Source organism: Delphinus delphis, chromosome 3, assembly GCF_949987515.2.
Source record: "Delphinus delphis chromosome 3, mDelDel1.2, whole genome shotgun sequence".
Taxonomy (NCBI): Eukaryota; Metazoa; Chordata; class Mammalia; order Artiodactyla; family Delphinidae; genus Delphinus; species Delphinus delphis.
The window spans coordinates 22489126-22560549 of record NC_082685.1 but is presented as its reverse complement, the minus strand read 5'-3'; the positions used below and the strand labels follow the sequence as shown (position 1 = coordinate 22560549).

The 71424-nt window shown below is 49.9% G+C and overlaps 1 protein-coding gene across 2 annotated transcripts; it reads left to right on the top strand.

Annotated features, from left to right (window-relative positions):
• The first annotated feature begins 25495 nt into the window (after positions 1 to 25495).
• On the top strand, positions 25496 to 48497 carry HRH2 (histamine receptor H2). Of its 2 annotated transcripts, none has more exons than XM_060006782.1 (2): positions 25496 to 26571; positions 45729 to 48497. In XM_060006782.1, exons 1-2 carry the CDS (start codon positions 25496 to 25498, stop codon positions 45919 to 45921), a joined length of 1269 nt encoding a protein of 422 aa, XP_059862765.1. In that variant the 3' UTR covers positions 45922 to 48497. The 2 variants fall into 2 exon arrangements, with proteins under 2 accessions (XP_059862765.1, XP_059862766.1); XM_060006783.1 differs by lacking the exon at positions 45729 to 48497 and adding an exon at positions 27669 to 27705.
• The last annotated feature ends 22927 nt before the right edge of the window (positions 48498 to 71424 follow it).

Genomic DNA, 71424 nt, shown 5'->3' with positions numbered 1-71424 from the left:
GGGCAGCCTGACAGAAAGAAAGGCAGAGGGAAAGTGTCAGAGCCAGAGAGAGAAGGAAAAAAGGTCCAGGAGAAAGGAAAAGAGAGGATGTGGGAGAGCGTGAGAGGAGGAAGAAAAGCCAAGGAAGAGAGAATGTGAGTGTGTGTGCGCCGCGCGCACGGAGTGGGAGAAAGAGAGGAGAGAGGAGGAGAGAAAGAGACTTGGAGAGGGAAGGAAGGGAAGGAGCGGTTGGAAGCCAGGAGGAGCGAGCTGGAGGCGGAGACGAGGAAGTGGGGGCGAGGCGCAGGGCGCGGGCGGAGCGCACCGCCAGCTCCATCCCTGGCCGGAGCGCAGCCGGCGCGGGCGCTGGACGGAGGCGAGCCGGAGCGGAGCCACTTCAGCGGCAGCAGCTCCAGGTAGCGCCGCCGCCGCCTCCCCGCGGGGCCTGAGCTCGGGGTGGGGTCCCCTGGCGGGCGCTGGTGAGGAAGGGGGGCCGCCTCGGGCGGCTGCCCGGTTCCCCGCCGCCGTCTTGACTCTGACCCCGCGTTCGAACCCCGGCCCCTCCGCGCGCGCTCACTGTGCCTGACCTTGGGAAAGTCGCTCCGCTGGCGAGCCTCAGTTACCTTCTGTGACTCGCGGGGTCGGGGGCGGGGGGTGGCGCCCTGGGACGCCTTGCGAGCGCGGGATGCAACCCTGGTCGGCCTGCGGCAGTGACTCTGGGCGCGGGGTCGGGTGGATGTGCGCTCAAACCCCCTTGGGGGTGGATTTGGAAAATCCACTTTCGCCGAAATAGCCCCTGTTTTGTTCCCGGGTCTGGGCGCTGGCGTGTTCTCAGGGCCATGTGTCTGTGGGCACAGGGCACGACTTTCTGCTTAAGGAAAGCAGGTAGGGCGCAGGGGGTGGGCGGGGAGGAGACCCCTAGCTCCTCAGGCAGCCTTCGTCCTCCTGGATGCCCGATGCCCGGGGGGCTGGAGCTTCCAGGATGAGCCAGGCAAGTGGCCTCGGCTTAGCGGCTTGGAAATCCAATTGTGCCTCTTAAGTAGTACAGCTGACCTTGAGCGTGGGAGCCTCAGTTTCCTCCCCCATGAAAAGGACCATGTTAATGCCGCCTTTGGTTGTGAGGGTAAGGAGGTGGGGCGGGGGGAAAGTACCTGCGGGTTGTGGTATTCCCCAGTGGCAGCTGTCATATCCTAACTCGCGTGGCCAGAGTCCTGGCGATGGTTGCCTCCTGGGAACTCACTTGTACGTGCCAGGTCCTCTCTGGTCTCCTTTGCCAGAGATGGTTAGTGGTCCAGCTGGGCATGAAGCCGGGCCCAGAGAATGGGGGGTGGTGGTGTCAGGGGCCCCACTCCCCAACTCAGACGTACATCTTGGTGGTTCTTTTAGACATGAGATCTTTGAGATGACAGCTTATGTCCAGTAAAGCCTCCTGGCTGAATCTCACCAAGCCTCAGTTTCTTTATTTGTGATAGAAAGTTAGGAATTCCTCTCTATTCATGAGTTTCCTGTTGCTGGAGGTTATGAAAGGCAATTAGTAAATTAGATTTATTGACATCTCTAGCTTGAGATATGAGGAGATTGAATAGAATGAGAAAAGAACACTTCTCTTGCACCTGCCCCGTGAAGGTCTGGTACTCAAAGCATTATGTATACAGTATTGGCTGTAGTCATCATGATAATCATGGAAGCCGGCGCCATTCAACCCCAATTTACAGATAAGAAAATCAAGGCTCACGGGGTCTGTGATTTCCACAGGGTCACACTGGTGGGATGTGCCTGCCCTGGGATTGGCCCCAGTTCTGCCTGACTGTAGAGTGCTTCTCATAGGACCAAACCACCCCCAAAATATGACTGTGAATGGTGTTCCTGGCACCTGGTTAGTTGGTTTCTTGTTAAACATGTAATAGGAAGAGCTGCTACATAATCACTGGAGAAAGGGGGTCTGAAGGCTGCCAGTGGGGTGGGGGGTGCCTTTGTCAGGTGATTTCTCTCGGGGTCTGGAAGCAAGGAAGGTCACGACTCAACACCACATAGGAAGCAGACACCAGGCTGACTCACTCCAGCCCACCAACTTCTCTTCCTTCCTCTACCACCTTGTCCCAGTTCACCTCACCTCAATTAACCTTAGCCTAGACTTCTCTGGGCTGCAAGAACAATTTCTGCATCCTCCCCTGATGACTAATGCAACTGACCCTACCAGCTGATGTGTCCAATGAGAAAAGAAGGCCAGCTGATGTCCGTCTCCACTAAGGCCCCCAGAGAAAGGGAAACAGGATTAAGTCCCAATCCCAAGGATTTAGCTCAGCTTAGGGAGAAAGTCTCTGGTGATGGGAAAATGGACTCCTTGCTATGGGAAAATGGGTGTCCCAGCAGGCTGGAGAGGTTCCTTTGCCAAAAATGTTTTAAGAGAAGAGGAGGACATCCAAACAAAAGGATGGAAATATGGACAAAGGCTCTTTCAATTGGAAAGATATTCATCAACAACCAGAGAGCACCTAAATGTCTGATAGTAGGAGATAAATTAAATAAACTATGGGACAGCCATGTGGCTACTAAAAATGGACAGTTCTTTTTTTTAATGATAAATTTTATGTTACGTCTATTTTACTACAATATTAAAATAAAAAACAAACTTGAATGGTCACCCATCTCAGGCTAAAAGCCTAAATTCTTTTTTTTTTTTAAATTATAGTTGATTTACAATGTTGTGTTAATTTCTGCCATACGGCAAAGTGATTCAGTTATACATATACATATATATGCATTCTTTTGTTAATATTCTTTTCCATTATGGTTTATCACAGGCTATTGAATATAGTTCTCTGTGCTATACAATAGGACTTGTTGCTTTTCCGTTCTATATATAACAGCTTACATCTACTAACCCCAACCTCCCACTCCATCCCTCCCCCAACCCTCTCCCCCTTGGCCACCACCAGTCTCTTCTCTAAGAAAGAATGGACAGTTCTTAGTGGATGGGGACACGCTTATGCTTATGCATATGCGTATACATGGCATAGTCACAAGTTGGTGACAAGCACATAAAAAAGACTGGAAGGAGATAAGCCAAATGGTGTTAACAGTGTTTGCCAGGGGGAGATTTATGCTTTCTTTATACTTTTTGAACTTTCCAGATTTTATGCAATGAACATATACTATAATAATTAGCAGACATAGAACTGTCTGGCTTCTAATGACAATATACCCCACCCTCTCCCACCTCCTCCTGGCCAACACCCAGGACAGGGCTGGCGCATGGTTGCTTGATAAGGACACCTCTGTGTTGAGGTCTGGCGGGCACCTTAGGAGGAAGAAGGAATACTAAAGTTTTAATACCACTAATATCTGGCATTGGTTATGTTCTTACTGTGTGCTCGTGATAACCCTATGAGGCAGGTACTCTCAATAGCCCATTTTACAGAGAAGAAACCAAGATTAAGATACCTTCAGCCACTTGCCTAGTGTCACACAGGATTCAAGCCCAGGCCATCTAAATTCAGAGTCTGCATTCCTAGCCAGAGTCAGGAAGTGTCAACAGACTCCATTGGCTGACATTTTAGTACCTATTACAGAAACCCTGGGGGACGCAATGCATCTCTGCACTTTATAGGTAAAGAAATGGCTCAGGGAATTCCCTGGTGGTCCGGTGGTTAAGACTCGGCACTTTCACTGTGGGCCCCGGGTTCGATCCCTGGTCATGGAACTAAAATAATAAATAAATAAAGATGGCAGCATCAACAACAATGTTCATAACAGCACTATTTACAATAGCCAAGACATGGAAGCAACCTAAATGTCCATCAACAGATGAATGGATAAAGAAGATGTGGTACATACATACAGTGGAATACCTACTCAGCCATGAAAAAAAATATATATATATATATATATTTATATATCTCTCCTAATGGTTCTGTTTCTCTTCTCTGAAGAACTCTGACTTATACTTAGCATGTCAGAAATGGAACTCCTGTCCTTCCCCGAAGTCTGACCTACCTGCCCTCTTATTCATCTCAATTCATTGGCAACTCCATCCTTTTGGTTGCCCAGACTGAAAATCCCAGAGCCGTCCTTTTCTTTTGTATTTATTTAAAAAAATTTTAATCAATTTTTTAAGTTGTTGCAGTGTTGTGTTGGTTTCGGGTGTGCAGCAAAGTGATTCAGATACCTATATGTACATGTGTTCTTTTTCAGATTCTTTTCCATTGTGGGTTGTTACGGGATATTGAGTATGGTTCCTGGAGCCATCCTTAAAAGTTCTCTTTTTCTCATATATCACATGCAATGCATCATCAAATACCATTGGCTTTATCTTAAAAATATGTCCAAACTTACAGACTGGGAGAAAATATTTGCAAATGATGCAGCTGACAAGGACTTAATTTCCAAAATATACAAACAGCTCATACAACTCAATAACAAAAAAACAACCTGGACTTCCCTGGTGGCTCAGTGGTTAAGAATCTGCCTGCCAATGCAGGGGACGTGGGTTTTATCTGGTCTGGGAACATCCCACATGCCATGGAGCAACTAAGCCCGTGCACCACAACTACTGAGCCTGCGCTCTAGAGCTCGTGAGCCACAACTACTGAGCCCGCGTGCCACAACTACTGAAGCCCGCGCACCTAGGGCCCATGCTCCACAACAAGAGAAACCACCACAATGAGAAGCCCATACACTGCAATGAAGAGTAGCCCCTGCTCGCCACAACTAGAGAAAGCCCACATGCAGCAACGAAGACCCAACGCAGCCAAAAATAAATAATAAATTTATTAAAAAAAAATCCAGTCAAAAAATGGGCAGAAGACCTAAATAGACATTTCTACAAAGAAGACATACAGATGGCCAATAGGCATATGAAAAGTTGCTCAACATCACTAATTGCTAGAGAAATGCAAGTCAAAACTACAATGAGGTACCACCTCACACCAGTCAGAATGGCCATCATTAAAAAGTCCACAAATAACAAAGGCTGGAGAGGGTGTGGAGAAAAGGGAGCCCTCCTACACTGTTGGTGGGAATGTAAATTGATACAGCCACTATGGAGAACAGTATGGAGGTTCCTCAAAAAACTAAAAATAGAGTTGCCATATGATCCTGCAATCCCATTTCTGGGCATATATCTGGAGAAAACTATAATTCGAAAAGATACATTCACCCCAATGTTCATTGCACTATTTATAATTAGCCAACCTAAATGTCCATCGACAGATGAATGGATAAAGAAGATGTGGTACATATATACAATGGAATACTACTCAGCCATAAAAAAGAACAAAATAATGCCATTTGCAGCAACATGGATGCAACTAGAGATTATCATACTAAGTGAAGTAAGGCAGACAGAGAAAGACAAATACCACACGATATCACTTACATGTGGAATCTAAAATATGTCACCAATGAATGTACCTACGAAAAAGAAACAGACTCACAGACATAGGGAACAGACTTGTGGTTGCTGGGGGCGTGGGGAGAGGATGGTGTGAGAGTTCGGGGCTAGCAGATGCAAACTATTGTATATAGAATGGCTAAACAACAAGGTCCTACTGTATAGCACAGGGAACTACATTCAATATCTTGTGATAAACCATAATGGAAAAGAATATGAAAAAGAATGTATGTGTATGTATAACCGAATCACTTTGCTGTACAGTAGAAATTAACACAACATTGTAAATCGACTATACTTCAATTAGAAAACATTTTTGAAATGTCAAAAAAAAAAACAAAAAGATCCTACAAGCCGCATGGCATGGCCAAAAAAAAGAAAAAAATAATTAAATTATTTTTTTGTTGTTGTTTTAAAGAAAAGAAATGGCACAGCAGTGACCTCCAAAGTGCCAGGCTTTGTGCTGGATGCTGGGAACCCAAAGGTACATGAGGTGCCCTCCCTACACGGGTGTGGGGAAGAGTGGTGTGTAAACAGTGTCCTCAGGGCTTTCATGCAGGTGGGGTTGTTTAGGAAACTGTGGGACCTCAGAGGACAAAGGGTGAAGGCTCCCCAGACAAGATGATATCTGAAATGCTTCTGAAAGGATAAGCAGGAATCCACCAGGTGAGTAAGAGAGGTTAGAACAGTGATTTTCAACGGGGCACAGTTTGGTCCCCAGGGACATTTGTCAATGTCTGGAGCTATTTTTGATTGTTACAACTGGGGTGGGGGGCTGTGCTGTCATCTAGTGTGTAGAGGGCAGGTGTGCTGCTAAACATCCCACAATGCCGCCGTGACAGAGAATTAACCTGTCCAAAATGTCAACCACGCTGAGTGGAGAAACCCTGGCTCAGAAGAGAAGGGCCTTCCTGAACCATGGATAGTTACTAAGTGCCTCCTTTGAGCCTGTGATTGTATTACTGGCTGTCTGGCCTCCCTGCTGCCCCTCTCTCCCCACCACCAACCAGAGCGGTCTCTTATTTTAAAACATAAAAGCTGTAGAGAGATATAAATCGCACGCCAGAAAATTCACCCCCTTAGATTATACAAGTCAGTTGCTTTGGGTATATTCACAGAACTGTACAACCATTACTGCTCTCTAATTCCAGAACGTTTTCATCACCCCCAAAAGAAACTTTGTAAACGTTGGCCGTCACTCCCTATCCACCCCTGCTCCCACCCAACCACTGATCTACTTTCTCTCTTTGTAGAGGTGCCTGTTCTGGACATTTCATACCCACGGAATCATACGGTATGTGGCCTTCTGTGTCTGGCTTATTTCGCTTAGCATGATGTCCTCAAGGTCCATCTATGTTGTAGCGTGTGTCAGTACTTCATTGTGTTTTTATGGCCCAAATGATATTCCATTGTATAGATACACCGCATTTTATTTATCCATTCATCAGTTGGTGGCTGTTTGGGTTGTTTCCACTTTTTTGGCTACTGTGAATAATGTCGCTCTGAACATTTGTGTACAGGTTTTTGTCAGGACATACATTTTCATTTCTTTGGGGTATATACCTACAAGGAGAATTATTAAGTCATATGATAACGCTATGTTTAATCCTTTGAGGAACTGTCAGAGTGTTTTCCAAAGCAGGGTTCCCATTTTACATTCCCACCAGCAGTGTCTGAGGTTTCCAGTTTCTCCACAGCCTCACCGATGCTTACGACCTGATGTTTGGATTCTAGCCATCCTAGTGGGTGTGAAGCGATATCATTGTGGTTTTGATTTGCATTCCCCCGATGGATTATGAATTTGAACATCTTTTCGGGCGCTTATTGGCCATTTGTGTATCTTGTTTGCAGCACTGTCTCTTCAGATCAGAATCATCTTTTGAAACTTGGTTGCGTCCTTCCCTTACTTAGTCTGAAATGCAAACCCCATTAAGGTGTACAGGCCCTACAGGACTGGGCCTTTTCCCCACCTTCTACTGCATCTCCCCTCACTCACTCTGCTCTGGCCACACTGGCCTCGAAGCAGCAAGCTGGTCCCCATGCAAGACCTTTGCACGGTTGGTCGAAAGGTTGGTTGTTTCCTCTGCCCAGGTCATCATTTGCATAGCAGCTCTGGGGTCAGCCTCAGAAAGGGCTTCACTGTTCTTTCAAGGGGCTCCCTCCACCCCTAGGCCTTTTCTAGCACATCTCAAGGTTTCTTTTGATCGTTCTTTTTACTATCTGGTAAGATCCAGAGGAACTGGCCTCCCGTGTGACCCTGGGCAAGAGTATGCCCCTCTCTGGGTCCCAGATGCCCCCTCTGAAAACCAGAGGGGGCCGTATTGGCTGATCTCGTAGGGGGCCTTCTCAGCTCTGCCCTTCTTTGACGCTGGCTTCCCTGTGGCAGTGCTGCAGGAGGGCGCAGGCTTGGTGCCGTGGCAGTGAGAGAGAGCTGTCTGGAGCCAAGTTGGTCACGGATCGGAACGGAGCAGGTGGCGTGACAGATTATCGCCAGCCCCGTGGGGACAGTCTCTAGGAGCATGTGGCAGCCTGGACCTGGTGCCCAGCCTCCAGGAACAGCAGGAAGAATTGTCAACAGCTCCAACAAGGTCTCCAGCTTGGCCACTTTCAGCTCTGGAGTCACCCACTTTTCCCATGAGAATAATCTTCTAACTTCCAAACCCTCTCTGAGCACTAGAGCCATTCGGTCCCGGGGGCCTGCTTGTGCCTAGTCCTGGGCAGTGTGATACAGAGATGGATGAATGTGACACCTGCCAAAAGATTCCGGTGTAGTGGGGAAGGCAGACGTGTAACCCACAGTGGGACAGATGCAGCCCGGAAGCCATGAGCAAACCTCAGGGACTCCATTACCCACTGCCCTGGGGGGAATCAGGGGAGGATTCGCAGAGCTGGATGTTCTGGTGGAATGGAGCGCGGCAGGTAGACAGAGGGTGTCCGGGTACTAAAGGTGGAGAAAGAGGTGTGCGGAGACACAGCTGCGAACCCTCCAGGTGCGCTCAGGGCATTCAGAACAATTAGGTTTCGCCTGAGGCGCCAGGGACCGTGGAAGGAGGTAATGGAGGATTCGATTTGCCAGGGCCCTGATCATGAAAAGCCTGCAATGCCGAGCTGAAGAGTTTGGACTTTGCCCTGTAGGCTGCAGGAGTCACGCAGAGATTTTAGGCTGAGGATAGAGGCGATCAGGTTGCACTTTTGAAAATGCCCTTTCTTCAGACAGCAAGGAGGCAGGTGGGGCTGAGGAGAGAGCTGGAGGCCAGGCACCTAATCGGGATGGCCTTGCTCTTGTCCAGGTGAGCAGGGGTAAAGGCTGAAATGCTGCAGCTGGAGAGAAGACAGCAGATCCAAAAGCTGTTTGGGAGGTAAAAGCATGGGAAGGAGATGGGAGAGTCTAAATAATGCATGACACGGGAAGAGCCGATGCCAGCCTCCCAGGGTCCCAGCTATGAGGAAGGAGGCGCGGGCGCTGCAGGAGCTGGTGCCTGAGTGTGGCATTTTCCGGGTGGCTGAGAGACAGGATAGAGGCCTCGGGAGAGGGTGATCCAGACCCAGGGGTCAGGATGTACAAAGGCACGGAGGTGTGAGAATGTCGAGAGTTAAGGAAAGGGTGAGGCTTTCTGGTTGACTGGAGCACAGAGGGTGTGATAGGAGGGGAGGGGAAACTGAGGCGGGGGAGGGCAGAAGGGGCAGAGACTCTGGCATCGGGAGGCTGTTAGATGCCGGAGCAGAAGTCCCGGCTACAGCACTATTAAACCATCACTTCCAGACGCAGAGCGCTCACTACCCCTGAGAGAGCCCATTGCTAGGGTTAGTCACCCCTCTCCTGGACTCCTTAGCAGACTTCCAGGGCAGAGATGGGTAAGTGTCAGCCTGATCTTCAACCAGGAAGAAGGCAGACGCCGCCCCCCGAACAACTGACCAATGAATTTGGTCTAGGGCAGAATTCTCAAAGGCATAATGAAAGGTGGGAAGGTGGTTAGAGAAGCAAGGAAATCCTGGGGTCTGACCTTGCTCTGCGAGAATGCCGGGAGCGTGCCAAGGTCATAGGCGGTAGCTGGTGGAGGACATGCGCAGGGAACTCTAAGATATTTTTTTTTTTTAAAAAGAGCCAACATTTAAAAATGAGGTTTCATTGAAAAGTTTGGATATTTTATTTTAAAGCCAGAAGAATTCACGTAAAAGCCGATTTCCAGCTTCTCTTGCAGAATGTGGTGATGGGGGGGCGCTGGGCCCATAATGATCACAGTGTCTACCCCTCTGGCCCAGGCATGCATCCTCTCTCTGGGTCACCAGGCCCGCACCCACACAGTCCCACAGAGGGTGCAGACAGTTCACACACAGCCCGCCTGGGTCAGGAGGCCTTTGGATCTGGGAGGCAGAAGCCGCCTCCTAACTTTCTCTTCCTTAGTGCCTTTCCCTTGCCCTGCATTCCCTCAACGGGGCCTAGGAGCATCCTTCTCAGGGGAGGCTCCATGGTAAAAATAGGGCTGGGTGGGGGTGGGGGGCAGCAGAGAGAGGGTTCTAGGACCTTATTTGACTTTTTGGAAGCCCTGCAATCCATCGCGCCTGTCAGTCACAGCACACACCCGTGAGCTCAGTCAAGTCCACAGTAAGACCCCAGCTGACTTCATTTGCCCCTGATTCATTCCCAGCACAGATTCCTTTGTTTAAGCAGCACCCTGTCCCCATTTGGGGAAATACTGCCTTTTTCGAAAGGTTTATTAGATAGTTAGGCCTTTTTCTTTTCACTTTATGATTAAATAAAACACTGATACGGTTCAGAAGTGCAACATACAAAGGCCCCCTCCACCCTGGCCCTGTCTGCCCTGCCCAAAGGAGGGGGTCAATTTTGCTATTTTGTTGTGATGTAGCTTTTCAGATTTTCTTTATCCGAAAACATATACACTTCATATATAAACACATGTCTATGTACATATGTATTCTCACCTTCGACATAAGGGGAGCACACAATTTTGCATCTTCGTGTTGATTTTTTTTTTTTTTTTTTTTTTGCGGTACACGGACCTCTCACTGTTGTGGTCTCTCCCGTTGCGGAGCACAGGCTCCGGACGCGCAGGCTCAGCGGCCATGGCTCACGGGCCCAGCCGCTCCGTGGCACGTGGGATCCTCCCGGACTGGGGCACGAACCTGTGTCCCCTGCATCAGCAGGCGGACTCTCAACCACTGCGCCACCAGGGAAGCCCCCTTCGTGTTGATTTTTAGTCCCTGTAGAATTCATTCTTAGTGTAGAAGATTTTGAATAAGGAGATGTAGAAGAAAACAGTAACAAATCATTGTACTACCATCCAAAGAAAGCCACTATTACCATTCAGCCTACCCTTCTACACATAAATTTTTTTTTTTTTTTTTTTTTTTTTGCGGTACGCGGGCCTCTCACTGTTGTGGCCTCTCCCACTGCAGAGCACAGGCTCCGGACGCACAGGCTCAGCGACCATGGCTCACGGGCCCAGCTGCTCCGCGGCATGTGGGATCTTCCCGGACGGGGGCACGAACCCGTGTCGCCTGCATCGGCAGGCGGACTCTCAACCACTGCGCCACCAGGGAAGCCCTACACATAAATTTTATTTGTTGTGTTTCTCCCCTGCAGGTTAACAGGGTAGGCGTAGTTACAGTCACCCTCTATATACAATCTGAATCCTGCTGTTTTATTACTTAAATATAAGCATTTTCCCCTATTTCATAGTTTCCAAAATGTGTTAGCAACAGCTCTAGTAATTCCATTACGGCATCATTTACTCAACTGTTCTTCTAGTTTTGACCGTGTAAAAGTCATTTGCAGTATTCACCTATCGTAAATAATAGCGAAACCTACAGTTTTGTATGTCTTTGGAGTTGTGTTGCGTGAGCACCTTCAGAAAGCCTGGCATCTGGAGCAGAAGCTGAGTAGCCATGAGTTGGTCCCCCAGGGCTGGTGGCTGGGGGGCTGGGAAAGCATAGCTGAGGGAGGGGATGTGGGTGAGGTCCTGGAAGGGGAAGGGACAAGGAGGCCAGTGGGCAGCTGCAGGAAGGCGGGTTCTGGGCCCAACATTGTGCTGAGTGCTTGTACATCCATAGAGTGTTCACACCCACCGAGGGCTTGGGAAGCGCTGGGGCTTCACACACATTTGCCCAGTTACTCCTCACAACAGTCAGATAATGTGAGGATTATTGTTATTTCCATTCTGCCAGGTGAGGAACCTGAGGTGGGAAGAATGCAAGCCGCTGTTCCCTACGGCTGCAGAGAGAAGCAATGCGGCCAGAATGGGACCCGGGTAGCTGGTTCTAGGAGCACCTTGCTCTTAACCCCCACAAGCCTCTCGACACCCTTGTGTAGTTGGGATTATTATCCCCACTTCTCAGGAAGAAAAACTGAGGCTCAAGGCAGAGCCACCCAGCGAACAGTGCCTCCCTGGCAAGTAGCAGAGCTGGGATTTGAAACCGCAGCAGCTGCTGGAAAAGACCTGGTTTTCATCAGGGTCCTGGAGGCTGAGATGGGGGTGGGGTGAGGGGTGCACTGGGAGGTGAAGCCTTCTGCCCCAAACTCAGACTCCGGGAGCCGCCCCTGTGCTCAGACTCTTCCAGATGAAGATGTGTTTACTCGGGTGCCTTCTCTCACAGGAGAGGAGGACAAGAAGACCAGAGAATGGCCATGGGGAGGGGAGGAACATTTACTGAGGAGCCATCGCGCCTCTAGCTCCATCCCCTTACCTTCACATTTCATCTTCCCAGCATCACATGCTGTGGTTTTATGCCCATTTACAGGTGGGAAAACTGAGCCTCCGACTGGCTCCGGGTTCCTTTCCACTACACGGTGTTATCTTCCTGGCATGAGCAAAATACTCCCTTAAATGTGGGGCAGGCAGTCCTGGGGGTCCTGAAGTGGACTTGGGTGGTCAGTGGCACAGATAACAACAGCCATCCAATCATACAGTGAACTGGGTTTTGCTTTTCCGTTCTCCTTCAAGCTTTCCTGTTTGTGTCAAAGAAAGTTATCAGTTAGGTGCTAATCTGTCTTTAATACCTTATAGCACAGCCTTTCTAATTAGGAGAGGGTTAGGCGGGCTTTTCAGGCAGCAGTAGCTACACGGAATTTAACAGCATCGTCTGTGTTTCCACTGCCTTTATTTTCAGGGTAATCTATTTGAGGGAAAGTGATTCTGGTGGTTACTGTAATGATAAAACAATTCCGTTTGCAATTAATTCCATCACTTTAAAGAAAAATGTTAAGTACAAAATAGAACTGTGGGTTTGGCAAAAATCATGGACTTGGTACCTGAACGCATGAGGTTTGGGAAACACAGGAGGCTTAGGACAGGGTACACTGTTGGCAATTGGAAACTCAGAGGGCTCTTCCCGCCTCTGACCAGCTGTGTGGCCTCGGCCCAGGCACTCGGCCTCTCTGTGGCATCTTTGCCAAGTGGAGTAATAGTGACTCTGCCCTGGCGGTTCCACAGAGTTCTCCGGCAGGACTCAGGATGAGGTAATGAGCCTGTGGAGGGGCCATGGAAAGTGGGGGAGGGCAAAGAGGATTACATAAGATAACCAGTGTGTGTGAATGTTCCTGGCAAGCGTTAGCTGTTTGCTGTGGATATCTTTAAGGTGACCCAGCCGGCTTCAGGACTTTCGCCTTGTAAGAGCAAGCTGTACCCTGCTGGAAGGGCAACACCTTTCTGGAGTGAGTTTGGGGGAAAGAAGAACAGAGAGAAAGGAAGCTATGATGTTGCTGGGGGCGGTTCTGGTGCCCAGCTCTGCTGCCGCCGCTGGTGGTGATGGAGGTGGTGGTGATGATGATGGTAGTGATTTTGGTGAGGGCAATACTGGCAGTGACAATGGCAATGGTGTGTCCAGTTGGAGGGCCTGAGGGCTTTTTTATCCATAGAGAAGCAACAACTCAGGAGCTCTGTGGGGCTGCCCGGAGGAAGGGACTTAGATGTGTTCTCTGGGCCTTCAGAGCTTTTCAGGAGCCTACAAAAATGTCTGCAAACTCACACACACACACACACACACACACGTACACACACAAATACCAGATCTAAAAGACAAAAAAGACCCCACAAAATTTCCAGTAATAATTGTTTAATTGGAAATTTATGACAGCTAGTCAGTGTCAGCTCATTATACTGAACAGCTAAATATGAATCCTATTTTCTGTGGAATATGTCCTATGGATATTACAATGCATTTATTATGCAGTATGGGGTATGCCTCCAGAAAAAAGAATACGTAGGGCTCTATAGGGTTTTCAAATGACCATGACCGAGTGGCAAATAACTTGTAAGATAGTAAGCCCCCCATCGTTGGAAGTATGCAAGGCAATCAGGGATGACTGCCTCTCTGGGATGCTATAGAAGGGGTTCCTGAACACCAGATGACCACCGAGTTTTGTTTCTACCCAGAGCCCTCCTATTTTATTAGTTTGGGGGCTCCTGATTCCTTCTCTCCCACCCCCTCCAGACACACACTCACACATCAAGTTGCTGGAGGAAACCTTTGAAATATTCTAAGCTTTTTTGCTGAGGAAACTGGGGGTACTAAACTAGTGGGAGGTAACATGGCAAGTCAGAGTCACACCAGGGACTCAAACTCAGGGTCCAAATTCCCAGCCCAGTGCCCTCTCCACCCCTCCCCACCCCGCAGGGGAGTTTTGCCCCTGGGTGGCAGAGATTCAGACCCCCCTGCAAACATTGGCGATCCAGGGTCTCACCTCCCCCAGAAGAACCAAGGTAGAATTTTCATTTGGCCCTGTCCAACCCCTGCCCTGAAAAGTCCACCCCAGGTCTTTCCCACACTTGCCAGCCCACTGCTGGCCGTGGGCTTTGGCCAAGTTACAAAACAGCATAAACCTCAATTTCCTCATCTATAAAATGGAGATGAGTAATGGTGTCCATGTAAGAGGGTTGTTGCAGAGAGATTAAATTGGATAATATAAAATACTTAGAACATTGCCTACACTTTCCAAGCGCCCCATAAATAGGATATTATATTATGATGGTTGTTTTCAGTATGCGTCAGTCAATCCAATAAATATTAATTTATTTAATAAATTAAGACCCCCCATTAAGTGCCTGTCCAGGAACAAAAAATTGATCCTGGGGCTTCCCTGGTGGCGCAGTGGTTGAGTCCGCCTGCCGATACAGGGGACATGGGTTCGTACCCCGGTCCAGGAGGATCCCACATGCCGTGGAGCGGCTGGGCCCGTGAGCCATGGCCGCTGAGCCTGCGCGTCCGGAGCCTGTGCTCCGCAACGGGAGAGGCCACAACAGTGAGAGGCCCGTGTACCGCAAAAAATAAAAAATAAAAAAATTGATCCTGGTCCTCACGATGCCTACATTCCACTTGGGAGAGAGATATAGGGAACAAATAGGGAAGCAAGAAAAAAAGCCAAGAAAAATTGTGCTCTGCAGAAATGGCAGGGATGTGATGGAAGGTCAAGGGAGCTGCTTTGGGGGTCAAGGAGGACCCCCTCCACAGAACTGAGATTTGCTCCAAGGTGCCAACATCCACATCGGCAGCAGATCACAGGCAGAGCCCCAAGGAGGAGAGTGCAGCATGTCCAAGGCACTGGGGCAGGGGCACTGTGGCCAGGTAGCCACTGAGTCCTGAGGGTAAGGTAGGAGGTCAGAGAGGTGGGGCACAGATCCCATGGGGCCTTGTGAGCCAGAGGGAGTGTGTAAAGGGACAGTGTGGGCGTGACAGAAGCAGGAGGGTGGTGCCGGGGACTGAAGGGAGTTGCAGGATGCCTGTCGGAAGCAAAAGTCCAGGCAAGAGATGGCGCTGGCTTGGACTAGGACCAGGACGGCAGCAACCAAGGAAAGTAGCCGCGTCCGAGTTGTAGGTATTTCAGAGGCAGGATCCACTGGCTTGCTGATGGGTTGGATGCTGGGGATGAAGGAAAGACAGGAGGCCAGGACGATGCTTGAATATGTAGCCTGATCCCCTAGGTGGATGAAGGGGAGGCAGAGGCTAGACGAGAGACTCAGGGATCCTCCCTCAGTCCCAAGTTACGTGCACGTTGTGCCCACGATGTCCAGAATAGTCAAATCTAAGGAGCCAGAAAGCAGGTTGGTGGTTGCCAGGGACCAGGGAGAGTGACTGCTTAATGGCCGCGGAGTTTCCTCTTGGGGTGATGAAAATGTTTTAAAAGCAAATAGAGTTGGTAGTTACACAACGTTGTGAATGGACTGAATGCTACTGAATTGTACACTTTGATTTTACGTTATGTGCCTTTCACCTAAATTGAAAAAAAAATATGAAGGAGAAATAAAGACTCTCTTCAACAAGCAGTGACCGAGGGAATTTGTTGTCACCAGATGCGGCTTCAGGTTCCCACATCAGCCATTGGCAGAAGCCAGGTAAATGGCCTGGGGTCTTTCACTGAAAAGAAAACACCACAAAAAGAACCGGTCGCACAAATAGCCAGCGAATGAACTGGATTAGATGCGTGTCTTGGAGGGGTGGTTGGCTTGGACACTCAGAGACTATGGAGTCAGTCAAAGCCCTGCCTGCCTCTTTACCAGCTGTGTGCCCTCGGACAAGTGACTTAACCTCTCTGAACCTGAGTTTCACCATCTGTCAAATGGGAATAATAATAATCTCTGCCTCACAAAGATATTAAATTATCTGTGGGTGCTCAGTAAATGGAAAAGGTCAGTGTCCTGGCCTCTGGTCCAGGTCACCTTCCCCCTCACCGTGATGCTCGAATGATGACATTCATCATAAGAAAATGTCTACTTTGATGCCACCATCCCTTTCTGGGCTGGTAGACACACATTGAAAGGGTGGGTGGGGCTCTTCAGTCACAGTTACAGAACCTGCCCCAAATTCCAGACAATATTTGAGTCTGTTCACCTCTCAGGTGGTGCAGAGGGGACCCCCACCCCCCCAGGAGGCTGCAGTGCTTGGGACAAGATGAGCTTGAGAACAGAAGTGAAAATGAAAACAATCCTGGCTTCTGGCCCCTCGTGGCTCAGAAGAAATGAAAGAGTGGGACAAAAATTCAGACCACCAGCAGCCCAGGGCCTTTCTCTCTAATGAACAGCCTCAACCAGAAATCTGTTAACTGCCTTAAGAGGTTCTTACCAAAGGTCCAGCCCACTGTGGGGAAATAGTTAGAAATCTGCAACCGCAAAGATCAAAGACACCCTGGAATGGTATTGCAAAGGTGGAAGTATTTTCTGCTGCAAATGCCCGGGCACTCAAGCCATCTCTTTGAAAAGCCCTAAGGGTGGTTTCTTTCTCTATAGGAAAAGTGAAATAGTAACAACTGAGAACAGGGATTCTGGAGTCAGACAGACTGGGGTTCAAATCCTGACTTTTCCACTTGGTGATGTTGAGACTTTGGGTAACTTAACTTTTCCGAGCCTGGGTTTCTGCATTTGTAAAATGAGGAAAAGGTCCCTTGCCACAGGATGTTGCAATAAAGCATAAGTGAGAGGATGTGCGGAGAGCCCCAGGCGTGTTATGAAGTAAGCATCCTACAGATGTTAATGAGGGAGAGAGGCCTCATTGATTGATGGCTGACTGGGATCCAGAGATCTGGGGTCCCAGATGCTACCGGTTCCCTGGGCAACCTCGGGCCTGTTGATTGAACCTTCAGGGCTGCCTAGTGCCTTCAAAACTGAATCCAAACTCCTTAGCACGCCACCCACAGCCACAATTCCACCCCCACCCTGAGAATCAGCTGGAGAGGTTGGCAGAGGCCAGATCATGCAGGGCCAGGCTTGGCAGGCACTGGCATCTTTATGCAGACAACAGGGGAAGCATTGGAGGGGCCTGGCCTGACCGGCCCAAGGCCTGCGCAGTGACTGGGGAGAGAGGTCCCTGAGGGTGATGAGCTTGGAGCGGTGGACTTACAATTAAGGGGCTCCTGACTGAGCAGACCGAGCGCCAGCCCTGGCCTGGAGCCCTGATCAACCAGGTCCCGCTCCTAAGTGCCCCCTGAGCACACAGCTGCCTTTCCTTTGCTGTTGTTCCCTCTTCCCCGTGTGCCCTCCCTCTTCCCTTCTCCACCCGCCAAACCGTGTGGCCTGGATGTTAGTTTGGCAATAGGTGACATCTACCCCAAGTAAGAAGATTCAAAAGGTCCCAAAGGACATATGGTGAAAGAAGTCTTCCCCCCACTCTTTGCCCAGCCCCCATATCCCTCCCTGGAAGCAATCAGTCCCTTTGCACATGTGCCCTTCCTGGGCCAGTCTGTGTGTCAATGCATGACTGCACACACACGTTTTCCCCTTAGGCATGTCACACTCCACACATGTGGAATCCATCCCCACATCAGCCCGAAAGCCTGTGACAGTCCTTTTTTTTAATTCTAATTTTTACTTTTTATTTTATTTTTATTTTTATTTTTTTGCGGTACGCGGGCCTCTCACTGACGTGGCCTCTCCCGTTGCGGAGCACAGGCTCCGGACGCGCAGGCTCAGCGGCCATGGCTCACGGGCCCAGCCGCTCCGCGGCATGTGGGATCTTCCCGGACCGGGTCACGAACCTGTGTCCCCTGCATCGGCAGGCGGACTCTCAACCACTGCGCCACCAGGGAAGCCCTAATTTTTATTTATTTTTTATTGACGTATAGTTGATGCACAATATGATGTAAGTTACAGGTATACAATATAGTAATTCACAATTTTTTGATTAAACTCCATTTATAGTTATTATAAAATATTGGCTATATTCCCTGTGTTGTACAATATATCCTTGTAGCTTATTTTATACATAATAGTCTGTACCTCTTAATCCCCTACCCCTATATCACCCCTCCCCCCTTCCCTCTCCCTACTGGTAACCACTAGTTTGTTCTCTATAACTGAGTCTGCTTCTTTTTGTGGAAAATAGTGTGGAGGTTTCTCAAAAAACTGTAAAACGAACTACCATATGACCCAGCAATTCCACTCTTGGGTATATATCTGAAAACAACAAAAACACTAATTTGAAAAGACCCATGCACCCCAATGTTCATAGCAGCACTATTTACAATAGCCAAGGTATGGAAGCAACCTAAGTGTCCATCAACAGGTGAATGGATAAAGAAGATGTGGTACATATATACAACAGAATAGTACTCAGCCATAGCGAAGAACGAAATCTTGCCATTTGCAGCAACGTGGATGGACTTGGAGGGTATTATGCTACGTGAAATAAGTCAGACAGACAAAGACAAATACTGTATGATATCACTTATATGTGGAATCTAAAAACTACAACAAACCAGTGCAACAGTCCTTTTGATGACTGCACTGCATACTGTCACCACAGGCAATTTTACACCATTTCCAGGTCACACGACAAATTCCCAGGAGTGCAACTGCTGGGTCAGTAGTCTGTTTTTAATATTCATGGGGTTTTCCAGGCCCGATAAAACGTTGCCTTCTGCACACACATGTGCACACACACACACATGCACACAGCTGTCACCGGCCACCACCCACAGCATCAAACCTCATTCCCCCAGTTCGCACAGCCTCTTGCTGCCCCCATCACGGGCCCTGCGACTCACCGCTAGGCTGCGTCTGAACCGCCGGGGGCTGGGACCCCCCTCGTCCTTTAGGTTAGTCTCCCGGCCCTGGGCCCACATCTTGCCCTGGGCTCCTGTGTGAAGGTAAGAAGGGGCCCCAAAGCGCCGTCGGCCTTTCGGAAGTGGAGCTGCAGCCACCGTCCGGGCCTCAGTCATATGGGTCAGCATCCCCTGTGTGGCGGCCACTGTGGGGTTTGGAAGGCTTGTCTTCCCTCCTTAAAGAATGAAAGTCACCCCGCTGACGTAACTCCCACCTCTCAGGCCCCTTTGGGACTCCTGCCAGGGGCAGAGCTCCCGAGGGTCTGATGCTGCAGGCAATCGCTGATGCCCTCGGCACCAGGTACCCAGGACGTTCAAAACGGCCAATGACAGGGGGAGCGTCCTGAGACATGACGGCTCATAAAGCTGAGGGACTGCCTGCCAGGGGCCCAGTGACACCAGCATCTCATTACCTGTGGTGGTAACTGGGAGCGGCCAGCAGGGCCCAGCTGGGCTGACCCCCGTGCCGCTCCCCCCAGCGCCTGATGTCCCAGCAGGATTAGCCAGACCGGAGCAGTCTTCTGCCTTGCAGTCACATCAGCCTCCGCTCACACTCCCCCCTCCACCCCCGAGGCTTCCCATGGTTCTGTGGTTAAAATCCACCATCTCTCTGCCTCCAAGTGTTTATAGGGGCTGTTCTCTGTGGCATTTGCTTGTTCCCCGTTTTCACTGAGTTACCTTTTTCCTGTCTGTACAGATCTCAACTCACATATCCCCCAGACCAAGTCAGGTCTCCACACGACATATTCCTGTGGCTCCCTACGCTGCCCCTTTATGTAACTGTCAACACACTGCAGTTAAATCAGCAGCTCTGCCGTGAGTTACTTCACGTTCACCCCACGCCAAGCTGTCGTAGAAGCTCCAGGATGTGTCTGCCGGGCTCACCGCTGTACCCCAGCACCCAGCACAGTGTCTGCCTCTAAACGGCACTCCATAACTATATGGAACGTACGTGAATGCTATTTCCTGGTTGTGCCGCTTTAGATAATAATAGAACATAATATCTATTATTATGAAATAATAATCTTATACTATTATTATGTATCATGTAACCTGCCATGCGCCAGGTACTAAGTGTTTTACAGACTTTTACTCTCTGCATTTTCACATTCACCAAGTGAAGAAGGACATATTATTATACCCATTTTACAAATGAGAAAACTAAGGCTCGGAGAAGTTGCAGTCTTGTGCCCGAGGTCACAGAGTTATTAAATGACACCACTGGGGTTAAAACCCAGATCTGTCCAATGTCTAAGTCCTTGCCTTTCAGCCCCTGGGGCTCCCTTCGCTTCTCTGAGTGTCAGTTTTTGCAGAATAAGGATCAAACGACCTACTCCGCAGACTTGCCCACCGGCTCCCCCAGAAGGTCCCTGGCACGCAGTGGTTACCTGCTGAATATCGTTTAAAGAAAACAGTTGTAAATGATTGCCTGGAAAATCAGATTCATCTTCAAGGTCAAGTGAGAAACCCAAAGGAGCCTTAACTGATTTCCCCAAATTGCTGGCTACTCCCCCAGTGGCTGTGCCTGGGGTAACAGTAAAAGGGAGCTTCATTTTAATTCCTAATGAAAAGAGAAAAGTGTTGGACTTGTTTTGATAAAATTTGATGGGAGGAGACTCCAGCCCCCAGACTAGTTAATCTTCTAGATGACTTCACCCCTCTGTTGGCAAACAGAACGTACCACCTGTGGCATCTCTTCTGGGATTTTGTGGGTGAGGATCAGTGAGAGGGGAGTTGGGGCATCAGGCAGACCCGGTTGGCCTTTGGGCTATACCTCCGCCGGTGGGGTGACCTTCAACCCTTCAAGCCCTCATTTCCTTTGCTGCCACAGGGGAGGGTTGAGGAGGGTAATGATATTCTGTATTCCACCCACCACAACTCATTCCTAGGGAGACACATTCTGATGGGGAATCACCAAGGACCACACTCAAAGGAGAATTTTCCTAGGGCCCTGGAAACTCAGAATTCTACCCACTGGGGTTAAAGAACCCCTCCTTCCTGTGCACCCCAGAAATCACAAGCCTCTGCCAGAGGTGGGTATAAGTGGGAGGTAAAAGTGAGAGGGGATGGAGCAAGAAGACTCTGGAAGACTTCCTGGAGGAGGTGACAGAGGAAGCCAAGTCTTGAAGGAAGAGTGAGAGTTCCCCAGACATGGAAGGGAGGAAGGGCACTCCAGGCAGTGGGAAGAGCATGTGCAAAGGCACAGAGTCAGAATGGGCCTAGGACTTTCAAAACCAGAAGGAATTAAATGCCACCAGAGCTGTTTCTCAAAGTGTTGTCCAGCTAAAGGGCACTCGGCAGCAGGAGCTAAGGCTAAAGAGAGAAGACAGAGCCGGGTCACGAAGAACCTTAAATGTCACATCAAAGATCAGTCTATACTTAAAGGCAACCAAGGCTGGTATTGGGAAGTGATCAAAGCAGACTTCGCCGGGCAGAGCCCAGCACAGTGGGTTTAATACACGCCTGTGAGCACATTGAGTGCATTTAACATACTCAGCTGTGGCTGCTCTTCAGGGCCAATTGGCCACTGTGGCCTCCCAGAGGCACCTGATGAGATGAGTCAGACTGAGCGGGGCCCTGCCTCTTGTTACCGCCACATTTGCTTGGTGATGACTGTAGGTGAAGGTCAGAAGCCTCCCCAGGGAGCAGTGAGGGGCACAGCAACCCATGAGCAAGTTCTCCAGAAAGTGCCTTTTCAGAGGTCCTTAAGGCAAAGATGAGATGATGTAAGAGGAAGCAGTGTGACACATAGAACTGCAGCATCTGTGGTCAACCTGCGAGATGGGGAGAGGAAGTGGCTGAAGCCGGTTTTAATGAATTCCGTATCATTTTCACACGCACACACACACTCTGTGTACCCTGGACCTCTCCCTTAGACAACAAGAAATGTTTGCTGGATGGATAGATGGACAGGACAGATGGATAGGTGGATGGAAGGGGGAGAGAGGTGGTCCAGATCCAGGACCTGCTTGCGGACAGACACAGAGCCATATTAACAATGCAAGGTGACAGCCGTATAACTCAGTACAAAGTGCAGGAGAGGGTGCCCCTGCCTGCAGGCATTCAGGACGGGTTCAGGGTGCCCCTGATTTTGGAAAGTTCACTTTACCCCACTTCTCTTTTACAAAAGACCTACATTAGTACCTGTTTTTGCTAACTGAAAGAAACCCAAGGAGGATTTTTGCTTTGATGAAAAAAGGTGAAAAGCAAAAATAGCATTCAGGTTTGTCTTGCGGTAAGCCATTATAGAGGCAGCCTGCACCCCAAGCATAAGGTGGCGCCCCTCAGAGCTCCTTCCCCAGGAACCACAATCAGCATCTCAGCATCGAGCCCCCGTAGCTGTGAACTGTGTCTGAGCATCTGTGCTTTATCTCGATTTATTTTGTGCATCCGTTGGCAAGATGTGTCCTAAGGTAACTTCTTCTTTGCTTTACGCCATTTCAGCTTTCTAAAGGTTTCAAAAGAATGCTGTACTTTCAGATTGGGGCGGGTTGGTGGGGGGAAACGTGTTTGAGCCAGGCCTTGAAAAGGGAGTAGTTGACTGAAGACAGGGAAGAATGGGACTCCAGGTGAGAGGACAGCAAAGGCAAAGGCAGGAGGGAAGAGACGTGCTGCATTTGGGCAAAGTCCTGGTTGCCTGAACGGCAGAGTTAGGGGGACAATTACAGGGCTGTTTGGTGAGGTCCACTTAGAAGGACAAGTTGAAGTCGGGTGCAAGAACGGGCATGAGGGCAGGCTGGAAGGGTGTGAGCTGAGTTTGAATCCAGGCTCTCTGGACACTTAATGGGGTGAGACGTCACTTGGCCTCTCCAAGCCTTGCTCTCTTCAACTGTTAAATAGAGACAGTGATTCCCCTCGCTTGGGGGTTATTGTGAGGATGAGATGATATTTCACTTAATATGTATGATATCACCTTGCCCAGGACTCTTCTACAGTACAGACGTGCCATCCTTGGTTGAACCAATCCCCTGCTGATGGACACTCGGGTTGTCTCCCATTCTTTGCCACTTGCACACCTGCTGACGCAGACGTCCTTCTTCACGGCTCTTCTCATGGTGGTGCTTGTATTGCCACAGCCTAGGTTCCCAAAGGAATGAGTTAGATCTAAGTGATCCAGAGGGGTGTCCGTTATATAATAGGAATTTTAAGAGAAATGAGGAAAAGAAGTAGCAATGTAATGTGTGCAGTGTGTATAAAACAGTGTCCTGCATGGGTCTGGTACCTGCAGAGCCTCAGAGAAAGAATGTATGGTCTCCATCACACCAAATGGTGAGCAACGGTCACCTCCCTGGCGTGAGGGCTTAGGTATGTGACGGCCCAAATAGTTGGCCCTTCCTGTATACCTCAGGACCCTTGGTTTGCTGCAATAAGCATGTCATTGCTTTTAAGATTTGAAAGGGAAGTTCAAGAAAGTGTTTTTTTATATGAACCGTGATAGTGACAATGACGGTGATCATGGTAACAGTGATCTTGGGGGTGCCTTGACCCTCTAGGGCCATCATTCTACCCACAGATTGGCAAAAGATCCTGCCTTCACAAAGGTCACTGGAAACTTCTGGGAGTTAGGCTGCAAGACAGAAACATGACAGGGGTGGTTCTTATTTGAAACCCCAAGAAAAAAGGAACCACCACTCTAGCCCAGCCTGCTAGAGTGGCAGAAGGTGACCAGGAGTTGGTGATCCCTGCACCAACACAGTGGTTATGACTAAATGATGCCTCTCGTATTCAGGTTGCAAAACCCCTCCAGGCAAGAACCTAGGAGAGGCTTAATTTATGTCAGATGGTAATGAGCTTGTTTCTGAGAGGGGTTCCGCTGTCAGCCTGATTTTCTGCACACTTCCGGATCCCAGGAGATTGCCTGCTCTCTGGAAAACCAGGATCAGCTTGAGATAAAGGGTCCAGGAATCAATCAGGGCCTTAGCTTGTTTTGCATCAATTGGAATCATAGAATATCACCAGTAGGAAGGACTTTAATCTGAGATTTAACCAAGAAGTATTGCACGTGCAGCCATCCTGTTGAAGTGATGTTTGCCGTGAGACAGGAGGTAAGAAGGAAGGAGGAAGGAAGGAACTAGAAACAACAGGAATACCTGTGATAGAGTGATGATAAATAAAGCACAGCCAGCCATCCTGGGGACTGTTATGCAGCCATTAGAGTGAGCTCTGTACCAGCTGACCTGGAAAGTGAGGTTTAGAGAGATGTTAAGAGCGGGTGTGGAGAGGGGCTGCAGTTGGCAGACTACGACAGCAGGCTAGATCTGGTCCTCTTCCTGGTTCTGTGCAGCCCATGATCTGAGAATAGCATTTACATTTTTAGCTGGGAAATTGTTTTAAAGAGTTTGAGAAAAAAAATTCAAAGAAGAAGAATATTTTGCAACACGTGAAAATGATGTAAAATTCAAATTTCAGTGTCCATAGTAAAGTCTTCTTGGAGCACAGCCATGATCACTCATCTGCACATTGTCTGTGGAGGTGCTTTCACACTAAACAAGAATTCAGTAATTGCAGCAGAGACCTTGAAGAATGCAAACAGAAAATATTCGCCACCTGGCCCTTTCCTGAAAAAGTCTTTTGGCGCCGCATTTAGAGTACGGTGACATTTTGTAAAACGAGAGTGTGGAACACTGTTTTCGGCGCTTTATCGGAGTAAATGTATTACATTTGCTTATTTTTTCATTCATTTTATCATTTATTCATCATAGGCTTAATGCCTACTGGTGGGGCCAGGTACTGGGAACTAGCAGTGAACAAGCAGATACAGCCCCTGTTTTCATGGAGCTTAGAGTCTGTGTCTAGATCTTTCTTTCTCTAGTATAAACAACCCTAGCCCCTCCAACCGTATCTCACATGATGACTTGGTGGTCCAGCCCCTTGCATCCTGTCTCCCATCCTCCTCCCGCTATGTATCTTGATTGCTTCTGTCCCTTCTCAGGAGTGGTGCCGGACTGGTCCCATGCCTCCTGGCGTCTAGAAGGGAGGTCAAGGTCTAGAAGGGTTCGTCTTGAATCAGGTCACACTCTCGGTCTGGTTTCAACATGCTCAACACTCAATCTTTGCATTTCTAGCTCACGCTCTCCAGTGGACTCCAGAGGGAGAGGCAACAGTGCTAGACCCCCGTCATGTGGATGGGAGCAGCCACCCGCTATGGAGAAGGCTGCAGCCATGTCTCCACATGATGCCTCCCCAATAAAACCAAAGCCACCTCCAGACTCATGCCCCAGTGCGTCAGTCTCTATGCAAAACCTGGAGAGTGGAGATCTGTTCAGTCCCAGGAGGAAGCCGGCTCTGCCACGGGGTCATTTGAGGACTGGGGTTTGAACCAGGAACCTCGCTTCAAGGACTAGCTTTCCCTCATCTTCCTTCATGCTCATGCCCAACACCTCCTAAGAGACAGCTTTACTTACCTCTAGAAAAACAGCACTGGATCGGTCATTGCAGCCTCTCCACATTTGTACACTTCTCTTGGCTCTGTTGGGCAGCTTGGAGCCCAGTGGTGGACATAATTGACCCTTTGGGGAGCTGGAAGAGAAGCAGCCAGGGGCCGGAGGCAGGGGAAGGAGTCATAGGGTCCCAGGATGGCGTCCAATGGCACGACCTCTTCCTTTTGTCTGGACCCTGCTGCGTTGAAGATCACCGTCAGCGTGGTCCTCACCCTCTTCATCCTCATCACCATCGCCGGCAATGTAGTCGTCTGCCTGGCGGTGGGCTTGAACCGCCGGCTCCGCAGTCTGACCAACTGCTTCATCGTGTCCTTGGCCATCACTGACCTACTCCTCGGCCTCCTGGTGCTGCCCTTCTCTGCCTTCCACCAGCTGTCCTGCAGGTGGAGCTTCGGCAAGGTCTTCTGCAATATCTATACCAGCCTAGATGTCATGCTCTGCACGGCCTCCATCCTCAACCTCTTCATGATCAGCCTCGACCGGTACTGCGCCGTCACAGATCCCCTGCGCTACCCCATGCTGGTCACCCCTGTCCGCGTCACCATCTCCCTGGTCCTAATTTGGGTCATCTCCATCACCCTATCCTTCCTGTCTATCCACCTGGGGTGGAACAGCAGGACTGAGACCAGCAGTGCCAATCACACCATCCCAAAGTGCAAAGTCCAGGTCAACTTGGTGTATGGCCTAGTGGACGGGCTGGTCACCTTCTACCTGCCTCTGCTGGTCATGTGCATCACCTACTACCGCATCTTCAAGATCGCGTGGGATCAGGCCAAGAGGATCCATAACGTCGGCTCCTGGAGGGCAGCCACCATCAGGGAACACAAAGCCACAGTGACCCTGGCAGCCGTGATGGGGGCCTTCATCATCTGCTGGTTCCCCTACTTCACCGTCTTTGTTTACCGTGGGCTGAAAGGGGATAATGCCATCAACGAGACCTTCGAAGCCGTGGTTCTGTGGCTGGGCTATGCCAACTCAGCCCTGAACCCCATCCTGTACGCTGCTCTGAATAGAGACTTCCGCACAGCATACCAGCAGCTCTTCTGCTGCAGCCCCACCGACCACGGCACCCACAGAACTTCTCTGAAGTCCAACAGCTCTCAGCTGACGAGGATTCCAAGCCAAGGACCCAGGTGGCAGGAAGAGAGGCCCCTGAGGCTCCAGGTGTGGAGTGGGACAGAGGTCACGGCCCCCCAGGGAGCCACAGACAGGTAACTGCCCCGGCAGCTTGTGTGTGGGGCGGGGCACAGGGACGGGGTCCCACTCATGGTAACAGCTGTTCCCGAGGTGCTGCTTTGGATGTTATGTGCTGGGAATTCTTCGTGAGCACTTGGCAAACCTCGTGTTATTCCATCCTCCCAAACACCCGCTGAGGTAGAACTTTTTACCTCCATTTTTAAAAGGAGTAAGTCAAATCGCAGAGAACTTGGCCAGGGCCACACAGCTGGGATCTGGATAGAGCTCCCCTGACTCAGAACTGGTGGACCTTTTTTCTAGCTACCTTGTCCTTAAAATCAGGAGTCCTAAGTTTGAGGTCCAACTCGGCCACTTAGTTAATGGTCATAAGTGTTCACCTAAATCTGCCAGGACGGCCCTCAAATGGCCATGGAATAATGCTGCTGCCTGGGGGTTAAATCAGAGACCCCACTCAGCCCACCGTCACTGAGCACCTTTTATGCGTCAGCTCTTACTTTGGGGGTGCTCAAGTGGAAGGAGAAAGAGGACTGGCCAAGGTGGGAAGGCAAAGCCTTGAAAGCCAGGCTTGGACATTGTACTGTAGGTCTCAGGGGAAGATGGAAGGATTAGAAGCAAGCATGGGTATAACCCAAGCATCTCTCTACTTTGGAAAGAGGGCTCTGGTTGTCCCCTAAGACATGGATCAGAAGAATGAGATGGGGACAGCAGTGAAGGGGGGATGTGGTACTGGTCCATGAGAGAGAAGAGAACAGAGCAAAATCTAGGAGGCTGTTAAAACATAGTCTTGTAGACCATTGGATGTCTGGGATGCAGGAGATGCAAGAGAGAGGATGCCCCAGGACTCCACCCCCGAGAGGTACCCAGGCTGAAAAGATAAACAGGATTAGAATGACATTGAGATCAATTCACTGCTGACAAAACCCATGCAAGGTATTAAGGGGTACCTCACCAAAGACCTGAGTGGCCTGAGGAAGCTCACACATGGAGAGAAGGTTTATAGGTCTGAGCAAGGTCTATCTAGCTGTCGAGAGGAATAAATGAAAGGATGCTGGTAGAACATCTGACACATACAAATGCTCAATAAATGTCGCTTTCCTTTGTCTTCCCACAGACCATGCCTTTGCCCCCCAGAATGCTGGTCTGTGTGACCGACTCATCCATCCATCCATTCATTCATTCATTCACAAACATTTGTCAACTTCCTATCACATGCCAGGAACAGTGCTGAGCGCCAGGGATGTAGAAGTGACATTGTGGCATCTGTTTTGATGGACAGGTATGGCTAGTCAACTGTACAGCCTCGGTCTCAGCTCTGTGGCTTGAGCAAGTCTCTGCCCCTCTTGGGCCTCAGTTTCCTCATCTTGTAGAATGTGGGGTCTGTCCTCAAGCAGCCTGCCCAGAGCCACCTGAAGCACACATGTGCTAAGGGGCACCAACAGGCTCTATGACCCCCGGTAGGATACTTGTCCTCTCTCGACCTTTGAGCATCAGACTTGAGAAAAGCTTGCATGGACTCTGCACACTCACACCCTCTGGGTGCTGGTCCCTGTGGAGCATTGTGGGGATGAAACTGCCCAACTGGACCCCTCGGCCTTGTGTCCCTCTGGTCCTTGTAGGAACCAGGTGTGGAGGGTCCCGCCATAGACTTTGGTCCCGGGCCCTCCACCCGTCCACTGCTATCCTTATGGAGCAAGCTTCATTGCTCCTGCAACCAGCCTCCTCCAGGCCTCCCTGCCTCTAGACTCTCCCTCTCAAATCCATCCTCCAAGCCACCTAAAGGCATCTCTCCAAAATGCAGACAGGAAGGCTTCCACGTCTGGCCTTGATAGATAAGATGACCCTGTCCTCCCACACTGCCTCATTCAGGAAGCAGACTCTGGTACAAAGCAAATTTAGTTCACAAAACAAACAAAGGACAAAGCACGGGGTGTGGACTCTAGAGAAGGCTGTTGACACTGTTCATTCTGGTTGCCATCCCACTTCCCACTGCTCTTACCTGTGGGACCCGGGTTAATAGGCTGCCTCTACCCCCGATCCTTAGGGAGCCACGCAGCAGGCACTCACCAGCAATGGCCAGGCCTCACTGAACACCCACTAGGTACCAGTTTTAGGTTTGCCACTATTTCTATGTATTAATCTTCCTGTGACGGCATCTCATCCCCACCCCTGTACCAGGTGCCAGGGCACAAAGGGAAATAAAGCCAGCCCCCATCTCATGCCACCGCCTGTCTGGCTGAGGAACAGACTGGCCACGGTTCAGAGCAGCACGTGCCCAGGCTTGATACCCAGTGTGCAGGGCAGCCAGAGGAGGCAGCACCTGGCCCAAAGAGCCCATCCCCGGGAGCAGACCTCTGAGCTGAGCCTCCAATGTGGAGGGGAAAGACCCGTTCCTCCAGGGTGGCACGCTGGGGCAGGGAGTGTCCACCTCCTCTTCTGATCATCACAGCCACCCTGGCCACCAAGGCCAGCTGAGAGGCCGTGCCTGCCTGGGTCACACACAGCAGCCGCGGAGCAGAGGGGTCTGGCAGAGAAGGCTGGGGAACCAGCTGAAGGGCCTTATACTATGGTTGGGGGCATGGGGATCCAGGAAGCCAGGAACAGCCCGAGTTTGATTTTCCAGTAGAGGCTGCCAGGGCGACTGGGGACTTGGGTGGCCCTCCATAAGGTTGGCTTCCAGCTTCCCTGATGACCAATAGTGTGTCCTTCCTGCTTCCCGTCTGGGAACAAAACCCAGCATTGGCCTGACAGAGAGCCCTTATCCCCGCCAAGGGGCCAGGTGTCTGCCCTTGGTTGGTGATGGCGGAGGTTGCAGGGGATTCGGGCGGGGGGGCGGCACAGTCGCGCAAGGGGAGACTCCAAGAGACAGTGGCTGAGCTGTCTGGTCCTCCCTGCCCTGAGGCCAGCCAGCAGTCATCTCCCCAGCAGGATGCTCTGTCTGCCCCTTCCTGATCCCATTGTCCACCCTTACCCTGCCCCTCGTCACCTCTACCCTTCTCTGATCCCAGCTCCCCAACCTCACCCCTTCTGCTCCACCGACCCTGCTCAGTAACCCCCACTGCTTCTACTGAATACAGGCCTGCATTCGTTTCCAAGGTGGGGCTGCTGTAACAAATGACGGCGAACTTGGTGACTGGAAGCGAGACAGATTTCTTTTCTTACAGTTTGGGAGATCAAGATGTTGGTAGGGCTGGTTCCTTCTGGAGGCTTCAGAGGAGAATCCATCTCCTTGCCTTTTCTGGCTTCTGGGGGCCACCCGCCCTCCTTGGCTTATGGCCCCTTGCTCACATCACGCTGACCTCTCGCCTCCATTGTCACATCGCCTTCCCCTCTTCGGTAGCCAAATCTCCCTCTGCCTCCTTCTTTTAATAAGGGCACTTGTGATTCCATTTAGGGCCCACTGGGATAATCCCGGATGACCTCCCCATCCCAAAGTCCTTAACTTAATCACATCTGCAAAGTCCTTTTTGCCATATAAGATGACTTTCTCAGGTTCCAGCGATGAGGATGTAGACGTCTGGGGTCCACGTTCAGCTACCACAAGTCCCAGCTCCCCAGCTTAGCACTGGAGACCCTTCATGATTTGGCCCCTGACCACCTCCCGACACCATCCCCAGGCCCACACCCACCCTCCAGCCCCTTCTGCCCCCACCGAAACAAACCACTGAGAGTTCATTCATTCGCAAGCACTCACCGAGAATTTGCCACATGCCAGCACTGTTGGGGGTGTAGCAGTGAGCCATGCAGAGGCCCTCTTCCCAGAGGTTCTCAAAACGTGGGCCCCCAGCCAGCAGCAGTCTTCTGGGAGCAAAGTAGCTGACGTCGGGCCACACAGCCTCATCCGTCCGTGGCAGAGCTAGGATTCCAGCCCAAGCCCGTCTGACCCCAAAGCCAGGCTCTTTCCGCGAGGAAGTGCTGAATGGACATGAATTTAGCCCAGGCTCTGAGTGCTACTTCCATAGACAGCAGATGGGGAAACTAAGGCCCAGGAAGGCAAGTGACCTGAGGCCCAGAGCAAGCTGGGGTTGGGGCAGGGAGTAGACCCTGTACCTCTGGACCCCTGCCCAGGGCTCTTGGGTCTTTCCCCATACACTCCCTTGCCCTGCGTTATCTCCCCAGGCAGGGAGATAAGACTCCTGGGCACCAGCTGTCTCTCTCCGGGGTTGGGGGGGGGGGCAGGCTGGTACTTCCTCCTCTCTGCAGAGGCCCTGTGCTTGCGGCTGTCACCCTCCCAGGGGCTGGAGTTTGAGCTCAGGAAGAAGAGGCACAAAGGGAGGCCAGGAGCCACAGGTGCCCCCCGACTGCCAGCTCTCTCCCCTCACAGGCCTCTTGCCAGCATTGCCAGGGCCCGCCCTCCTTCTGCTGCCAGTGAGACAGCATTTCGTCCAGCTGGGAATGGGCCTCTGCTCTGCCCTTCTGGTGCTCTTGGACTATGATACAGAGCTCTCATCCTGACCAACAAGGCCCTGCCCTGACCGACGCTTTCCGCTGCCCTAACTCCTCCTCTGGGCCCCTCGGTCCTGTCCCCAGGCCACGCTTAGTCCCATCCCACGCACCCTCCTCTCAGCCCAAGGCAGTCTTCTTACCCGTCTTGGGACAGCCTCTCTGTTCTGTGTCTGCTCCCCAAGACCGCAAGCTCCCTGAGGGCAGGCTCACATCTCTGTTGGTCCCTGTCTAACACCTAGCACAGTACCTGGCACAGGACGCCCAGTAATATTTGCTGAATGAATAAGTGAATGAACGAATGCATGAATATCTCATTCTAGGTCCCCAAGAGCCCTGAGAAGTGATTAGTACCACCAGTCGTTTTAGAGATCAGGGAACCAAGTCTCGAAATGCCAAGTTCCAGGAACACAGTGGGAACTCAGAAATTCCTGGTTCCCTTTTCTAACTTTGACATCACTGTGGGCCTCCCGCCAAGTAGTGGTGTCAGCAGCGGGCCTCACAGAGGGATCCACCGGCCGCTGTAAATCATAGGGTCTGCGGGTGGAAAGACTCACACCCCTCACCCTGCCTCCCAGGAAAGATGAAGGGATCCCGGAATTGGGGTAGGAATCCAGACTTCAGACAACCTGGAAGCGGTCCATGGCGTCTCCACGCCATGTCCCCATTTGGCCAGAGTCTGGGGGCTGGGGAAGGGCGGAAGTGGCTTTATCTTCTGCTCAAAGTCTAGTCTGGTCTGGTAGAGGAGGCCGCAATTCCCTTAGCAGTAAAAAGGTTACATGACTGATGTACACACACTTCTTAAGAAGGAGGGGGCTTTGCTCAGAAAGGAAGTTTTGCATAATTTACCCTTTCAAGAGCCCAGACTTGTTTATTTGTATCATTTGGGTCCTGAAATAGTCTTAACATTTTGGCACATTGATTCCAGCATCTCTTAAGGGGCCTTTCTGAGCACTCTTTGCAGAGGCGCCCAGAGCAGCTGGTCCCCCTCCCTTCTCCCCCACCCCCACCCCCAGCCCCCGCCCTACCCCCAGCTAAGGGGCCTGGCTGTCCCCTGCACACTGGCATCCTGCTGGCTGCTGCTTTGTCACCTCTGCCTGGCTTGGTCACACCACAAGTCTCCTGGGGTGTCTTCCTGCCTCCGTGTGGAAGTTAGGGAGCCCGGTATGAGCCCTGGTCCCCCGCTAGTTAGGGGTTGGGTGATGTTAGACAAGTCATTGACAGTGTGAGCTGAAGTTTCCTTACCTATAAAACTATGATAATTATCAGACCTACTTTGCAGAATTGTGAGAATAAAATGGAGTCAGGGATACAGGCACTTAGCACAGTTCCTGGCCGGTGGCAGGTGCTTTAACAGACCGAACAGACATGAATTCTCCTTCTTTGCCATCCGTCTCTTTCTCTTTTTCTTTCTTTACATTTTGTCTCTTTTCTGTCATTTTCTATCTTTCTTTTCTATAACAGTTTTATTGAGATATACTTCACATGCTATACGATTCACTCATTTCAAGTGTACAGTTCACCGGTTTTTGGTCTGTTCACAGAGTTGTGCAACCATCACCAGAGTCAATTTTGGAACATTTTCATCACCCCAAAGAAACCCTGTAGCCTTCAGCTCTCCACCTCCCGATCCCTGCATTCCCCAGACAACCACAAATCTACTTTCTATCTCTATAGGTGTGCCTATTCTGGACATTTCAGATAATCCGTGTGCTTTTTTTTTTTTTTTTGGTATGCGGACCTCTCACTGCTGTGGCCTCTCCCGCTGCGGAGCACAGGCTCCGGACGCACAGGCTCAGCGGCCATGGCTCACGGGCCCAGCCGCTCCGCGGCATGTGGGATCCTCCCGGACCGGAGCACGAACCCGTGTCCCCTGCATCGGCAGGCGGACTCTCAACCACTGCGCCACCAGGGAAGCCCCAATCCGTGTGCTTTCTTGCCTGGTTGTTTCATTTAGCATAATGCTGTTGAGGTTCTTTCTTTCTTTTCTGTCTGTTCTTCCTTCCTTTCCTTTTTCCGTTCTGTTTTGTGTTTTCTTTCCCTCCCTTCCCCCATTCCCTTCTGTGTCCATGGTCCCATTTCTCCTTCACCGAGGGCTTGGGCTTTATGGCAGCTCTTGGCAGTTGGTAGGCCCTTGGGGAGGGGGCCGGGAGGCTGCATCCTGGACCCACAGGTGGCCCACGTTCCTACCTCCCGCCTGGGTGGGCTCGGAAAGGCCGTTCTCAGGCCTGCGGGGCCTGCACTTCTACACAGCTGCGGGCAGAACAGCGGGATGCAACAAGGTATTAACCCTTTTCATCTTCTGTCTCTCCAGAGAGTTTGGGGAGTGAGACCCCCTTCCCAGCCCTGGAGAGGAAATCATGGGAAGAGCAGAGGGAGAGGAGGTGGGAAGCCTTTTACAACCTCAAAAGTCAAGGAGAATAAATCGTGGCCCCCCCAGGAGTCACTCGAAAGGTAGAGAACCCCTCCTTTACCTCCCTGGTGATTGTGCCTTTGAAGAGAGCTGGAGGCCCCGCCAGTGCCCCGCCAGCCTCCCTCCCTCCCTGGCTTTGCACAGACCCCTGCCCCAGCCCTTTCCCCACCTTCCCTGCTGGGTCCTTGTGCCGAAGATCTGACAGGACTGCTATGGAGCTGCCTTTCCAGGGGCTGTGAAGGGGAGGGAAGGGGAACCATGCCTGAGGGGGCGCTGCTAGTAGCTTTGTACCCATGAGAAAAAGGTGAACACTCTAGGTGAACAAATTAAGAGAAAGCCCTTTCTGCAGGGGACCCAGCCCCAGGCCACACAGCTTGGCAAGCAGAAAGAGGTCTGGATTTCAGCCCCCATGCTCTTGTGCAGAGAACAACCTGCGCAACTACAGGGAGGCCCTGCAGACTTTCCAGACCCCTGGGAGACAGCAGGGTGGAGGGCGGGGCTCTGCGAGCCTCTTCTGCAAAGGGCCACATAGTAAATAAGTTAGCTTTGCGGCGCCTATGTTCTCCATCACCACCACTCAACCCTGGTGGTACGGCGCAAAAGCAGCCCCAGACGATACTTAAGTGAATGGGGGTGGCTGCCTTCCAATAAAACTTTATTTATGGGCACCCAAATTGGAGTTCCATATCATTTTCACCAGTCACAAAATGTTATTCTTCTATGCACCTTTTTTTTCAACCATTTCAACAAAATAGGTGGTGGGCTGAGTTTGGCCCACAGGCTATCGTCTGCCAACCGCTGGTGTAGGGGAAAGGAAAGGGTGCCAATTCCAGCCCCAGCACTTGCTGGCTCCTTGACTTTAGGCAGGTGGCTTGCCCTCTCTGAGCCTCAGCCTGCTCATCTGCAAAATAGGGATAAAAATACCTCCCTGTGAGGACTGTGATGAGCCTTAGCACCGATTTGTGCAAAGCTCCCAACACAGGGTAGATGCTTGTAAGGGGTAATTTTTCTTTCTTCCTTTCTTTTCCCTTTATTTCTTCCTGCCCCCCTCCCTCCTTCCCTCCCTCTCTTCCTTCCTTCCTTCCTTCCTTCCTTCCTTCCTCCCTTCCTTCCTTCCTTCCTTCCTTCCGTCCTGTGGCCCCTCTGTAAAGGAGCAGCTGAAAAGTCCGTGGCAGGCTCTGTGGACTTGTGTCTCAGCTGTACCACTGAATCGCTCAGTTTGGACCCTGACCCTGAGCCTCGTGTCCCTCCTCTGAAAATGGGGGGCTTAGATCCAACTCAGGGGACCATTCCAACACTAATTATACATAAATGCTTAACAAGAGAGAGAAGTTATGCCAAAGCCCCAACTGTGTTTGTGTCAAAAATCTTCTGGCGAGGGCGAGGGGGAACCTGTTTCTCATACTAATGAATCACCCTGAGTATGCAGGCAAATTCAGTAAAACATACCTTGTCGCAACCTGAGCTTTGAGTGCAGGGGTCACAGGCAGGTAGGGATGCAGACTGGGTACAGGACAGAGCTCCTAGAGAGACCCAGCCTGGCAGACAGGGGACTGGGGTTTCTCACTGCCTCTGCCACTGACAGGCTGTACGGCCTTTAGAAGATCACATCCCTCTCTGAGCCCCAGTTTCCTCATCTGTCAAAGAGAGCTAAGGCTTCCAGCAGATGACACTGCTCTTAAAGAAACAGCAGTAAGTCACAGGGCTCTCTGTTTTAGGGTGATGCTGTGTTCATTAAACCTACAGCAGCTGTTTGAGGTAGTGTCAGGGGACGGGGACAGGGTGTGCCTGAGACCCAATGGGTATTTTAGGGTGTCCTTTTTTTAAAAAAAATAAATTTATTTTATTTATTTTTATTTTTGGCCGCCTTGGATCTTCGTTGCGGTGCGCGGGCTTCTCATCGCAGTGGCTTCTCTTATTGTGGAGCACGGCACGCGGGCTTCGGTAGTTGTGGCGCACGGGCTTAGTTGCTCCGCGGCATGTGGGATCTGCCTGGGTCAGGGCTCGAACCCGTGTCCCCTGCATTGGCAGGCAGATTCTCAACCACTGCGCCACCAGGGAAGCCCTAGGTTGTCCTTTTAATGCAAGGCTGAATAAATCTTTGTGTCTTCTTCTCCCAGCCTGAGGCTCCCTTGAGAAGTGAGGACCATTCCCTCCCTGCCCATCTCTGGGCAGGGAGGTGGGGGGCAGGGGAGTTTGTCCCAGTTCCCAAAAGTGGCATGTGGCTCTGCTTGTCCACATCTGATCGTGCAGAAGGCTGCAGCTTGCAGGGAGGGCCACAGGCTTTGGGACTCACGGGCAGGTGGACGAGACTCAGGCCTTCCTCATTCCAGGACTGAGCACACGCCAATGTCACCCAGGGTCAGACGCTCTGGGTGGGCAGCAGGGCATTCCCCAGCACCCAGAGGATTGGAGGGAACTTCCCTTTTCCACACTGACTTGGGAAACACAGAATATTTATAAATACTTCATCATCATTGAAATGGAACGCTGACAGTCAAAGAGAAACTCCATTCCTGTTGCCATCTCACACAAGCCCTGAAGCCACGCTCTGTACTCCCTTTCTGTCGCTCATGAGAGATGTGGTCCTGATATCATGGCAACAAGAGGATCCACGTGTGGAGATCCTAAGCAGGTCTCTGCGTTAGGGGCTGCCGAGTCTCTCTGATTCATTCACTCAGTCATTCTTTAGTGCCCCTTCCCCGTAGGGTGTGTGTGTGGGGGCGGTAAAGGGGGTGACTAATGGATCTATGAGATGAGCTGTTAGGGTACAAACATGTGGGATAAGTGCTGGGACCTGGCAGGTATGGGAACCAAGAGGGCCGCGGGGTGGCCCAGGAATCGGGCAAAGCCTCCTGGAAGGGGTGATGGCTCAGCTGACTCCTGAGGGACAAGCGGGAGTTTCCTAAGCTGAAGGGCAGAGGTTAGAGGTGCCGTCCTAGGCAGAGGAGGCTGGAAGTGGGGGAGGAAAGGAGGGACGGGGAGGGGAGAGAGGGACCGGGGACTCACAGACGATGGGAAGGCGACTGATGGGCAGGTACTTCCTTTTCTGAAACTTTGTCCCCATCTGAAAAGTAGGACTGATCATCCCAGCCCCTCCCTCCCAGGGCTGGGAAAAGGACCAAGGGCGTTAATGCTTGGCTTGGGAGGGAAGCTTAGAGCAGAGCGCGGAGTCCGCTCAGGTGTGAGAGTCTTTGCTTCATTCTGCTGCGGATGCCCACAGGCCACCACTTCATGGATGGTGGAGAAACGTACATTTTCCAGGTCAGGGGCTCTCAGGCACTTCCAGCTGTAAACACGGTGACTTTGGAAGTTGAACCCAGTCAATCCAAGAGTCTCTCCACTGCCCCCTCCTTCCCTCCAGGGCAAGCTAAGTTCCCGGAGGCTGTCTGGCCCCCATGGCTTCCTTCTCCATCCATGGTGCCCATGCCATGCCTGGGCCCTGGGGACACAGCTGGCCTGCTCCTGGCCTTACCTGGATTGCTGAGGAAGAGCCACACCCTCCCAAGGGCCTCGGCCTCTGCTACAGGCCCCCAGGAATCGCCCAGCAGGCAGGCCCCAAGGCCCAGCCACAAGCTAGGGCTCACTGTAGGTCTGGGAGATTTTAGGGGCCTCTTGTGCCCCATGTGAGAGCAGAGGACCTGGGGTACAGAGCTCCGTGAAGCCTCCTCATGGCCATGTCTGCAGGCCCACCCCCCTTGTCCTAGGAAGTAGGACACAAGCCCCTCTACTTTCAGACCCTCACCTCACCTCCAATGAGCATTCTGACCCCCAAAGGAGAGGCTGGGGGCGGGGCCCACTCTAGCAGCTAACTCATCCTCCTGCCCCAGCTTCCTCTCTGGGTGGTGGGGAACTGCTCTCACAGGCTCCTGAAAGTCAAATGCCCTTGAACTCTCTCACCGTTGTTTCTGCTTCTGTTCTGAGTCACTGCCTGAATGGCGGGGCGTGTGTGTGTGTGGCACTGGCAATGGGGACAAGCCCACTACATCTCAAATTAGTATCCTCTTCTACCCCGCCAGCGACACACCACACACCTGACACACTGGCCCACGTTCAACACCTAACTAGCCGGTGATGGTGACTAGTAACCACCACTGCCCTGGGAATGGTTGAGCCTGGGAGAGTCAGACTGCCTGATTGCCCTTGGGCACGTTACCTCTCCTGCCTCCATTTCTTCATCTGTAAGTGGGGATGTTACTAGAGAATAGATATACAGGCCCGAGAACAGTGTCGTCCACAGCAGCTCACTGGCAGGCATGGGGCTCCATGAGGAGCCTCGAGACTGACTAAAATGCTCCCCTGTTGTTGTATTTTGCCCTTGTCTCGGCGTTATTTTTGCTCTTATAAGCAGTCCTGTGATGAACATCTCCATGCAGAGAACATTCTGTTTCTTTCAGATTATTTCCCCAGAAACTGAATTTCTGGAACCAGAATTACTGGTGAAAGGAGAGGGATATTTGAGGCCTTTTGTTACACTTTGCTTAATTGTTTTCTAGACTGGCTGTACGGGGGCCCACCAGCCACCTCTGAAGGCATTACTTACTGGACACCACTCAGGGGGAGGGTCCTAGAAGGGTTGTGAGGGGGACTGACTAGGGCAGAGGTATAGCTGGCAAGGAGAAGGGGTCTCTGGCATTTAAGGATGGACAGAGGGGCAGGGAAGAGGGAGAAGAAGGGGCTAAGGAGGAACCATCAGAGAGGTGAGCCCACGTCCAGGGCCTGAGCCGTTCAGAGACTACAGAGCAAATAAGTCTTCAGTCAAAAGAACTGGCATAGTGATGCCAGGAGCTGAGCCCAGGATGCAGCGCCCGACCCACCTGGATGACCTTGGGCAAATGGCAGCCTCTCTGAGCCTCAATTTCCCATCTATGAAATGGGCGTGACCTTTCGCCTGCCTCAGAGGGGTGGGATGGAGTGAGTGAGAGGACATGACTTTGAGAGTTGCCTTGGGCACTGTGGGTTCTTTTTCCATGAGCACCCACTGGTGTGAGTGGGCAGGGTTTTGGGGGTTTCCTTCGGTTTTAAAAAACTTTCCAGAGTTTCAGGGAGAGGATTGGGCAAGCCAGCCAGTCTCAAATAGATGTTACTTAGGGTTGAAGCAGCCGGGCAGGGTAAACACAAGATGTCCCTTGGGACTGGGGAGATCTGAGCATGGCCCAGAGTCCACCTGCACTGGACGGGGAGGGGAGGTGGGGGCAGGGAATCTCCAGCTTTGCAGGTGGACCAAGCTGGGCTCTTTCAGTTCTCCACCACTTATTTGCTGTGCAAGTGAACTAAAGTTCTTTGGGCTCAGACTTCCTCATCTGTTGGAGATAAGAATATCGTAACTCTATCATACGTATCACGTGGATATTGTGAGAGTTCAACGTTAAGTGCCTGACCCATGATCACTCTCAACATTTTATTATTTTGCCGTCTCAGTCGTCAGCAAAAAGTGGGTGACACGGAGGCAAAGGAAGGGTTGAGTGGAAGTAGGCCGCGCCACACCTTCACTTCTCCTTCAAGCAGCAAGCCCAGCGTGCTATAACAATGCCCAACACTCCTCACCGGCTGTGTGTCCTCGGGCAAGTTTCCTAACCTCTCTGTGCCTTAGTTTCCTCCTCCATCAAATAGGGGGACTAATAGTACCTAGCCCTTGAGGTCGAGCTAATATTTACAAAACGCCCAGAACCAGGCCTGGCGTGCAGCAGGAGCCCAGTGTATGGTGGCTGTCGTTTGGCTGGTCTTAGGGCTCAGAGCATAGGCTTTGGACCTAGCAGACGTGGCACAGAGCCCTGTTCCTCCATGCACTGGTGTGACCTTGGTCAGGCAGGTCACTTAATCCCACGAAGAGCCAGTTCCCTCAACTGTAAAGAAGTGGGTGGTGGGGCCCCCAAGGTACCCCAAACACACAGTAAGCACTCAACGTGACTATTGACTGAGGGCCAGACCCATGCCCTGAGGCCTTGGCTCTCCCAGTGGTGGGTGCATGCTTCTCCCACCTTATCTGTCATGAAAATGAACACTGTTTTTGCAAAACTCCTGCAGGAAGCCTTTGCCCAGCTTGAAGGACAGAAAGAGAGCTCCACCTATGGACTTGGCCCTGGGCGCCCATCATCCTGCCCTGGCCCTCCACCCTTCAAAGCAGACGCTGACACAGGCAAACCCTCTGTGTTTACTTCCGGAAAAGTATGAGAAGGCCCTGAAAAAAATCATTTCTTTCATGAGCGGAAGGCTGAAGTTCGGTCATTTCGGCCAAATACTGGGAAGTACTGGTTTGTGGTAGAAAACAAAGTTATTTGAAGATAACACTCATATGAGTGGGCTCTGGGTAACTTGGCATCCTGAAATTTCCACCTCATAGCTTATTTTAGGACAATGAGAAATTAGGTCTGCCTGGAGAAGAGGGTCACCCCTGATTTTGGCAAAAGTGTAAGACAAGGGAACAGACACTTGGTGGGCTGTGGCTGGCTCCCAGGGCACTAGAGGGCCATTTCCCCTTTCTAAGCTCTCCCACTTCCCTTTCCTCAAAAAGGAGAGGGGACTTTGCACTGACCCAGTTCCCAAGATATACGTGAAACTACCCTTCTGGTTGTGGCAGTTCCCCCAGATGCTTGGGTGCAGGATAAGCAAGGGTCTGGGTTCAGGGAGCAGCCCAGCCTACAACACGCAGTCCCTCAAGGGCCAGTTCTTGGTGACCCTCAGGGAAAAGCAGCTAATGGCTGTACCTGTCTTGGGAAACAAAAGAGGAGGGAGAAAGGGAGAATCTTCTGGAATTTCTAAACCTTTCTCTTCTCCCATCACTTCTCCTGGCTTCTACAGCACTTCCCCTGGGATTATGCTCATTTTACAGACGAGGAGATGGGCTTCGACAGGGAGGTGGAGTTGTCTGAGATCCGACAGCAGGGGAGTGAGGAAGCCTCAAACTGAATGCATGACTCCTGCTTCTAAATCACACATTTTGTCCCAATCCTCCCAACGCAGGGCTGGTGCTCAGCAGGTATTTGCTGAAATGGTCACCATGCCTCACTGTCTGTCCCAAGGTCCTGGCTCACAGTGCTCTTCTGGGCTGGTAGGAGTGGGAAGGTAGATATAGAAATAAAGCCAGCATGAGACACCACACAGAGTGGGGTAAGGGCTGCCCCACAGCCCAGGGAAGTGCTTTTGCTTCTGCTGATCTGTGAACTTGGGAAGTCAGAAAATGGGAGAATCACTATCGAAAATGAGATTGGCTGGCTTTTTCATTCATTAGTTCACACACACGATTGAGCACCTCCTATAAACTTGGACAGTGGGGTAGATGACGAAAGATCCAACACCTGCCTTTAGTCTGGGAGATAGGTAAATTGATGGTTAACCCAAGGAGGTAAGTGTCTCAGCAGAGGGGCTGTAGGAGCCAGGAGGGAATCAGTAATCCTGGGAAACCTCAGAGACAGCTTCCCAGAGGAGGTGATGCCTGAACAGAACCTTGAAACACTTCAAAGTGCACAGCAAAGAAGGTAAAGGAATTGCAAGCAATGGGGATGACATGTGTATAGGTGCAAGTACAAGACAGAGCAATGTGCGCATGCGGTGGTTCTGTGTGATAATTTGTACTATAAGCCGTAGATGGTAATGGAAAAGGTCACTGACAGTCATTATCTGTAGTCCTTACAATAGTCCTGTGAGCTTGATATTATTAACATATTTCACAGATGAGGAGACCGAGGTTCAGAGCGAGACTGAGCAAAAGGCTTCTCACTGAAACTGGGTCCTGACCCCTGGTGGCTGAACATATTATAGCACCCTCATGTGAAAAGATATTCAAAGAACATTTATTTGAGAATGCTACTAGGACACTATTAACTGTCAGTTGCAGAAACCCAGTTAAAAGAGGCTGGGATTGGTGGAGGTAGGGAATTAGCTTATAGAACTGAAGAAATCAAGAGTAGCTTCAAGTTGGATTCAGGAGCTCAAATGTCATCACAACTTTGTCTTTCTCCAGCTTTCAACTCAGTTTCACCCTGTGTTGCCTTCATTTTGAGTTAGAGTCTCCCCATGGGGCCACCAGGAGCTCCAAGCTTACATCTTACCATCTTAGTAGCCCCAATGGAAAATATTTCCCTTTCCTCCCGTTCCAACAGAAAGTTTTAGGCTTAAGTTTCATTGGCTGGATGGGGTCCTGTCTTTACCTCTGTACCCAAACCTGGAGCCAATGCAATGAATAAGGTAAATCTCACCTCATCCACATGGGCAAAGAGTAGGGAAGTTTGGATTCCAAAGAAGAATCAAGGTGTTATTACCAAGAGAAGGGGAATTGATGATGGGAAGGTAAAAATAAGATGTTTACCATAAGCACTTGGCAGACAACCTATTATGTGCTCTCCTAGAACCCCAGTTACACCTCCGAGTCTCAAGTGTCAGAGCTCAGGGCAAAGATGGGCGATAAGGGAGTCCAGGAATATTAAACGTACAAGTATCTCTAGATGTGTGTGATGTAATAAAGTCTACACAGTGTGGGGCTCCAGCTTAGTGTCTCATCCCAACTTATATTTGGCATGGATGGCAAGCTAAGTAAAGGAGGAAGGGCTCCACACCACTAGACATTATTAAGTTAAATGTGCATGGTAAACAAATTTAATAAGAGGATGGAAATTCCATACGGTAAGGAGGAAAGAGAAGGAGAAAAAAGGCAGTTTAAAACAAAGCAAAAAAAAAAAAAGACAGGAAATTTTAGAAAAGATGGGACAAATGTAGAACACAAAATCACATTGAAGAAATTAGTCAAAATATATCAGTAATCACAGGACATGTAAATGGAATAACCTGGGCCAATTAAAAAAAAATGGAGATTGCCAGATTTGATTTTTTTTAAACCCAGACAAATACTTTTACAAGAGATAGACTTAAGGAAACAAAAAAGTTGAAAGCATAAGGAAGGAAAAATAAGATATACTAGGCAAAACTAACCAAAAGAAATCTGAGTAGCTATATTAATATCAGACAAAGTGAACTGTAAGCAAAAAGTATTACTAAAGATAAAGACCATCTTTTGAAAAAAGATTCAATTCACTAGAAGGATAAGAATTCTAAACTTGTATGTACCAAATAAACCAGCTGCAAAAAGTAAAACTGACAAAGTAACATTGACAAAACCACAAAGAGAAATTAATCATTAACATCATAAGCAAACAATATTAAGACTAAAAGGGAGATATTATTATAGATTTTGCAGCGATTAAGAAAGATGATAAGAACATTGTGGTCAATTTTATGCCCCAAACAAGGGAAAATTCAGATACAGTGCACGAATTCCTAGCAACAGAACTTACCAAAACTGACTTGGGAAGAAATAGAAAACCCGAATGGTCCTATAAACATTAAAAAATAAAGAAAGTGGGCTTCCCTGGTGGCGCAGTGCTTGAGACTCTGCCTGCCGATGCAGGGGACACGGGTTCGTGACCCGGTCCGGGAAGATCCCACATGCCGTGTAGCGGCTGGGCCCGTGAGCCATGGCCGCTGAGCCTGCGCTTCCGGAGGCTGTGCTCTGCAACGGGAGAGGCCACAACAGTGAGAGGCCCGTGTACCGCAAAAAAAAAATAAAGAAAGAAAGAAAGTGAATGAAACACCAGTAGTACTTGGTTTTGCTAAGGAGTTCTACCAAACACTCAAGGAAAAGATCGTTCCAGTCCTGCTCAAACTCTTCAGAGAAGAGAAAAAGGGAAACTCTCCTGTTTATTTGATGAGGCCAGTAGAGTGTAGATTCAAAAACAAGTATGAGAAGGGAGAAGATAAAAATGAGAAACAACCCAGATGTCCACCAGCAGGTGAATGGATAAATAAATTGGAGTATCTTCCCATAATGGAATACTTTATGACTGTGAAAATGAACTACAGGTTCACGCATTGACAGAGTTTAATCTCAGAAGTATAATGTTGAACAACAACTAAAAAAAGGAAGCTGCAGAAAAGAATCCTAAAACATGATTCCATTTCTATAAAAGTAAAATCCTGGCAGAACAACACAGTATATTATTCAGGAGTACATACATATTTGCTGAAACAAATCAGGGGCTGGTAAATTCTATTTCTTAACCTGAGAGGTGGTTACACTTGTATTCACTTTAATATTCTTTAATATTTTAAGCCACACACATGTGTTTTTTATATAGCCTCTTTGATGTATTTCATTTAAAAATATTTTTTGACACAATCTCCACGTAGCAAAAAGATATGTCTGAGTAGTGGAGTTATTTGAGATGCTTACTTTCTTCTTTTTGTTAGTCTCTATGTTCTGAATTTTTTACTATGAACATGCGATACTTACATAATAATATTATTTTAAATGATTTTACAGCCTTTTAGAAGGGAGGTAATTTCCTAGCCTAGAGCTAGCTTGTCTTGGATCATTTCAATCTAATCTACGTGAAAGTCACCTTATCACACTTCAGGCTCCATCTGGAATGTTAATCCAAGGGTAGATACCTGCCTACTTGGTCAAATATGTACACTGCTGGCACGGAGAAGAACCGGAGCCTCTGAAGTGCAGGGGTGTGACCTGGAGGTCCAGGTGAGGGCAGGTGTTCTGGGGACGGTGGGGCTGGCCAAACCCATGAGAGAGCTTGGGCCATGCGAGGCCTCCAGTACTGGCTAAGCCAGAACATACCATGCATCCAGGGAAGCTGGGGTGTTGGCTGTGGGTGTTGGCTGTGTCCTTGTTCACAAAGCCTTTACAAAAGCAGGGATCCAGATCTATACTCCCCTCCGATGGACTCTAAGGGGAAGCACGATGCTTTGCTCTCTCTCCATGTGGAAGAGAGTGAGTTTGATTCCTCTGGGGGCCAGAATACCTTAACAGATGAGGGCTAGAGCTGAGGCCAGGCACGAGTTTCACGGGACATCCGGAGGACCCGCAGTGAGTGTCAGGACCAAGCAAGGGCTAGCTTCCAGCCTGAAACTGGATGAAGAAAACTACTGCTCCAGCCAAGGCAGGGAAGCAAGAAACGAAGTAGCAGCCATTGCCTTAGACAGAGCTCAAGCCAGATTTTGTCCTGCCCTGGAGCTGCAGAGACCCCAGGCAAAACGTCTAGGGACACCAAGCAATGCTTAGCTTCTCCTGCACTGGGGCCAAGCATGAGACAGGGTGGGCCAGGACTTGCAAGGACACTCCTCAAACCACAGTTGCTTGCAAATCCCCTTCCCTGTGCAGCCCATAGTCCTCTCCCAACTGCATAATTTACACTTAAGTCTCTACACCACCTGACTGTTTTCACTGAAATATATTTATAAGACTTTATATCATCACCATAAATGGAAATGCAGTATCACTTGTGGAAAACAGAAAGTACTTGTGATCATAGAAACAATGACACAAAACAATGCCACCCAAGTTTGGCCAGATCCCATTGCCTGATTAAAGCTCTGAGCTTGCCCCCACTCCGGGTTATAAAGGGACACCTGCGTGTTGAGTACTAAAAACACAGGCCCTCCACACTGAGGCTTTTTCTCTTGACCTCAGAAGGCTTGAAATAAAAACGATGAAGGAATTCTTACTCACTGAAAGTATCGGAAGGAAAAAGCAGGTCAGCTGTCCACATCTTAGCAGGCAACAGGCCAAAGGAATTTTGTATACCCAGATGTGGGGGAAGTCTTCATCTTTCTGAAAATGTATGTCAAATACTTTGTTAAAAACTTTCCTCCCAAGTGTTTGGCTAACTTACGTTCAGTGACCTTCAATCAGCTTGACTCAATGGACATAACTGAGGACCTACTATGTGCCGGCAGCCACTTAGTAGGGGTTTGAAAGGCAAGCGCCTTGCCTTCAGGGACCACACATTCTAATGGAGAGACAGACACATTCACAACTGATTTTAATGCAAGGCTGAATAAATCTTTGTGTCTTCTTCTCCCAGCCTTCCCCCAACTCATGCAAAACATGATGTAGGTGTTCAGGAATCATTTTATTCAGACACAGAAATAGCAAACATTCACTGGGCTCCTACCATGAGCCAGGCAATGTGTGGGATACTTTTAAACATATTTTGTAACACTTAATCCTTTCAAGAATTGGAAAGGTGGTTATTTTTACCTTCACTTAAGGTTCAGAGAGGTTAAGTAACTTGACCAAGGGTACACAGCATGTTAGAAGCTGATTTGGGGTTTGAAAGCAAGTCTCCTGAATGCTCCCCATTGTGGGTTGAGGGAACAAGTCCCTGTTTCACGTGGGAGGTTCCCTGCCCCATACCACCCCACCATTCCCAGCTCCCGGCTTAGAAGAAGCAAAGGCCAGAGGCAAGGTCTGGCCCAACTGGCCTTGCTCAGTGGTCACCTCAGCCCTAACCTATGCTTGTGTCTCCCCAGGAAGCCAGCGATGTCCTGCACCCTGTGCTCCAGCAATCTTCTGAGCTGCTGCAAGAGCCTGTGGGTGCTTAGGTTCCTCCAGAGACACGTGGGAGGCCCCTTGGAGGAGCAGCCGGGAGAGCCACTGTCTGAGGAGCTGCTAAGGACACTGGCCCAGGAATCGGTGAGGATGCTGCCCTCCGAGGCTGTCTAGACCCAGCCCCAGAACGCTGAACATCCTGCTTCTGGTCACCAAAATTTGACTCCTGGAGCCACTAAGGACCCAGCAGCCACCCCCCAACCACCGAGGACACACCCTAGCCTGAGTCTGGGGACTCCCAGAGCACATGGTGGGTGCTGGGGTCCTCTGGCCTAGGATGGAGCAGACTGCTCTGTGCTCAGACTCCCCTGGGTCTGGGTCTGCTGAATCCCATGGGTTCAAGGCTCAGGTTGGTGCTGGCCCTGAGTCACGGGCAGAGACGGTGGGACTTTCGGGGATGTGCACACAGGTGCGTACACAGAGGCGTATGTGCTGACACACGCCTGCCCTCTGAGCACGGCAGAGGGTTGTTGCCACGAAGTATTGGCCTCTCACTCCCTCGTGGGTTCTGCAGGATGAAGGGAGGGAAGGGAAGGGAAAGGAAGGCCATTAGCCTTTAATGAACACCTACTGTGTGCCGAGTACGTCACCCGCCTGAGCTCACGTCATCCTCGTTACATGTGGCAGGGATGGTCGACCTGTCTTTACAGGAATGCAAAATGAGGCTCAGAGAAGTAAGGGGCCACTCAGCTAGAAAGTGTGCCTGGCACATAGGAGGCACTTGAGAATAGTTGCTAAAGGAAGGAAGGAACAAACAGACGAACAGACAAATGGGAGGATGGGTAGAAGCCCATGCTCTTGACACAACACTACACTGCCTCTCAGAAGAGGCCACGATATTTCCTTGACTCAGCAGACCCTCCTGCTAGCGAGGCTCAGACCCGGAGCCTGGGGGGGTCCCTTCATGCTGCAGTTCTGACCCTCTCTGGTGCTTTCTATCAACAAGGAGTGGCATGGAACAGGCTTGCTGGGGCAAGTGTGAGGGGCCACAGGGAGGGACAGGGAGAGGTGGGGTGGTGAGGACATGACAGGCAGGGGTGGGGAAGTTGGCCCCGCTGCACCCTCTGCTGGATGCGGGACCGTAGGTGTGGCGGCGGACACCTTGGAGCAGCTCTTTTCTCCTCTGTCTTAGGGGCTACGCTCTCCTTTCCTATTTTCAGGGTTGTTGAAGACACCCAAAGAGGTGAAGGAGGTGGCAGCCCCAGAGAGATGAGGGTGTTGCTGGGCTCTCCTCGCTGACCGCTGCCCCTCCCTGAGCCCCCTCTTCCCTTGGTTCCAAGAACCCCTGTTGTGGTCCCCCTTCCCCATCCACCCCTGCCTTTTCAGTCCCTCTTTCAGCCCACCGTTCTCTCCCCAGCCACCACATGTGCTGTTCCCCAAGGCTCAGTCCCGAGTCTTCTCCTCTCACTGCGATTTCTCGCCCTCTGTGGCCTCGTCTCCACCCACTGAAGGTACCAAGAGACTTACCTCTAAGGAGATTACTCACACATGTGTACCTGGAGCCCAGGCTCCTTCTGGGAGCCTTTGACTAACTTTCAACCTCACCGTGAGCATGTCCACAGCTGCACCTTGACCGTCTCCCTGCACCGCTCCTCTCCCAGGGTCCCCCTTCTTGGACAGAAGCCCTGCCATGGGCTCCAAAGGTCAATCTTGGCATCAACTTTCTCCTGGCTCCGCGTGGTCCATCCTCTTGTATCCTAGCTCCCGCTTGTATCCACCATTTACCTGGTTCTCTCCACCTGCCCTGTCATCACTCAGTCCCACTGCCATCCCCTCCATCAGGACAATTGAAACAGCTTCCCGTATTCCCCACTGGCCTCCCCCAAGCCCACCGTCCACCCCACGGCCACACTGGGCTGTGCAAAATGCAAACCCATACAGAAAAACATCTTTCCCACAGCCCTCAGGCCCCGCGTGGTGGGGCCTTCCAGCCTCCTGTTGCCCCACACTCCCTTCCATCTCTTCATCCCAACCCTAGCGGCCTTCTGCGTTGGGTTTCTTTATCTCACGGCTCCTCCAGCTACCAGGACACACACAGAGCTGTTTCCATGACTTGAAAAGCTCCTCTTGCCCTTTCAGCCACAGGATCTCAGCCAAAACATCACTTCTTGAGGGAGTCTTCTTTGACCCTCCCTATTGGGTCAGTCCTCCCACCCGTACCCACAGAACTGTCCTTGGAAGCCATGGGCATGGTTGTCACTTACAGTCATCTGTGTGGTTCCCTGACCCCTGTCCGTCTCCCCTACTCAGGAGGTCATGAGTCCTGCCTATTTCTGTTGACCCTTGTATGTCTAGCCCTTAGAAGACTGTTTGGCCTATATAAGGCACTATTTGCCCCAGTGGCCCCCAGAGATGCTCAGTCTCTTGGCTGGATTCCTTCTGGAAACCCCAGAATCCCCTTCTTGGAAATTTCCCCAGGAGTCTGAGACAGGTGAATCTCTAAGTCATGGCCAAGTCGATGGAGCACAAGACTGGTCTGGCTGATCACAGACTCAGCTGGTCAGGGCCAAGGTCAATGTGCTCACATGCCACTTGCCACTGCAGGTCTGGCTGTAGCCGCCCCTGCCCTCCTGGGGGCCTCCTGGAGCCCCTGATGGCTGCAGAAGTGGGGCGCATGCTCCCTAGAGGAGAAGCATCTGTGGTGGGCCCTCAAATCCATGTTTTGTGTTACCATCGTGTTCCAATAAAGCTATCACAACAGATGCTGCCTTGCAGTTTTATTTTTTCACTTCCTGGTGAGGAAATACTCCCCAAACTTCATCATATGGTGTGTCTTGATTTAGAAAAAGAATTATCATAAAATGTTGGGGTAAAGGCCAACTGGGAAATTGCCTTAAAAGGTAAAAGAGTTTTCAGGTAATTAGGTCTCACCTTGAAATGCCCTGTTAGAAATGAGGGGCGGGCTGATCAGAAGGGTCAGATCTTCTTCCTGCTCACCTAGTGAGCCAGGTACATGGTCGGCACTCAGTAAGTGTTTGTGGAATGGAATATTTCAGAAATTGTCAGATCCAGAGATGCTTTTGGTAGGTGGGAGAAAAAGACATCTTTAAAATGGAAAACTTGTCAATCGGGGAAGTCTTCCACAGTCAAGAGTAGGTGGGTGAAGTGTAGGTAAAAAACCAGGTCAACAAAAAAAATTCATTGATTCTGTGCAAGGAATGATTCCCAAAGGCACCCATGAAAGGGTTTGGAAAATGGAGGGAGTTGACCAGTGTCAAGGTCACCGTTTGATAACTGCAGTGTCGGCGGTGAGCAGTGTCCCCTGGGGTGGAAGGAGGAGGCTGTAGGAGGCTGCGAGATCCTGAACTTCGGGCCCTGCAGAAGGGCGCACCGAGACACACCTTGATGCATTTCCACAGGAGGCAGAGAAGAGGTCGTGAGTCATCACAATCAAAGCTTACAGGAGCTGATCTGCCAGCAATGGATTTTGATATATTTCAGGGCAGAGAAGACAGAGCATGTTGAGAGGTCCTTGGGGAAGATGAAAGTAGTAGACAGATGGAGTCGTTAGACGACGTCAAGCAGTTCTATGTAGATGGTATCAAAAGGATGGGGAAGTGTCCCCGAATGATAACTGTGCGTGCAGTAAATATCGGGGCACTTTATAGGCGCCCAGCCAGGGCTGGAAGCCTGGGAACCACAATTTCCAGAATCCTGTTCCAACAGGTTCAGCTTCCACCAGTGGGAAGCAGAGGAGAAGCAAAACCATTGTTGCTAAGGTCAAGGGAGGAGGGACAGCGGGAGGGGAAGTAGGCCCAGGTGGGTACAAGGACCTACCGCAGGAGTCTTGGAGCAGAGAAGTTCTAGAGGGAGCTGCACTAGGGAACATTGTCTCATCCTGTGGGTAACGGGAAGGCTTTGAAAGGCCCTCATCAAGAGGGGACTGAAATGATGAGGTCTGTACTATAAAAAGATCTTTCAGAGTCCAGTCTGGGGAAATCCACTGAGGGGGCTGGGGGTGGAGGCAGAGTGAGCGCAGGCAGCTCCACTGCAGGGGTGGGTTGACAGCGGCATCTTATTAGGATCTACTCCAGACCCTACAGCAGACTTCAGGCTACAGGCTGGGAACCCAAAGGAATCAGACCCTCCATGCCCTCCAGAGAGACAGGCATTACCAGGGAATCAGAGAAGGAGTGGGACAGGGGGGCTCGGGGTGGAAAGAGTGGGAGTTGTGTGTGTGTGTGTGTGTGTGTGTGTGTGTGTGTGTGTGTGTGATGTGGAAGGATGTGGACCAAAGAAGCATGAACTTCTAAGAGGAAACATTCCTGGTGCACATCGGGCTGTGTTTAAACGCAGGGTAGAAGTGTGGCAGGTGGTGGAAATGCTCGGAGCCAGGAGGGAGGGAATCCACTTGGCATCTCGTCTCAGCTAAACCGCTGACAGTCAACACTTGGCTGGTCAGACTCCGTCTGGAGCCTTGGGGGAGAGTTGATCGTCTTCATTGTCCATTTCAGGGGGCTCTTTCCAGGTCACTCAAGCAAGGAATGACAGCCTAGAACACACTTCTCCCACCCCAGTTCCCAAATCCCACCAGAATTCCAAGCATTCCAGTGATAATTCAGGAGCCCTCAATGGTCACCAACAGCCCACAGGGTGACTGGGAGAAGGCTCCCTTCACCTTGCCAGCAGCCCTACGGGGCTCATAATTTTGTGATTTGGGAGGCCATTGCACCATGACCACAACCTCCCCATTCAGGGTCACACAAAACAACATGTTTCTCACACCCTGAGATGCCACCTTGTGAATCAGAGCACTGGCCTGGCTGGACCTCGGCCCTCACTCCCTGGGGCTTTGCAAAGGCTCTCATGTGCCCGGTGGGCCTGGCAGGATTCTCAAGGAAATAGACCCCCAGAGGGACATGCCCTCTGGGCTGTGGTATTCCCAGATAAACCAGTCCTTCGCTTTCAACTGACAATTCCAAGCCCTTTCACACATCTAGACGTTACATCAGCCCCTCCACAGGCACTGGTCCAGTTTTTCTACTGGGCACAGGCAGAGGTTAGCATCCCCACCACTTGGGGCCTGAACAGGGACAGGGCTCACCCCAAGTTAAAAATCCAAGTGACATGGCTTCCAGCCCAGACCTGCTTGTCTCCAAAGTCCAGATTTTTTTTTAATCATTCATATTATGAAATTAATTTGTAAGGATTAAGCAATAATCAGACACAGCCTCTTTTCAAAATTGTGACATTACAGAGAAAGCCGGAGTTCCTTGGACCACTCCTCCCCATCCTTTTCCTCTAGTGATCTCCAAGGCAGCCACTGCTAACAAGTTTGCTGTATGGTGTTTAGTTCAGTTTTGCTTGGTTTTCAACATAAAAGTTATACTGCACCTCAGGAACCGAACTCAATAATCTGTCTTCACGTTTCAACTATATTAGCACATAAAGGGCCCCCTCCTTATTTTGTCCCATGGTATCGGTACCCACAGTTCATTTAGCTGTTTCCCCTAGCCATGGACATCTGAATCGCTTCTAATTTCTAGCTATTTAAATAATAATATGCTTTTCCATTACAGGTTATTACAAGATATTGAATATAGCTCCCTGTGCTATACAATAGACCCTTGTTGTTTATGTATTTTATATATGGTAGTTTGTATCTGTTAATCCCAAACTCCTAATTTATCCTTTGCCTGACCCTTTCCCGTTTGGTAACCCATAAATTTGTTTTCTGTGTCTGTGAGTGGTGTTTCTGTTTTGTAAGTAAGTTCATTTGAATCACTTTTCTGTACACCTGAAACTAACACATCATTGTAAATCAACTCTACTTCAATTTAAAAAATAATAATATGCTGACCATCTGAAACAATGTTTCATTGTGTACACCTGCAAGTGGGTTCTGTTGTTATCGGGGGTGGTGCGTGTGTGTGTCTGTCTGTCTGTGCACGTGTGTTTAGCATACCTACAAGTGTAACTGTGGATAGGGAGTATGTGTGTTGCTGAATACTCCTCCAGAGAGGCACAGCTCGTTCAAGCTCCCACCAATAACACTAGGCGGGGCCTGGCTCCCCAAAGCCCCACCATCCACTTGTGCCTTTTCTACCATGCCCTCTGGCTTCTTTCATCTCTGAGAAATTAGAATATTCCTCCTAGAGATGCCCTACCTCCAGTCAGTGCAGGCAGGTCATTTAGGTAGAAGAAATTTTCAGAGACCCCCTTGGTTTCGCTCCAGGTTTCCCATGAGCTCTACCAAGCCTTGCCTTCCTCCTTGGGGTCTCTTTAGCGGAGGACAGCCTTGCCGAAGCCACACCACTGGAGAGAGGTTGTATCAGTTCACAAGAGCCACAGTACTGCTGCGTAACAAACATCCACAAACACTCCCAGCATATGACAGTAACATTTATATAACTCATGAAGCTGTAGGCTGGCTAACAAGGATGGGCTCTGCTGGGGTTGTTCATCTTTGCCCCATAAGTCTCTCTTTTTCTCTTGGGACCAGCAGGCTGACCCAGGCATGTTCTTCTCACAAAAATGGCAGGGGCACAAGAGAGCAAGCCCAGGAACACAAGTGCATTTCAGATTCCTGAGCATCTTGCATGCAAACATACCATTAACCAAAGTAAGTCTCATGGGCAAGTCAAGGACGGAGTATACCTACCCCTCCCACGGAATTGAGGTGGAGTGAAGGATGAATGTTAACTGGATGACCATCTAATGCACTACAGTGGCAGAGCCTGGGTGGGAACTGAAGTCTGCCTGACTCCAGAGCTCGACATCCTCAGGATGGAGGAGACCTGGGTCTCCCAAGTGATTGGAAATTCCCTGGAGCTCCCTAAAACTCCTACTCCTCAGTATTACAGTTGCTTCCAGCCTCCTACATACCTTATGCTCGTTCTTTACCCTGGCCTACAGCAAGATCTTTAAGACTCAAATCTGGGCCTTGGTATTGCCTGGCTGTGTTCCACCACCCTTCAGTGTTCCACCACCCTTCAGTGTTCCACCACCACCATTTCTACTGTTCCCTCAAATTATCATCACTTGAGCAGGGCATTCAGGGACACACTATGGTCTGGCTCTGCCTAGTGGTCCAGGATCCTCTTGTACCTCTCTCCCTATGCTCCACCCTCCCCATCCAGCCCAAGACCCTAGCCTCTTACACAATCTCACTCTATGACTATGTCCCCTGCAGAATTCCCTTCCAAACCTGAAGAATTTCCCTTAGCCATACTTCAAATTTCAGCTTTAGCATCACCTTCATTTCAAAGCTATCCCTGCCCCTTCTTAGAATAGCTTATCACTTTCACCCTGGTGCACGCCTCTGTCACAGGACGCATCTTGCTCATCCCAGGGGTTCCCAGACTCGGATGACCAGAGGGGCCCCCTAAGTTCACTGGTGTAAGACAACAGCAAAGGGCACACTGGTGGATTTCGACCAGCATTCCTGCAGTTGGTCTATGCCCCTGCCGTACTAATTATATATATTCTGAGTAACACCCCAGCTGAACGGGGCTGCAGCAACTCTGTGTACAGTGATGTTACTTTTTGGGGATGTGGGGCCTGATTCTATTTTTTAAGAGAAACCATAAATCTGGATTTCTATTAGTAATTTTCAATGAATTAATATTTGTGAAGATCTCAGTAAAGTGCTGGGCACATAATAAATATCGCAGAAGTGTTAGAATAAATGAATGAATAGATGGATAGATAATAGAAAGATAGATAAATAAGAGAGAGACAGATAGATGAATGATTGATAGGTAGATAGACAGATAGATCTTTGAAAAGATGGCAAAAATTTTTAAAAACACTGTACAGGCAAAACCAAGACTTTTCACAGGCTACATTTGACAAGAAGGCCCAGTTCTCGGCCTCAGATACAGGAGAAGTGCCCTGTTTCTCTGCAGGAAACCTTGGAGGAAAGAGCAGGGATATGGCATGTGGCTTCCCACTCAGAGCAGACATCACTGAGGCTATCCCCACCACCCACACTCCCAGCCCTTCCTGCTTGCCTTCTCCCTCTGGGTGAGGTGGTTAGGGTGAGGAGAGAGCAGAGGAGAAAAATCATGGAGAGAATGTGAATTGCTTCTGTCTTGAAAAAGGTTTCTCTGCAGCGCTTGAGAGATCCAAAGAGCCTCCAGGTTCTCCAAAAGGGTCTTCGATGTGCTCTCTCCTCCTATCTCCATGGCCAGCAGCCTGGATCAGGCCTAGCTGTGCTTTCTTGGGTTCCAACTAGCTTTGCAGTCTCACTTCTCTCCTCCTCTAATACGTCCGGCCACCTCGTTGCACCCACAAAGGGTGAGTAGATCATGGTCTCAGTCTGGCTTTGAAATCTGGTTGTGTGAACAAGTTACTTTACCTCCTTGCACATCAGAGTTGCTGGAGATCATGCTTGCAAGGTACTTAGAACAATGCAATAAAAGAACTTAGATATTAATACATGCTCAATAAACGTCAACCATTGCTACTGCTAAAAGGCAAATCATTCTCAGCACTCTTGCGCTTAAGTACCTGTGTGGCTTTCATCACCTGTGGATACAAACCAGGCTACTTGGCTCGGCATTCACAACACTGCCTGATCTAAGCCATGCTGTCCCTTGGTGCTCCCATCTGGTCGTAGGTTCCAGTCATGAGATGTACACACCCTACCCTGAATGGCTGTGCATTCTTGCTTTGTCAGTTCTGAGCCTTCCAAATGCTGAGACCTGGCAAGCCACCCCTTCCCCGAAGTTGGGGAAATCCCCCACCACCCTTGGAGCTCAGTCCAGGATGTGAGACCAAGTCAGGGCTGCCCTGGGTACCCAATATCTCATAGAGATTTAGGGATGAAGATCATTCTGAGTTTACTTCAAGCCCTTCGCCCTGGGATCCAGTGTGCATCTGATCTAGTGGGCTGAGCCAGACAGGACAATGAGAGCGACAGATGCAGTCCTTTCTGACCCTCATTTCCTCATCCATGAAATGGTGGTGCTGCGTACATTCTCCTTTATGCTATTTTTAACCTAAATGACCTTTTTAAGAGAAGGCCCCTTTATTGTTAACTAAGTCCCCTTTTTTTCTGTTTAGCATCTCCATGAATCTGAAAACACATTTATTTGCAAAATGATGGGAGAAGAATTTGGAGTTCCTGAGGCACAGTCTGGGGTGGCAGATGGTGAGGAGGAGGGATGGGAAAAGAGGAAGGAGACAAGAGCCACCAAGATGGGAATCATGCACATGCCCCAAATGACACTTCAAGGAAAAGGGAATGCCTAGTGTTCATGTTGTTTTTGTGAGCATTGACGTGATGTAAACCCTTCTCCACCCCTCCTCCTCCAGAAAGATCTCCAGAAGGGTCCACTGTCCTTGTGCGTATTTCGTATGAGTGGCTTTTGGGGGGGAATCTGGGAAGTGGAATTTCACACCTGGGTCCATGTAGAACATAACAGAAGGGACCCTAGAGGAGCTAGGTACCTAGAGGCAGAGGAAACTGTAAGAATCTGAGAGCCTGAGCCCTTTGGGAAGCCACCAGAGTTTTGGGGAGGGCTGTGGACTTCTTAGAGGGTAGTGAATGAGTGAGATCAGACCAACCTTGTCCAGATCTCAAGGGATCGGGAGACCTCAGATGTCATTTTGGTTACACGGTGTTCATAAAATCTACCTTGTAGGTTTAAGAGATATGATGAATCAAAGCATTGATGAATACACTGAGACAATTATTTGAAGTGGATTTTTCTCATGGTTACACGCTCCAAATAATGGCTGCCTCGTAATGCTAGACACAACGTGGTGAAATCTCTAATTTGATGAGCAGGCCTCACAAACATCAAATGCTAAAGCACCGGGTGGATCGAAGCAGGTGTTTCAAATGGTCTGAAAAAGTTTAGACTCATATTACACGTGGGAAGAGGAGATGAGAGGGTCCTCTCCATTCTTAGAGCCTGTCTCCACTGACACAGGTCACTAAAGACAGGCTCAGCCCAAGCTGAACTATGGTTTGAGCCAGGCAGGCAGGGTAGGGAGCTCTGAAACACCATGGAAATAAGCCTCAAATATGTTCACTCTGATATCCAGACCATTCTTTTCTCTTAGATGGCAAAATGTGCATTGACCCCTACACTTGCAACAAAGTAAATGTCACTCTCTTTTGAAATTAAAAAAAAATCTCTTGCTGTGCTGATCCTTCCCTGGGTTTTCAATTTTGTAAATTGAGATATAATTCACATACTATAAAATCCACCCTTTTAAAATATACAATTCAGTACTTTTTAGTATATTCACAAAGTTGTCCAACCATCACCACTGTCTAATTCCAGAACATCTCCATCATCCCCAAAGAAATCCCATGCCCTCTGGCAGTCACTGCCCCAGTTCTGACAACCACTGATCTCGTTTCTGTTCTCTGTGGAGTCACCTGTTTTGGACATTTTGCAGTATACACGTGCAGTCGGAGAGCACTTGGAGTCCACAGTGATATCTGCTGAAATTTAGAAACTCAGTCGTTTCTGCTGCTTACCAATAAAAATCACACTACTTACCAATAAAAAAAAACATGTATTACCTAAAATTAAAACTCTTTGCTCTACCTCCCACTAAGTTATTTGATTTAGATACTCCCCTAAGGAACCTGAGGAAGGAATCATGATACCCAAAAAAAAAAAAAAAAAAAAAAAGGAAATGTTCAGCTGAATACTTTCAGAACTGACTCTGCTGGGATGATAGACATGAAGGAGTAAACGACTTTCTTTCTGTATGTAGTTTTTACTAACAGAAAAATCAGTTTTCCCCTGACCCATCTGCATAAACGTGGAACAGAGATTGAAAGACATAGATTTGAAGGGGTGCCGAACTATTTTACCTGCCTGGGTACCCATTCATCTAGGTCCAGCCATGACCGTGGCAAAGACTTGCTCAGGAAACCCCTTTTCTACTGTTAAGAAAATTCATTCAAAACTTGGGAATAAAGCTAAAGGGTGACAACATGTCCTTTGAATGTCATACGGGAGTGTACCTAGCAGTCCTGACCGGGATTACTTGGTTCTCTAGGGGAACATCTCTTTGTTTGATTTACTGTTTACTATTGATTAGAGACCAGACTCTGCAAAGTTACATAACTTGTTTAAGAGTGCTAAGTTGCAAATAATTTTCTTTTGGACCAGGAGAAATGCAAAGGATTTCTGTACAGTAGAAAAGATAAGGCCAAAGGTTATGGTTTATTGTTCTGTGGGACACCAGCCAGTTTTGTGTCTGATTTAGCAATTTCAAGATTCTTCCTTTCCAGATATATAGCTGCTTCTCAGATACTTCTTTGAGCTGGTTCTACATTCCTTCTTGTTCCCTCATTAATGGGTTAAATTAATCTGTCACATGTTGACTATACATTTGTATGTCATGATTTTAATCTTTCGAAAATTATACTTTAACAAAATGTTATGTTTCTAACCACAGCTAGTGAGCATTAATGCGGCTGGAAGTGTCATTCTATCCATTGGACACCATGAGCACAAGCAATTCCAAGATGTACAAAGGTATTTGGGACCTGAAATAAATTCAGAGCCTCCAAAATATGGAAAAAAAAGTAAATTAAAGAACCAATAAATGCTTAGTTAAATATCTACAAAATACAATATTTTAAATGTCTATGTAAAGTATAGCTTATCACTCATAGATCACCTCAACTCACGATTATAAAGAAATTATTTTTAATATGGGATATTGTCTGTGGTCACAACTTCTGTTGTCAGGAATCCCTCAAGACAAAAGAGGAAGGCATATTCTGTGTGCCAGTCTCACCAACTGTAAAATGCAAATAAGAATAGCTATGTACTTGGAGACAATCTCTTAGAGGGACAGCTGGTCCCACCTGCCCTATTTCTAAGATGAGATTGATTCTAGGCTACAGAATCCCAGGTCCACATGCCAAACCCACCTGGGACCTCCAGGATCTGGTGGGAGAGGGTGGGCACAACTTATGCCCTCCTGTGACTTCCTACACCTCCAAACCACTGTGTCATCTCTCTCTGTCAGGTGCCATGCTTCAGGGCCTCTGGGTTAGGCTGGGGTCGTGATGCACGTCAGCTGTCCATCCTGGCAACAAAACCCACCTCCCCCTCTGCATAGCCCACCAAACTTCATGGGAAACCATACTAATTGGAGGCTCCTTCTACGACCTGGTGACAACAGCCATCCAACTGGTTTGGCGTCATAGAATCTTTGCTGCAGGCCGTGAGGACCTGGCACTAAGAAATACTAAGAATATTCTGGTTTTGAGCTGTCTTCTGGGTAATCCATTCACCACTGGTAACCATGGTAACATTTAGGGGCAAAGAAGAGGTCTCAACGGGGATTTCACGTCCTCACGTCCACAAGGTCGGGTCATCAGCTAGTTTTTTTAAAGATCCTCGTCTCAATGTCTGATAGTCTAGAAGTATCGATTTTGATCCGCCATGGACAGAAAGTAACATTATAAAATAGCATTACCATCTGTTTCAAGCACAAGAAACTGAACCACACCAGAATCACTCTTAACAGCCATGGAGTGGAGGTTAAGGCTCCCATTCCCACTTCTCTGAAATTGTGGTCTGGCCCACCCTATCACTGTTGACAAAGCCAAATTCTATTTTGACCCAAGATAGGAGGAGAAAGCAAATACGTAAGCCTTGGATTTCAAGGTTTTTACTAAGAAGAACCCCACTCCTCTCTCAGCCTCAAAACCTTAAGATCTGAATTCCTGCTCCAGTTCAAGTCCTAAGGAAACTTTGGGGCTTGTCACTTCCTCATGTGTACCTCAGTTTCCCCATCTGTAAAATGGGAGTGGTCATTAGTGTAAGGATCAGGTCATGATTGAATAAGACAATGTCTACATAGTACCCAGCACCTATTTGGTACCTAGTAAATATTTGCTTTATAACTCCCACCATTTTAAAGTAAATAACTACTTCACATGTCACCAATTGAAGGTAGTAAAGGTTTCTAGGTTTTAAATAATTCTGTAGTTTGATGAGTGATGAAGATATACTAACCTGGGAGACTTACTCCACATCTTATCAACATATGAAGATGTTTTCAGACCCCATCTCAAATGACTATTAATGTTGAATTCAATTGCAGTTCACCAGCTGGCATAATATTACTGCTTGCAGAATATGTTTAAATATAAACATTGATTCGTTTTGATTTTGCAGTCTTATTTTTATATTCTGGAATAATATGAGGCAGAAGCCACACGGGGGAGGGTGACGAACCAGTGAGAAGGGCAGGAAGCGCTGAGCTGAAGGTTATAAACTGCGGCAACTGCTGTTGGAGCACTCCTGGAGCTGTTTAAATATTTAACCAACGTTTAAATAGCATGTGACTTGCAAAGAATTGGAAAGGATTGAAATCCTTTATTTGGCAAGATCAGATCAGTCCTTCTCCTTCCAACCAGTGGTCTCCAAAAACAAAAGTGACATGCTATTAGGAGAAAATGGAAATGTTTCACTTTTGCACGTTGCTGAGTTAAGGCTGCTGGGTTCTCTCCCAGCTAAACTTGTTCTTCCATCTTTTTAGTCTGTTTCTTGCCCTGGCAGGCAGCTATCAATCATGGCTGCCCAAACCTACGAGCACCCCCTCCCTTTTTCTGTAGTATCTTCTGTTGTGAATTTCTCCTGCCCAATGGAGAATGCAAGCATCTGCCTTTGCCAGCTTCCTCGGCCCCTCGGATGCAGACATGTGACTTAGAATTTCCCCGATCAAAGGCAGTAAGAGCCTTTGATTTAAAAAGACGCTCTGTCAGGAATAAAGACACAGACCTACTAGAGAATGGGCTTGAGGATACGGGGAGGGGGAAGGGTAAGCTGGGACGAAGTGAGAGAGTGGCATGGACGTATATACACTACCAAACATAAAATAGATAGCTAGTGGGAAGCAGCCGCATAGCACAGGGAGATCAGCTCGGTGATTTGTGACCACCTCGAGGGGTGGGATAGGGAGGGTGGGAGGGAGGGAGACGCAAGATGGAGGAGATATGGGGATATATGTATAGCTGATTCACTTTGTTATAAAGCAGAAACTAACACACCACTGTAAAGCAATTATACTCCAATAAAGATGTTAAATAAAATAAAATAAAAAGAAGCTCTGTGCAGAAAGTGGTGGGTTCAGGCAGCAGTGCTTCAAGCTGGTGGGCGGGACGCAGTCACAGCTCCGGCCAGCCAGTTCTGCCACAAATCTCTGAGCTTTCTAATAACCCCTGTGCTGATAAATCCTTTCCTGCCTAATACGCAGCCCCCGGCATGTAATAGGTCCTCAGTGAATTCTCACTGAATGAGGGTCTGTCGAACCGAAACCTCTGCTGGGCACAGCTTTTCAAGAACCTGTATGCACGCTTGGGGAGAAGGGCTGTTTCTGCTTTGAGTTATGTCTTCCCTGGTTCACTGAGAAGGCAGGGGCTGTGCCCTTCAAATCCTTGGTTGCCTCGGCCTGGCAAGAGCTTGGCACAGAGTAGATCCCGATGAATATTGAATCAGGGAGGAGGGAGCAGATGTGTGGCACCAGCCCTGACCCTGGGCTGGTATTTTTTCATGACCTCTATCCTACCTTTCATTCCTGTCTCTCTGGGGTGGCTTTTGCTCAGGTGTATCCCTGGGGGTACCTCACCCATCTGAGAAGGTTGGAATGAGGGTCTCTCCCAAGATCTCCCATGGATGCGAAGCAAGAGGGCCCCCACTGTGGTTCCTGTGCTTTGGAAAATCCTTCTTTGGCCCTCCAGCTGCACCTCCCGGGGTCATGAGTCTGTCGGGCCAAGAGGATGTGCTCACAGGAACCCACTCCTGCCTTGTAAACACACTTGGAGGAATTAGATCCCTGGATTTCCTTAGCCACATGGTGCAAAGCCCAGTTCTAGGTCCTGTGCAGCCCTTGCGCCAGATCTAACCTCGAGAGGGCAGACTGTGCACTACATGCATGGCTGGGCCCCCGGTGGCTATTTGCAGAGGGAGACGTATGGGGTTTTAACCCTTGGGTATGTTACAAGACCTGGGATATAGGGGATGGAGCCAGGGTGGAAGAGAGGAGGGGTGGCCTCATGCCAAGTTCTCTCCCACCGTGCTCTGGTACAGATCTCCAAGGAGTCTAAAGATTCTAGATTTGAACCTGACCTTCCAGGTAGTTTTTAAAGTGTACTTTGTCAAGGTCAAAGGATAGAACGTATGTACTTTTAATAGTTTGTCTGTGTACTGGTTACCTATTGCTGTATAACAAATTACCCCCCAAACTTAGCAACTTAAAACAGCACATATTTATTTATTTTTTATTATTATTATTATTATTTTTTTTTTGCGGTATGCGGGCCTCTCACTGTTGTGGCCTCTCACATTGCGGAGCACAGGCTCCGGAAGCGCAGGTTCAGCGGCCACGGCTCACGGGCCCAGCCGCTCCGCGGAACGTGGGATCTTCCCGGACCGGGGCACGAACCCGTGTCCCCTGCATCGGCAGGCGGACTCTCAACCACTGCGCCACCAGGGAAGCCCAAAACAGCACATATTTATTATCTCACAGTGTCTAGCATCAGCAATCTGGGACCTGCTAAGTTGACTTTTCTGCTTCACAGTCTCAGGAGGCTGCAACTAAGGTGTGTAGGCCCAGGGGCTACGGTCTCAACTGAAGGCCTGACTAGGTTCGCTCGGTGGTTGTGGGTAGCATTCTGTTCCTCACAGAACTTGGATCAGTTCCTTGCCACGTGGGCCTCCCCCACATGGCAGCTGACCCAGAGGCAAGGAAGAGAGTCTGCTATCAAGCCATGAAACCAACATGGAGAGTTTCGTAAACTATTATGGAAGTGGCACCCATCACCTCTGCCATAGTCCGTTGGTTAGAAGCAAGTCACTAAGCCAGAGTGTTCTCCTGCACTCAAGGGGAGAACACAAAGCACCCCCTTGCCGTGCCCAAAACGTCCCACCCCAGGGGCTCCAGCAGAACCCAAAAGCCCTGGGCTGAGTGTCTATGGCTCCCGCCACAGAGCCCAGGGCTCCCAGAGCACCACCCTGTACCCTGGACAGATAAGCAAAGCCCAATTCATAGAGAGCTTCCATGAAGGACAGAAATTACCACCTCCAGTTCCAATTACCAGCTGAGCTAATTGCAAACGTAATGGCAATTGAAGGATCTAATTACCAGGCTGACCCAGAGAAGCACCCCCTCCCCACGTCTGGGGAGATTCCTGCTGCCTCTTGGGGGCTACAGACACCGTGGAAATCCCATTCCTGGAGAAGCAGAAGTTCTGGCCTGTGTCCCGGAGACCAGATGGCCAGAGGTAGGCCACCCCCAGATAAGGCTCTGCAGGCGAGAGTGGCCTCTCCCCATGGGTTTCTGCCCCAGCCCTGGGCTCTTAAGCCACTTGACCTACTCCTGTGCTACACACACGCGCCAAATATGAGCAGAGGGCTCTCTGTGCCGGCATCTGGGTCTTGGCCCTCTCCCTTGCCCTTCCCTCCCCATGGGTCTGTACACTAGGCACAGTCAGCCCTGGGGCTCTGTCTCCCCTGTCTGGTCTAGAGTTTGTCCCCAGCCTGGCTCCTCTTGGAATACCCCTCCTGCTTGCGTGCAGCCCCCGGCCTCTGGTTTCCACGACCCACCTGCAGGACCCATTCTTGGCACTTCCTGCCAGCAACACCCAGGTCTGCAGAGCACATCCCAGCCAGGAAGCCCAGCCTGGCCCGGCCCTGGGTGAGCCCAGCGTAGGCCACAGTGCAGGAGCTCATAGATCACTGTGGAGAGGATGAAGGTCAATGAACAGAGGCCACAGAGGTGGCCTCCTCCCCTACCTGACAGCAGCTCCATTAGGCCTCCTCCAACTACCCCTCCACACCCCCAAAATAGCCACCCTTGGGCCTAGCCATGCACATACCATCGGTATGGTCCACCCTTGGGAGGCTGGAGCTGGGGCAAGGCCTGCACAGATCCTGGAATCAGGTCCCAGGTCCCCAGGATGCGATCTGGAAGAGGGGTTGGCAGTGGGCTCCAGGTGGCACGTCCTCCAGGGCCCATGGACTCCTCGCCCATGGGGAGCGGCCCAGCTGGAGAGCCAGGACAGGGTCTTTCAAAGCATGGGGACCACGGCAGGGGTCCCTCTTGCCTGGGTCTGGGGGTTGCACTGGGAGAGCTCCTTGTTCTGCAGAAAACTTTCAGACTCAGGAGTGGCCTGACCACTCTCCTGTTCCAGCCTTTTAATGGGACCCCATTGCCCTTAGGACAGAATCCACACTTCCCGGCTGGCCAACCTGCGGCTCTCTGCCTCTGTCACTTTATCCTCTTTATCCTCTGCTGCTGCCCCCGCTGCCGCTTTGGTTCCTCCAGGTTCGGTGGAGGTCCTGAAGTTTACTCAACCTGGGGGGACGGGGGTCTCCTAAAAGTAAAGAACGCAAAATGATGAATGCAACATGAATTCCCTGGAAAGGGAGGACCACCGAAGCTTTGGGCCATTGCATCACAGCTGACTTGCCTGTCTCTTCTGGACTCGTCTGACCCCAGCTCCCCTCTGACACTCACCCCACCTGCTACCTTCTTTGACCAGCCTTTCCCTGGCCCCTCCCTCCACTCCCCATTCCTGCCCAGTTTAGGGCTCCCAGGATGCTCTTGGGTGTGACTTCACAGTTCCCACATCTCCCTGCATCATGGGTGTCTCTCAGAGGGTTCTACCCTCCCACAAGGCTGGGGGCTCCCTGCAGGCAAGGGCTGGACCAAGTCATCAGCATCTTGGCTTGGGGCATCCAGGTGTCTCTGGAGACTTGTTGAATGATTTAATGGATGAAAAATTTTCCCACAAATACGTAAATACATGAACATCTCTAATCTGTTCTAGAAGACTTATACATTCAGCCGTCCAAAAGCAGGGCCTGCTCCGCCAGGAAGGTCTCCTGGAACCCACCCACAGCTGCAACCAGCCTGAAATTCCCAAGCTCAATACTCCCAGACCCCGGAGGCCAGGCATGGGGAGGCCACCAGGGGGCAGTGCGGGAACATAGATGTTCATCCAGCAGCACCTGCGAGTGCCGTTCCCTAAGGCTTCTTTCTCCCTGAAGAAAGCATTTCCGCCCAGCCCCGTCATCCTGCAGCTCTGAGTTCCAGCTACTCATCCGCACTGTTTAACAAGAAAAGCAGAGTCAGGCAGATTTGGATCAACCCCAAGCGCTACCATTTTCATCCTGGCTGTGTGAATTTAGGCAAGTTCCTTCCCTTCTCTGAGCCTCCGTCTTCTAAACTTCAGGGTGGTTGCTATGTCCTTGGGAGTCCCGGAAACGGTAAACCGCCAAGCACAGACTGATGATTGGTTAATTCATCGTTCACCAGTAGTCTAAGTCCACTGCCTGATTCCCAAATGACGGCGCATTAACCCAACTTCGGCTTTACGGGCAAAATGTTGAAAATGCCAACCCATAACAAGGTTATAAAAAGCTCCGATTTAGTCTCCATTAAGGACATCGTGAACAGTTTATTGATTTTTTTTTTTACGGGAAATGAGAGGAAACAGAAGCAAACCCTTCGGGGTGCCAATTGAATTAACAGTTGGGAGTTTATTATACTGGAGATGGCAGGCACCGCAGAGCGCCGACACTGGGCCCTGCCCCTCCGCTATCTTCTTCCCCTGCCATGGACTGTGAGCTCTCTGGACTACAAAGGAGAAGGAGAACCTCAGTGCTCAGCACACAGGAGCTAGCACACAGTCAGTGCTCAATCACTGCTCTGCATTGCCGTGTGCACTGCATTGCTCTGAGTAAGGCTTTGGGAAATACTTTCTCTCCCACTGTCCGTTAGGGTTTCTGTCTGCATCATCAGGAGTGCCTGGCTGCAAGCCCTAAACCCTGACTCGAGGGAACTGAATCTATTGGAAGGATGCCAGCTCACAAAAATGAAGGGAACTCTGGAGGATGGAGGTGAGCAAATGCCGGAGCAGCTCTGGGGGCCCCAGATGGAGACAACTCATCTGCTGTCTGCCAGGCTGCCACCACCGAGATGAATGATCGCTGGTGGTCTCTCCCGGTGATTCAAAGCCCCTGGAGTAATGCCCTCTCCCCGGCCTGGCCTGGTCTGGAGAACACATGCATCTTGATGGGCAGCCCCAGAACAACCCCACTCAGAGCTCAGGAGGGGCAAGTCCACCAGTCTGCCCCGCTGAGTCCGCCAGCTCACTGAACTCTAAAGACCAGTGAAAGTCCACAACACAATTCAAAACTCCCTCTCCTGTCCCTGGGCCCAGCCCTGCAGCGTGGAACATGGAAAGTTGGGGTGCTGGGGGAGCAGGCGAGATTCCCCTTTCCGAGTATCTGAGGGCCGGCTGAGGGGGCAAGGCCCACGGAGGACAGGGCAGAAAGAGAGAGAGAGGCCCTCGGTGCAGACAGTCCTGGGTGTTCCTCGCAGCTCGCCTGCCATTTGCTGTGCAACCTCATATAGTCCCCTGGCTTCTCTGGGCCTCAGTGGTATCATCGGTAAAGATCTTTCTGGGCAAGCAGACCTGCCAGCCATGGCCCCTCTGTCCAGCAGAATCCTGATTCATGGGGTCACTAAGGCCTACAGAGATGCCAGGATTCCAGTGTCATTTACCACCTCCACTCACACACACTCGCACACTCACCTGGCCCCAGTGAAACAGAAGCCCTTCCACATCTCAATCATTAAACAGCAAACTTCTAGAGATGGCAAGCTGGCCTTGAGTTAGCCCCCTTGCTCGTTAGCTGTCACTAATCTTTAAGCGTCCTTTTTTTTTTATTGCAGTATAGTTGACTTACAATGTGTTAGTTTCAGGTGTACAGCAAAGTGATTCAGTCACACACACATATATATATTTTTTTCTTTTTCAGATTCTTTTCCATTATGTTATTATAAGATATTGATTCCCTGTGTTAGCTAGTAGGTCCTTGTTGTTAATCTATTTTATATATAGTAGTATGTATCTATTAATCCCCAACTCCTAATTTATCCCTCCCCCCTTCCCCCTTTGGTAACCATAAGTTTATTTTCTATGTCTGAAGAAGCTTCAGTTTCTTCATCTGAAAAATGTGAATAACACCTTCCTTATAGGTGTGGTGGAAGCATCAAATGAGATTACAGATGTGGGAGAACTTTGTCAATTGTAGAGCTAAGCAAATACAAGATACTTCCCAAATCGTTTATTTCCAAGTTCTTACTTTTGCCTTTGCGTTTGATTACGCAGGAACTTGTTCTTGTTTTCAGTGGGAAAAACCCGGGGCCTTTTATTTGGGGGTGAACAGAGCGCTTTTTGTCTCTCTCTGGACTTTGCAACTGGCTTATTGGGAATCCTGCAACCGTCTGAGGCCAGCCTTCTTCGTGCAGATGCGTGCCACAGATTCCTGGGGAGCCATCCTGGGAGAAGTCTCATCCTTGCCATGCTGGATGTCTGAGCCAGTGTATGGATGGATGGATGGATGGACGGATGAATGGATGGATGGGTGTGTATGTATGTATGTCAAGGGTCCTGTTTATACCCAAAGGTGGTACTCACCAATTCCACCTGTGTAGTTAGGTAATGCTAGCAGCAAAAATAGACCCAGGGGTATAAGAAGACTCAGACACAGCAGAAGTTTATTTTTTGTTCACACAATGTCCAAGTCAGAAAAATCCAACCAACCGAGAGTGGTCCCTCATTCCTGAACTCTATTTCCTTTCATTTCGGCTCACAGACTGGACAGTTCTCATCTGAGCTTGTGTCTTTCTTGTAATACCTTGCTATGGGCAGCAGAAAGAAATGAGTGCCCACTAGCTTTCAGGCTCTTTACCCCTTCTCCCAAAATGACCATGTCAATGGCCCATTTTAAGCAATGCTTCATTCGATGTTCTCAACTGCAGGCCACGAGTCCCCAGCCTTCCTGCCTGTGGTCTCTACATCCTCCCTACCCACTGCCCAGCCCTGGGCTGTGCCACACACTTTAGGTTTGTTGTTATGGCAACACCCTCACTTCAAGGTACCAATTTACATATTAATTAGAGTAATACAAGCCGCTGAAACATAGATCCAAGTAAATAAGGTCTCAACACATCAGAATTTGCGTGACAGTCCTGAGCCTGTATTCCTAGTCAGCAGGGGTTTCTTCTTCATGGTGATAAGGGAGAAGGCTCCACTTGTAGCCATGTCCCCTCGAAAACAAGAACCTTGTCCCCATCTCCTTCACCTTTAGGAGGGGGAGAAAATGAGGAGGGACACACCTGCTCCTTGAAAGCCTCAGACCCAAAAGGGAGCCCAATGCATTTCATGGGTCAGAACTCAGAACTTAACCCATAGCCACAGCTAACTACATGGGAGGCAAGAACCAGGAAGAAAGTGGACTTTTCTGCAAATAAGCAGCAGTCAAGTCCAACCCCATCTTTGGGAGGTTTCTCTCTGACCTACCTCACTTGCCTAGTGGTGCATCTCTTGTCATTCATTCATTCAACAGATATTTACTGTGCCCCTACTATGTGCAGGCCCTGTGAGGGAAATCAGCAATACACTGATGAATCAGACACCGTCAGTGTCTTCAGTGAGCTCAAAGCTTAATGGAGAGACTTAAAAAAATGTGGAGTTATACCCCAATATGATCAAGCTGATGGGGCGTGCGCAAGGAAGAAGGCTGAAAACTCCATGGAGATGACGTTTAAGCTGAGACCTGAAAGATATGTGGCCATTGTCCCAATGGAGGATGACAGTCCACAGCATGGCCCAGCCTGCCAGGTGGGGTGGGGCCAGTTGAGAAGAACAGACCGGAATCCTAACTTTCCTTCCACGGTGAGTCTCTGGGAAATGGTTCTATCTTTGGGGGAGGGAGGGAAACCGGAGTGGAGTAAGAGATTCAGAAGGTGAGATACCAGGTTCTAAGGGGTGTATTAGTTTCCTATGGCTGCTGTAACAAATTACCACAAGCTTAACGACTTCAAACAACACAAATGTATTATTGGACCATTCTGGGGGTCAGAAGTCCAAAATGGGTCTCAAGGAAGCTCCAGGGCAGGATTTAGTTCCCTGCCTTTCCTGCTTCTGGAGGCAGCCCGCATTCCCTGGCTCATGGCCCCCAGCCTACAGCTGTATCCCTCCCATCTCTGCTTCTGCCCTCATATCCCCTCCTCGGCCTCTCCTGCTTCCTTCTTTCACTTATAAACAAACTTACATAATTAGGGGATTACATGCACACCAATCAGATAATCCAGGACCATCTCCTCATTTCAAGATACTTAACTTAATCATATCTGCAAGTCCCTTTTGCTGTATAAGGTCACAAGTTCCAGGGATTAGGATGTAGACATCTTGGGGGGTTATTATGGTCACCAAGGGGCTGCTCAGACAAGAAAAGGAACATCCGTGCAGGGGGCCGAAGAGCAGTGCCGAGGAAGCCAAGCGTATTCAGAAGTCGGAAGGAAAGGTGGCAGCCATCCCAGCAGGAAGCCCATTGGCAGGACCAGGCCCTGTCCGTGGACATTTGCTTTCGCTTTGTCCTACATCCACTCTCCCTCTTCTGGTAACCGCACCCCGACTTTCCTTATGGAAATACTTCTGCACATTCTTAACCCAGGGGTTGGGCCATGACCCAGCTGAAGCCAACCAGAGCCTTTCATGCCTGGTTCAGGGGCAGGAGAGCCCCAAGCCAGAATAATGAGAACTTTCTGGTAAGTTATTCTGGAGTGACTGGGGGATATACTGCTGCTTGGGACCATCGTTGGCCAACTCCTCTGAGAAACTACATGGAGAAAGAAGACAAGTAATGGAAAGAGACCATAACATTGTTTGAGAACCTGGATCTAGCTATGCCTGAAGCCAGCTGCTCAACTATATGAACAATCACAACACCAGCAAAATCCCATTTGGGCTTATCCTATTTCGAGCAGTGGCAACGAAATGGATGTTGACAGAGCCAGCCTCTGGCACTGGTTTCAGGTCTAGGGGCTACGGGCAATGTCTCTGCCCTTCTCCTCAACCTTCCCCATCCTTCAAGACTCTGTTTCATGCCACATTTCCAAGGAAGCTGTCCCTGATTCTCCACACTCCCAGCTCTCCTGGTCCTGGCTGGAATGCTTCCCATAGGATCCTGACCTCTTCCAGGTGGCCACCTCACCCAAGGGCCTTCCCAGAGCCCCCTTGACCTTCCCTGTCCTTTCACCCCCTTAGGTAATGAGCTGCCCATCTATTCTCTGGTTACTCTCAGCTCCTGGAACGTGAATCTGCCAGAACCAGATGCTAAGCTGGGGGAGAGTCAACAGCTGCCATCCTTGAGATCAGGGAAAGGGAAGAGTTATTGCCCCTTGCCAAGGGTTACTGTGTCTCGTCCTTGACAGGGCCCCAAAAGCCAGCTCAAGGCTTCTCGCCCTGGGGTCTTCTCGGCAAGGCCAAGGTCACCCAACAGAGTAGCAGTCAGGTCATCTGGCATCCCCTAGAGAGAGAATCAGGAAGGGTCCTTGAGGTTCCTGGTGTCCTAGACCTTCCATGTCTCTGCCCAACAGTCACGGCTATCTATTTGAATGCCTTCAGAGACAGTGAGCTTACCACTTCTCTGGAAAATCATCCTCTTGCTGGACAGTGGCTCCAAGTCTGCCCCCTAAACTTACTTTTCCCCCAGTCCTCTGGGAAAACCTGACTGGACACCTCTCCACACTGCCCCTCCACTCCCAGTGATGGTCCCAGCCTCAGCACTCGTTGGCTGTGCAGTGGGACAGTCTCTCAAGTTCCCCACCACTCCTGCCCACCCCCCCCATATTTCCATAGTTCCCTCCCTCTTGCTCCAAATATCTCCAGCTCTTCCCTGAGGCATCCCTGACGTATCATGCAGCTCTGAGGGCAGGAAACAAGGTTCCAGAACCTCCAGGGTTCCCAGCCTCACCCAGCTAAGTGCATGACCTTAGCCAAGCCAGGAGGGAGATTAGCAAAGAGTCCCCACCCTCTGCTACATCTGGTACCTGGCAGGATCTCAGTAAATGTCTCGGGAAGGAAGGGGGGGAGGAGGAAGAAGGAAAAAGCATCTCTGAACACCTAGGCTCTGAGGGCATTTTACTGACACCTCATTCACTTTACCCGTTGAGACAGGGTGGTGACGGTTCCCACCTTCCAGGAGGAAATGGGACGAGGCCAAGGTCACACAGCCAGTGAATGTCAGAGCGGGGATTTGAACCCAGCCTGTTCAATGCCGAGCCACCCTATGCCGTGTCTCTCTCTGCCCTTCCTTCCTTAAGGGGAGCTCAGGCTCCATCAATGCTCCAGCAGTGTCAGAGGCTACTCCTGAAAGAACATGCATGGCGGCTGCCCTCTTCCCGCAGAAGGAAGAGATTGCGGCTAAGAGGAAGATGCGATGAAAATTTGGGATGGAGGAGGGAGCGCAGTGATGTCTCCAGATAAGAACATCGCATTTCGTGAGCCCCGTAGCTTCTTGGGGCTGGCTGGGCAAGACCTCTGTTCTGCCCCAAACCACCCTCCTTCCAGAAGCCGCCGCAGCCCTGGTGTAAGGAGCCATGCTCTCCTCCTTAGCCAGTCACGGCCCAGTAACCTACCCCGGGTGACTCTGGTATTTAACAAGAGCCAAGGGACCCACGGTGGCAAGGGAGGAAGTGTGGAGCGCCTTCGTTCAGTTACTCCATGAACATTTATCATTATTATAGATCTCACTTACTGAGCTCCCACCGTGCGTGTTGTAGGTTCCAGCAGTGCAACTCCGGGCAAATCAGTTCTCCTCTCTCGGTCTGTTTCTTAACTATAAAATATGCATTGTTCTACCGCCTGCCTTAAAAGATTGTTGGAATAAATAAACAGAATGAGTAAGCCCTCAAATAATGTTTGTTACTACTGTTATACTACTTCTATCCTGACGACAACACAGCTCAGAAGGTCCTGTTATTCCCGTTTCCCAGAATAGAAAACTGAGGCTCAGCGAGGTTCAGGACTCTGCTCAAGGTCCAACAGGGAGACCTGGGAGTGATACCAGACACTCTCTTCTTACCAGCTCCATCTTCACTCCCAGCAGCATATCAGGGACCAGGGGCTATCAGGCACATCAGGCCTGATCCCTGGTCCAGTGGGGGAAGATGGACACATAAATAGTTACAACTGCATGGAGTAAGGGCTGTGATGGAGGGCCTAGGGAGCAGGGAGGCAGGGGGTGGGGAACAAAGGAGACGTCCTAAGCCAGCTGGGGAGCCCTGGGGAGACTGCATGAGAGGTGACCTCTTAGCCAGGTCCAGAGGGTGAGATCTATATATGAGAAGCAAACTACAACAGTGGTAAGCACATGAGCTCAAAGCCTGGCTCTGCCCCTCAGCTGTGTGATCTTAGAGAAGTCAGTTTGCCTCTCGGAGCCTCAGTTTCCTCATCTAAATAGCTTAGTAACTGTGAGACTGTACCGATGAAAATACCTATCTGGCACCTGGTGGGCATTTGTCATTTACAAAGTTCTATCTCCTTTCAGTCTCCAGATGCTTATTGAGTGCCTCCTGATCCTGGATGCAGGGTTATGATCTCATTCTCAGGCAAAGATGTTCAACGAGCTGAAGCGACTTGCCTAAGGCCACACAGGTTCAGAGTCCACCCTGTGTTCACAGAGCACTTACAAAGAGCTCGTCACCTTGGCAAATCCTGTAAACATCTCTGGGAGGATGAAGTGATTGCGTCTATTTCACAGATGAGGGAACAAAGACCCAGGACGGTGATCTTGCATGAGATCATCAAGAACCCCCCTTGACAAGGTCGTG

Excerpts from the sequence above, each read along its gene's own strand:
- HRH2 (XM_060006782.1), top strand. The coding sequence starts at position 25,496 with ATGGCGTCCAATGGCACGACCTCTTCCTTTTGTCTGGACCCTGCTGCG. Across the intron at positions 26,572-45,728 it reads CCCCAGGGAGCCACAGACAG|GAAGCCAGCGATGTCCTGCA; the intron begins GTAACTGCCCCG and ends GTGTCTCCCCAG.